At 43.9% G+C, this 72,089-nt stretch overlaps 1 protein-coding gene across 5 annotated transcripts; it reads left to right on the top strand.

Moving 5' to 3' along the window:
* Positions 1 to 22,264: 22,264 nt before the first annotated feature.
* On the top strand, positions 22,265 to 71,745 carry NMU (neuromedin U). 5 transcript variants are annotated; one of them, XM_059721756.1, is made up of 11 exons: positions 22,269 to 22,481; positions 46,343 to 46,401; positions 50,148 to 50,189; positions 50,288 to 50,347; positions 51,054 to 51,083; positions 51,188 to 51,238; positions 53,810 to 53,884; positions 62,726 to 62,788; positions 66,992 to 67,045; positions 70,388 to 70,427; positions 71,544 to 71,745. In XM_059721756.1, exons 1-10 carry the CDS (start codon positions 22,352 to 22,354, stop codon positions 70,421 to 70,423), a joined length of 600 nt encoding a protein of 199 aa, XP_059577739.1. In that variant the 5' UTR covers positions 22,269 to 22,351; the 3' UTR covers positions 70,424 to 70,427; positions 71,544 to 71,745. The 5 variants fall into 5 exon arrangements, with proteins under 5 accessions (XP_059577740.1, XP_059577739.1, XP_059577742.1 ...); XM_059721757.1 differs by lacking the exon at positions 51,188 to 51,238 and having other exon boundaries at positions 22,265 to 22,481; XM_059721758.1 differs by lacking the exon at positions 62,726 to 62,788 and having other exon boundaries at positions 22,272 to 22,481.
* Positions 71,746 to 72,089: the final 344 nt, after the last annotated feature.

The raw sequence follows: 72,089 nt of genomic DNA, 5'->3' as shown, positions 1-72,089 counted from the left end.
TTGACAGTATATTTTTGTTAACAAATAAATGGTCTCTTAGTAGATATTTCCTGCAAACTGTCTATATTATAAACTGTTTTCCTGTAGAAATCTGTACATATTCTTTAAGTAGCCCTTTAAGCATTGGATTTATGTGGTTTATTAATTTCCATATAAAAGCCATGTTACCCTATTCTATACAAGAAAATCTGTTTTAAATTGGTTTAGTCCTAGACCTTTCTTCTTCTATTCTCTTTTCTCTTACTGTTAGTGACATTTTTTTCTTGGTTGGAAAAGGTCATGACATTTCAAATTGTTCACTTCTTTTAGAACTGTTACAAAGTCTGAATACTTGAAGTAACGAGGTTCAGCAGATCTGTCAGTGAAAATCTACCATGAGCAAAAACAAATACAGCCAAAGCAAAGCACAAAAAGCATCCACCCTCAGTGGCTCACTGAAGCTTAATGGCTACCCACTTTCTGAACATTATTACACAATTGCCTCACAAAGGACAAAAAAACAGGTTGTGTCACCTAGTGTTGTCATTTGTTTAATCTCTGTAGTGTTTTCAGCCTTCTTTTTAATTTACTCTGTGATTCAAACTAAAAGAAACTTAGCCCTAAAAAGTGCTGTGTGTTTGGGGGGGGGGGGGGGGGGGGGGGGGTTCGTTCCCTCAGTGATTCCTAAATAGATTACTGATTATATCTATTAGTTGGAACTTTTCTGACTGAAAATTTTAAGCTTTTCTGTTAGGCTTATGTAACTCAGAAAAATAGCAACTGGTTTCACCCCTGTGTTGGGGTGAAAGCAAAAAGAGTAGCATGATTCTTTGATGAATATGTGCACCTGATTCTAAGCTGCCTTGCATTTTGTGTGGTTACTCTTTTAAGCTAAAGAGGCATCAGATAGCTATGACCATTTTGTATTATTTTGCATTCATGTTCCACAAGTGTAAATTACTGCATGAGATGCAGACAGTATTTAAGACACTGTCACACTAATTTGTGCCCAGAGGAGATTCAGATGATAAGCCTTCAGATATTTCAACATTCTAAAATTAACCCTCATCTCAGTGCCAGCATAGGTGGGGGCAGTGTGTGGCCTTTCTCATGGAAAGGAAAACTCCTCCACCCTGCTGTGCTATTGCTTCTGTCATGGAATCTCTTGCAGAATTTGACTGGAAAAAACACCTCCTGTGGCTTTTCAAACAAAGGAGGAGACAATTTGACCTTATATTATATTCTAACCCAAAGGTGCTCGACCTCTGGCCCAGGGGAAAAATGCAGCCTGCAGAGCCTTGGAATCCCACTCATGGGCAGGACACAGGCATGGGCAAACTGGACAGCCGCCCAGAGCCCAGACAAAAAGGGGGCCTGAAAATGGTCATTTTTTTCTGTTGTCCAATTATTATCATCATTCTCTCTGGCAAGGGGGAGCTGATACTTAAAGTTCACTCAGGGCCACCAGGAGTCTAGGTACGGTGCTGGGACTCCCTAAGGGTCAGGAAATTTGGAAGTGAGGAAGAAGTGGCAGTTAATACTGCCACCCCTCTCTGCCTCCAAAATCCCAAGCCCCATGCCATACATTGGAACTGGGCCATGACACTCCCCCTGCATGGCCAATTGGAGCTGGGCCGCACCCCTTCCCTCTGCACAGCTGGTTTGGGGCCAGCTCATGTCCCCTTCACCCCCCTCCCAATGGGTCCAGGCCATGGGGCCAGTTAAGATCAGGGTTAGTACCAAACCAAGCTCCCTTTCCCCATGTGGCTACATCGGGGCTGGGATGCCACCTGTCCCCCTCCACATGGCTGGATGGGACCCCATCATGTGTGCCCTAGGTACTGGATTCAGTCCACTGGCTGGTTCTGGCCTGCAAAGGGACTAGGCAGTGCCCATCTGGCCGCATGAATGAAAAGGTTGAGCACTAGGGCTGTGCGAAGCTTCGATAGTTGATCTGATTTGGAGGAGATTCAGCCCAATTCAGGGACCAAATCTCTGAATCTGAATCAAATTGGGAGACCAAGTAAAAGCTCCAAATCAATTCAAAGCCAAATTGATTTGGAATTGATTTGGAAAAGATTTGGCCAATTCAGAGATTTGGCCATAGACTAAACAGGCAGCTAACAGCTGCCTCCAGCTGGTAAGTCTGTTTGGGAGTGGGGAGGGAAGAGGCATAGGGGAGGGAGGGATTGGGGCTGGGGCTGGAGCTGGGACAAGCTGCCCAGCTGGGGCGGGGGACGCGTTACTCAGGGAGGGGGGCAGGGGGATGTGGGATGCGGGCGCGGCAGCGCTGGGAGTGGGGGCTCTGCTCCGCAGCTGCTTGCCCAGTCGGGGTGGGGGGTGGGATGCAGGTGTGGCTCACTCCAGGCAGAAGGGGGCAAGTGGCAGCAGGGCATAACCCCTGCTTCCAGCGCTGCCGTACCTGCATCCTATGGACCCCTCCATGCTGGCTGGCAAGCGGCAGCAGAGCAGAGCCTCCACTCCCAGCACTGATGTAGGCACAGCAGCGCTGGGAGCAGGGGCTATGCCCTGCTGCCGCCTGGAGTGAGCTGCACCTGCATTGTGCCCCACCCACACCAACTGGGCAAGCGGCAGCAGGGCATAGCCCCTACGGCTCCTGCCACCAGAGCAGAGGCAGGCACAGCTGGAGGAGTCATGAGAGAAACTCTCATGGCTGCCATGCCCGGTCCCATCCCCCACCTGGCCCCAGCCTAGTTCCAGCACTTAAAAAAAAAAAAGAAAGCCCCGTTCTCACCAGCTGTAGGAGTGGCAATTGGGACCTCTGGGCACTCATGGCAGAGCCCTCCCGCACAGCACAAGGCAGGGGGGATTGCTCCCTGCAGCTTGGCATTCACACGGGAGCTGCCCCATGGCATGAGTGCAGCATGCCTCAGCTGGGCAGCCATGGGGGCTTCTCTCGTGGCTCCTCCCACCCAGGGAGAGGCAGGCACAGTCAGAGGAGCTGCCCGACTGTGCCTGCCTCTCCCTGGCCGATCTGAATCATCAAATCTCTTTGAATCAGCACTGAATCTTCTGAAGCTGATTTGGCCAAATAGATTCAGGACAGTGATCTGAATCTCTGAATCAAATCATTGTGATGGGCTAGCTGGCAGTGACTTAGCCCAGGGGTTTTGAAGGGGTAAAAGATGATTGGAGGACTTGGGATTCCCTTTCCTCACCAATCAGGCCCCAGAGACTCACCCTCCATGTCCCCTGATTAGCCCCTTGGGTCACCTGGAGGGGGATAAAAGGAGCAGTGTGGCTGACTCAGGAGGGAGACCAGCAAGGGACCATAAGGAAGGAGCTTCAAAGAGCTGAGCCAGTGGGGCAGGAGCAATTGCCCCAGAAGAGCCTGAAGGAGTGGGGCCTGCAGGCAGCAGTTGGACCTTCATCAGTGTGGTGTGTGGCTGGCAGGAGAGGCTCCCCACTGGGCTCCAGAATCCCCTACAAGAGGCTGCGGCCAGCAGGAGAGGCTCCCCAGCTTCAGCAAGGATCTGAGCAGCGACCTAGGAGGTTCCCAGCTCTGCTTCAAGCTCCTCCAATCAGAGGCCAGGCAGCTCGAGGTGAGGCTGGGGCTCTGGGAAGGTCAAGACCCCTAGCAGCTTGGAGTAGTATTAGCACTGGTGGCTGTGTGGCAGAGTTTCTGCCTACTTTGTGGGATATCTGAGTTCAGGTTCCAGCTACAATGACCTGGGGTGAGTGAGCTAACAGGGAAAAATTCCTCTTTCAGTTAGAAAGGGGCCATTGTGTTTTCCCACTTTCTCCACCTCCAGGTACCTAGGCCCTATATTCCTTGTCATTTGACATTTTGTATTTTGTGCCTTTTGTATTTCCAGTAATACCAACCAGTATTGTTTGTTCTGCTGTTTTGCGTTTTACATTTTGGTTAACCCTGTCTTTTGTCAACTGGATGAATATTTCTATGATTGTAAGTGTATAACCTTTGTTGAATCCTGCCCCTTCGGGGCATTGTAGTGTTCCCTATACCCCTCTGGTTTATACTGGTTATGTTCCCAGCATTGTTCCCTCATTAAAATGTATATGGTTAAGTCCCCATTGGTGGTCTGGCTCTGCTCTATAGGGTGAGGAGAGTCCCTACACCTCCCACAGTGCTTGTGCACCTGCTTTGATCCCTTCAATTGGAAAAGGGGTACCTCTTGGAGTACCGCCTGGGTTATATCACTGTACTCCAAATCGGCTAAATCCGAATCGAATACTTCCCTATTTGCACAAGCCGATTGAAAGCCACTCTTCTCACCCATATTTAATGGTTCCAGTCTTTTGATTTGCTTTTTAACTAGTGACAATCTTTAGGCAGGCATCAATATTGTATTATTAAGAATCCCATCTGCTATTTATTCTTATGAGAAGATTCTACCAGTTCAGAGCCTATTTTAAAATAACTTGCATTTCTGCATACACATTACTCTGCCTTCAGCTATTATGTTTTATTTGTCTTGACCTAGCATGGGTAAGTCACACTGGCTGCATCTAGATGAGATGCTGACTGTGCAGTTGTTACTGAGTGGTCATTTAGTACTTGCATACCCAAGTACTAAATGACTGCGCAGTAACCAGCATTACTGTGCAGTAGCATCCCTGAATGGCTTCCTGGTGACGCTGACTGCGTGGTAGCTCATTACTACTGTACAGTAACATCATATTATGATTCGTGCCATGCAACATTACTGCACAGTAGTAATGAGCTACTGCTACTGTACTGTAAGCATCTCATGCAGATGCAGCCACTGATGAGTTTCCTTTGTACAGTTCCCCTTAGTGTTTGTTATTCATAAGTGGAGACAAACTCAAGCAACTTTTTACAAAATTTAAAATAACCAGTAAAAGTATTTTCTTAAACCAATTATTTATCTTTTGTAGAGTCATTTTTAAATGAGAAGACAGCAATGTGAAATGTTCATGAAAATACTTTAGGCAGGAGAATCATATTGCTGAAGGTTAGAAAGACTTTTCCCCATAAGATATGATACCATTATTCTGTTCTTGACATACAACTGAAGTTTTGTTGACATATCTGACATTTTAACTGCTTTTTGAAAAACAAAGAAAAGTTTGTAGCATGTTCATGGCTCTCCTTTTTCTTGAATCTTTTATTTCTGTAGAAAATATTTCACTGCTTCTAGACTTTTTTTTATTTCTAAGTTTTGGCTACAGTAACTCAACTGTATCTGATCTCATCATTCTTCAGAAATACAAAGGAAACTCACTGGTACCCTCTCATTTTAGTAAAAGAAATCAAAGCAACTACAGTGAGCAACATCTATACAAATTTAGTTCTACCACTACAGCCCAGCATTAGGTTTTTCACGATTAATACATGTACAGATATCAATTTTGGAGGGGATGTTATTTTAGGTTCCTCCCTAACCTCAAGCCTGATCCTGTTGTCTTTACTTAAGCACTTTACATTGAAAGTCCTCTGGAGGCAGCAGGGGAAAATGAGGCAGAAATTACTGGGAAGCAAACTAATCCTCAGAGGTTGAACTGTCAGGGACAGGCTATATCTACCTAGGATCATTGGAGACCCCTCTTCTGTGGTTTCATTCATTTATTCATTTATATTGATTTGAAAAGCTGTTTTGGGTTCCTGTATTCACCACTGGTCATAGTTCTCCAGAAGAGGACAGGCAAGCCCTGAATCCATTTGGGCTTTCTGGGGAATTATTGTTGGTTTGCCTGGTGCTGTAGCCCAGCAAACACATCTGAGAATGAGGGTCTGCACCCTGAGAGAGGAGAAGGCTCAGGGCCTATCACATGACAGGATGCACACAAAGACTAGGTGCAGAAATTACACATAAACTGATAGAAGTGATCGGAAACCAGTCTAAACAGATGTTCTGCAATGGCCAAGAAGCTGGGAAGCATGAAGGAGCACGCCCAGCCTTCTGGCCTTGGCCAGTGCAGGCATCTGCCTGCCTTCCCTGATTGAAGAACAAAGGTGAGTTATGTTCGCTAACAGTCCATCCTACACAGCTTAGAGAAACCTGTGAAGTTTGAATCAATTCCACCTCAGGCTTTTTGACTGTCTGTACTTAGCCAGAGAGACTAGGCTGTGACACTAACAAGGTTATTTTGTTGACTCAGTGGAAATAGGAAACAAAAATGACTATTTCCTTAGTGCTCTAATAACATCCAGAACCAGGCCTGCTAGTAAAGTGGAGGCAATAGGGCCAGTTCCTGTGAGGTGTTCAGCATCTTGAATTGAAGCTGAAGGGAATCTGCAAACTGGAATAGCTAATGGAAAAGTTGTGAGCTAATTTACAGCACTGTTAGCTGTTGAGAGCAAAATAATACAAATTATTTTACTGATAAGTATTTGGGTAGTAAACAATGGAAAAATAAACTTCTGAATTATTCAAATTATTTCTGTTTTATAGTCCAACTCCTATACAGTTTTTGACATGTAGGCACTTCCCAGTCTCTCTATTTATAAACTTGCTACCATGAAAAATGAATAGTGTAAACTTTTCCATGGTTTTTAGAAAATATTTTTAAAACTACATAATAGGACCGTGTATGCTCTATAGTGTATAGAAAAGAATATAGCAATATAAGTAATGTTAAAGTTTTTTTTCCCCTGCCCTTAGGTTTTTCCTTTATTATAAACACAGAAGCTGACAGGTAATTTTTACACCTTTTAATGTATTCTCTTGGTTGCTTTTGTGCAAAACTTCCCTAGAAGTCTGAAAATAAAAATTATTTCACAATGATTTTGTCATTTCTATTTGGTACCTATTGATTTTGATTTGGCAAGTGTTGAAGTTGAAATAACTACTTTTCTTTAACAACCCTTTCTTTTAACTTTCATAGCACTTATCATGTCAAAATATAATTGCTTGTGTACTAGGCTAATCAATTTCACACCTTTAGGAACAGTGACATAATTTTAACTGCTATTGCAAACCCAGTCAAGCATGTACAACATTGTTTTTTGTGTCTTCCACACACATTTGACATTTGAAGTAATATTCTCAATACTGGAATGTGTTGTTGAAAGAAGAAATAGTTAAATTGCATCTAAATAATGCTTCTGTATATCACAGTTACTTTGGTCCCAATGCAAACTTTATTGTGAGCTCTTCAGTATAGCAGTTCTTTTTTATGTTCTATACAGCACTTAGCACAATGAAGCTCAAATTATTAAATTGTAGAATCATAGGAAATTAGGGATGGAAGGGACCTCAGGAGGGACCTTAGTCCAACCTCCTTCTCAAAAGTAGGATCATCCCCAACTAGATCATTCCAGCCAGGGCTTTGTTGAGCCAGGCCTTAAAAAACTTAAAAAGATGGAGATTCCACCACCTCTCTAGGTAACATGTTCCAGTGCTTCACCACTCTCCTAGTAAGAAAAATTTTCCCCATATCCACCCTTGGGACAACTTTAGACCATTGTATCTTGTTCTGTCATCTGCCACCACTGAGAACAGTCTAGCTCCATCCTCTTTGGAACTACCCTTTGGGTAGTTGAAGGCTGCTATCAAATACCCCCACTCAGTCTTCTCTTCTCCAGACTAAATAAGCCCAGTTCCCTCAGCCTCTTGTCACAAGTCATGTGCCCCAGCCCCCATAGCTCTCTGCTGGACTCTCTCCAGCTTCTTCACATCTTTTCTGTAGTGGGGGGCCCAAAACTGGACACAGTACTCCAGATGTGGCCTTACCAGTGCCAAATAGAGGGGAGTAATTACTTCCCTCCATCTTCTGGCAACACTCCTACTAATGCAGCCCAATTGCTGTTACGCTTCTTGGCAACAAGGGCACACTGTTGACTCATATCCAGCTTATTGTCCCCAGGTCCTTATCTGCAGAGCTGCTGCTTAGCCAATTGGTCCCAAGCCTGTAGTGGTGCATGGGATAACATCCTAAGTGCAGGGTGTTGCACCTCATGAAATTCCTTGTTGAACTTCATGAGATTTCTTTTTGCCCAATCATCCAATTTGTCTAGGTCACTCTGAATCCTAGCCCTACTCTCCAGCATATCTACTTCACCCAGCTTGGTACCATCTGCAAACTTACTGAGGGTGCTTTCCATCCCATCTTCCAGATCATTAATGAAGATAATGAACCAGACCAGCCCTAGGACCAACCCCTGGGGCACTCCACTTGAAGCCGGCTGCCAACTAGACCTCAAAACATTAAGTAGCCCAACAATCTATTGAACCTGATGATCCAGCTGGCTTTCTATTCACGTTACAGTCCATTCATTCTACCCATACTTCCTTAATTTGCTTGCAAGAATGTTATGGGAGACCATATCAAAAGCCTTGCTAAAGTCAAGGTATATCACATCCACTGCTTTCCCCACATCCACAGAGCTAATCATCTCATCATAGAAGGCAGTCAAGTTGGTCAGGTATGACTTGCCCTTGGTGAATCCATGCTGACTGTTCCTAATCACTTTTTTCTCATCAAAGTGCTTAGAATGGATTCCTTGAGGACCTGTTCCATGATTTTTCCAGGGACTGAGGTGAAGCTGACTGGTCTGTAGTTCCCTGGATCCTTCTTCCCTTTCTTAAAGATTGTCACTATATTTTCCCTTTTCTAATCATACAGGACCTCCCCCAATTGCCACAATCATAGGGTCAAAAGGATTATTAACAGTCACCTAGTCCAAACCCCTGAACAAATGCAGGCTCACGTATTTCTATACTATCCCAGACAAATACCTATCAAGCCTTTTCTTGAAAGCCTTCAGTGAATGAAATTCCACAACTCTGGGCAGTTTGATCCATTGCTCAACTGTTCTGAATGTAAGGACATTTTTCATTTAGATATAAATTTCTTTCCTACAGTTTTAAAACCTTTGTCTTGCATACTGTCTTGCAAAGTAAGAAAGAACAGTTCTTGTATTCCAACCCCTTTATCTTCCCTTTATCTTTGTAACTTGTCTCTGAATCTTCTCTAGCTTCTCCACATCCTTCTTAAAATAGGTGACTGAAAGCAGTCACAGTGCTAAACCTGAGTCTTAAGCTGCACTGACCAGAATCTATGATCATCCTCTGCCTCTTGCTTCTGTTAATGCTGCTCAAAATTGCTATCATGGAAGAATTTCTTTCAAAATAGCAGCTGAAGTAGCTCTTCTTGTGCTGCATTATAAATGCTGCTTTTGGGGCATAAAGGCATTTTCTTTAGAGAAAATAATTTGATTTCCTGTTTTTCAAGAAAGAACCCTTATATCTCAATTAAATATTATGAGATAGTCATTGAGGTTTCTGATAAAAAATAGTAGATTGTAGTTCATGCAGGTTTCATCCTGAGAGCTTGTTCTCAGCTGTCATTTTCACTGTGTGTACACTTAAACTGGCTGAATACACCAGATACTGGATAGAACTGTCAGCTAATTGCAAATCTATGTAGCACAGAGAACAGAACTTTTGATGTTTGCCTTCTAAGATGTGTCCAAAGGGAATTAAAATTGTAACTTTTTAATAGGTGAACCAAGCAGTTATAGCGCTATGACATACTAGCAATTGAGAAGCCTTGGAGTTGGTTATTTTTTTTTGTGGTAGAAGAAACAAATGGTCTCAAACACCTTAATAATTTTTCCCAGACTACTCTCTATATAATATAGGCATACTTTCTGAAGAAATATTATTTCCATTGTGGGTGTCAACCAATGATTAATGAACAGACAGTCAGTCTAGAAGCTCTTTGGAACACAAAGTAGCAATTCAATTACTCTTGAACTCAAGTGATTATTAAACAGCAGATTCAATACAGGTTATGATTGTTTGCAAATCTACAGCAATTTTTAAACACAAATGTTATCTCAACTCTCACAGCTTCCAAATTTAGTCTTGTTGAACTCTAGTCAACTGAGTTGTTTCTGTTCAAACACTCCTTGTTTGCCCATTCTTCTCAAGGTTCTCCAGTCACACTTTTGAGGAATGCAGATGGTCTTTCCTCCTGCTGCATGCAGAGCCTCTTTATGGGCTCCATCCTGAGTGTTCTGAGTACTGAAGAATGAATCCAACAAAGCACTCAATCGTGTGTGAAGCGCTTTGCTGGATGGAGGTCAGAGTGCCCAGAATCTTGAAGAATTTTGGCAGATCTGAAGGAGGGCAGAAGCAAAGAGGAAAAAAAATTATACCATTTACATTTACCTATCTTTTTGTTTCAATGTGATCTCTGCTTTTAAGATGATGTACCAGATGCAGCTGTGGCTGTAGTTTCCAGTAAACCAATACAAGTGTTATACTTGTGGTACAGTGTGCTGAAGTTTTGCAAACACAATATCCTGTGTGTCATCTTTGTTCATGACATGTAGGTATTGTGAATAAAACAGACTAGGAGGAAACATCCTGAATCTCAGCATTACTTATTTCTCTTTGAAAAAGAAATGGTTCCACTGTAAAATCCCAGATTCTTGCCATAATCACTGAACAGATCTTTATAGGCTGAGTAGTCATATTTAATTTCTTCTTTTTCTGTTTAAGATCTTAAGTTTTAAAGTGTGCAAACTGCAACATCAGTGTGAGATTGTTTGTTATTAATTATGTATTAATTGCTGCACTGGGTGCTCTGTAACTTTGGCTTACTACTGGTGATGTCCCTTCAGTTTTATTAGACCACAACATGATGTTTTCCTCTTCAAACTTTATTTGAGAGAGCTCTGAATGTTAGCCACTTTCAAATATCTAATGGGACTAGCCTGTTCCATAAATTGCATTGACTGTAGTCTGTAGATGTTTATCATCTTTCTTGGACTGAATATAATTTTGCAACTTTTTGTGGTATCATCAGGTCTTCATAAAGCAAATAAATCATTCTGTTTCATGTCCTATTTATCTATGGAATTAATGAGGAATATTGAGGGGAAAATGAAGCATTTCATGGCATAAATGGGGTGAGAAAAATTTATGGTCTATGACCAATTCTACTTTTAAAATGAATGCAAGTCCCTGGAAATTAGATATTCTACTGAGTGCATTTTATGCAATCTGCCTGTTCCAAAGATGGTGATTGTTTTGGATGGACAGGATGGTTGGAGGGGCCATTAATGGAATGCAGAACCTTCCACCTCAATGTGATTGATTTAGATGTATCTCAGGATATAGTAATCAAAGTGATTTTGGTGGGCTTGGCTTAGCTTTCTTTGGACAAGTATCTTCATCATAAAAAAAAAACAACACTACAAATGATGCATTTCTTGCAGTCTTATCAGAGGGGTTAATGACTACCTTCAGGTTTGAGGTGAGGGACACAGATAGTCAGTGTAGGTAAATGTGCAGTGCTAGGGCCCATTCTGGATTTCAACTCTGAATAGAAGACTTGAGTCCCAATACACCACATTCAGCCTGAGATTAAGTGAATGTGATTCAGCTAACTTCAGTAGAGTTTATTCATTCATAGGTTTGCTGAATTTGGTCTGTTGTGTGTACTGTTGTCCAAATTTCCTTGACTTTTCAGAGGGTTCAACTGTATCTTTCTTATGTAAGTTTTGTCCTGTGACTAGGGATATAAGGGCTTCTTGGAGACATTCCCAAAGATCTGCTGTGCCTGTGTCAGTAGTATTCCCAGAAGAAAACCCTGCTGAGTCAGATCATGAACAGAATACACATTCGCCCTTTGTGTGTAGGGCAAATCTTAGACTGGGTTCCACTATTTTTAAACCAGTCTGTGTGTCCCAAATCTCTGTTCTGTTATGGGTAGAGACTGGTTTTGTGTACCCAACTTCTGTTCTGTTACAGGTTTCATTTGCTGGTAAATGCCATTACATTTGCTGGTAAAAAGTATGAAGTCTGTACCTAGCCTCAGAGTTAATTTCTGGCCAGGATTACAAAACAGCTCAAGGAGGCATACCTAGGTAGGAGCTAATTAGAACCTGCAGAGTCTCTTCAAGTTCCACACACTAAAAAAGGCTGTTACTCTCAGAAGGAAGAGTCTTGATCAGACCAAGGGTAGGATACTTTAGGCAACCCCAAGGACTCTCGTACCTTATATTATTTGAACTTTGTGTTTGTATTTTGAAGTTTACTGATTACAAGGAGAAGCAAGCTAGTGTCATTTGGGAATAAAAATAAAACCTCAGTCAGTGATGGTAGTTTTCACAGGATGCTGTCTCTTGTGAACATCTCTTTCTCTTGGTCCTGCATCTGGTCTGTTTTTTCACAACCTGTAAGAGGAATCTTGGTTCTCCCTCTGGGATTCAGGGAGTATTTATGTTCTAGGTAAGCTATTAAGAAAGTATATCTGTTGTAAGCTCTAGACTGTCTAAGCAGGACTTGACTGCTTAGAGACTTGCCTATGCTGGGTTTCTTTCTCTAAATATGTACAGGAATCTAGTGTAAATAGTGTTGGTGTTTTAGCAACCTGTTGTATAGACTTGCTCATAGGATTAAGCAACATGGAGCTAAAAATGTCACTGATGAGTAGGGAGAGTGTTTGCCATTACTCCCATTGTTGTAAAACGCTGCTAGAGTGGGCTGGCAATAGCAATCAATGGTGGGATTTTTTGGCAAAGTACTACAAATACACACAACCCTCTCTAACTGCTCGTGTTCCAATATGGGTACATAGACCTACTGGATACAAATGATGTGACGGAAGAAGCTGCATGAACTGAATTCTTAGAGGATCCATATGTGTGCGCAGAAAGCGGATGGACTCTTGACCCTGGATCTTTCCACAGTGTCTTCACATCCTCAGCTGTTTGATTTCCTTTCCAACAAGTATAATTAACATGTATTCCAACCACAAATAGGCAAATAGGGAGACTATTTCAAAGAAGCTAATTACAGCATAAAATGGAATTGAATCCAAAACATCCTAAATTGGAAATATGCTTTTAATTAGGATGTGCCTTATTCCTGCAAATTGTGCAACATTAATTTCATCAAGCAGTTAAACAAAATGAGAACAGATACAGAATGGCATTATTTTCTCCTGGTTCTATTGAGGATATTGTATTACTTGCTATGAAGTTAATCACCATAAATCACATAAACCTAGTGAAAACTAAGGACCAAATCCTGACACTCTTACCCTGCCAAAACTCTCACTGATATCAATAGGACTTCTGTCTCAGCAATTAAGTGGGTTCTATGGGATATATACAGGAAATGGATGTGTGTGTCGTTGGATATTTCTGCCTGGAGAATTCTGTCATTTTTTTCAAAATCTCATAGAATATGCTTTTACACTGGTGGGTTCTGTTTAATGAATTAGCATCCTACATTTTTCAGAGTGTAATGTAAATATATATATAGACTGGAGAGTCTTGGAGACTGGATAGTCTTTTCCTGCCTAGTGCAGGGGGACTGGACCCGATGATCTACAAGGTCCCTTCCAGCCCCTAACAATCTATGAATCTATATATATGTCAGATTTTATATATATACACACACATATATATCATATTAAAGTCAGTTATCAGGGAATAAAGTCTCTTTCAAATAAAACTTGTATTTAATTCAAACTGTACCAGTCATTTAAAAATCCATAAAACATTTTTGTAACACCATGTAGTAGTTATGGGAGATTTATAAATACTTAAACCTAAGATTTATTTACATTTTAATATGGAGTAAAGTCTTGTGTACTTAAGAAGAATTAATTAAGAATGTACACTGTAAATTAAATCCTTCTGTTGGCCAAGCATCAAGACACTCATTCATTAAATTGGACAAGATTAAAGATTAGGCAGATAGTTTGCAGATCTGATATCTACTAATGTAATGTGGGCTAATGTTTTCTAAATGGCATATCTTGTTTCTTATGGGATCTAGAACAAAAACATAGTGTCATATGCTAAATTGATTTTAAAATATTTTCATTAAGTAGATAAAAATATGGCTACATATATAAAGTACAGGCTCATTTAATTTTTTAAAATATTCTGATGTGGCATTTCTATGCCTAATTAATTCTATTAAAGCTTTCTCCTTGACCTTAATAGGATCAGCAAAAGGCCTGGTACAACTTAGAGACTTCTGTATTGTCTTACGACCTTGACTCATCATCCGATTAAAGACTGTCAGTCTGTTCACAGTGTCCAATTTGTGGCATATATGACCTGCCACAGGTAATGTAGTGTAGTAGATACAAAGGGCATGGACAGAACACTGGATGTGATTGTTTTTGCTATTGTAACATGCCATTTCTTTCACAGTGACACCAGTTGTTCTTGTCAAGCAACTTCATCCATCTCCAGCTGTTCCTCACATGCTGCATAATTTGGAAATTCTTACTGCTGGTCCTTTGTATCTGGATCATTTATGTTGCAGATAATTCTCATGGTGTTTAAGCATCCTGTAATACTTCAAATGAAACTGAAAAAATCACAGATGAAGACTAGGGAGAGAAATTGTAGACATTTACAGCTGAAGGTTAAGCCACAGCTTTGAGCTAGGGCAACCTAGAGCTACACCATCCCAAGGGGAACAGAAGCAACTGAACCTCAGTGAGGCAAAATCTCTTCACTGATGCTTCTTGAACTGAAGGGTGTCTTTACATGTGCTCCGGGGGGGGGGGGGGGGGGGGGGCGCTTTATTTAGAGCAGCTCAGAAAACCGCTCTCATTAAAGCACCCATGTCTCATGTATTCAGTGTCACATGCTTCAAAATGGTGGTGGAGGCACTTTAGCTAAAGTTTGTTTGATGAGCTTTACTTAAAGTGCCCTGCCACCATTTTGAAATGTGGGGACATGAATACACAAGATGCGAAGGCTGCTGGAGTGCACTAATTGGCACACAGCAGCAGACTCGATTAATGGAGTCTGCTCCAACGCATTATAATTACAGCACATCGGAGCAGCATCTCCACACATCTACAGGCACCCAAAGTGGTTAAGAGTTTGATTCATCCTTTATGACAGATGTCCTGTGGACCTCTTCATCTCTTCTCAGAATTCACTTTCTTTAGAAAGGAACTTGAGTGAGTCAGCTCTGTGCTCCCTAGAATACAAGAGCAGTTTGCATGCCTCTGGGTGCATCTACACATGCAATTAATGTAATAAATAAACTCTGACATAATTTGAGCCAGAGTAAATTAATCCAGATATGACCATCAACACATAATTTATTCACCATAGGATAGTACCTGTGTCTGATGGGACTATCCTATGCTGGAGTAAATTAATCTGTCATGCCCTAATTGCATCATATATTAGATGATGACACTTTACTGTGCAGCAAACTAGTCTACTGTGCAGTAAAGTGCATGTACAGACACATCCTCTGTGTGCAAGATAAAGCGTCTAATGATATGGGAACAGTTAGTTAGCTGGGCACTTCTACACGAGATGCTACTGCTCAGTCATTAATGCACATTTATTTAATACTTGTGTTAGCAAGCACTAAATAAATGCACAGTAGTTGGAGTTACTGCACAGTAGTGGTAGCAAACATTTTTTAAGTGATGCTACTGAGCAATAGCATAATAATACTGCACAGTAGTGTATTAGCACTGCTCATGCTGTGACGCACTGCTGTGCAGTATTTTTTGGCTACTGTGCAGTCAGTACCTCATTCAGATGTGCCCACCAGAAACTAAATCCACAAGGAAGTATAGACTTGTAATGCTCACCATTTCAACACCTAACTCTTGGTGCCCTGCAGACTCAGGTTGGGCACCCAGTTTTGTTCAACACAGAAAAAGTCAGATGCCTAAGAATGAGATTCATAGAAACCAGTGAGATGAGTAGGAAGACACTTGAACAACAGTAGCATATATCAAAATGGGTCAGGGTTTAAGCCCCAACTCTTAAAGGGTTAGATGGCAAGTGAGAGATTGTTGTGCCCTCTACAAGGTCAGCAAAGGGCATTCCTCTAGATTCCCCCAGGCAAGATGCACCTCCCACTACCCCCAAAAAACTACCCTCCTCCCACAGACAGCCCCGAGATTTAATTGTCCCTCCCACTAGACTTGGTGTGTCTATTCAACCCTGGGTAGTGCCATTCAGAGATACCCAGTCTAGCTCTGCTAATTAGCTCTTGAGCAGCCTCATGCAAACACAACTACACTGTTCCCACTCTGACAGTCAGCATGACTCTGCCTCATGTGGCCTTGTGCCTTGCACCACCCATGGTACAGGTTTGTAAGTGCCTATCTGTCAGTGATTCTCAGCCATCAACCTCTTCTTGGAGCTAGATATCTATGATCATCAGCTGTTCTTCATAACTAAAAAAACATAGAAAGACCTTTATTATACCTAATAGATAAGTAGGTGGTTTTGCTTTGTGCTCCCATATCCCGAGAGAGGGCCCTTACCACTAGACTATTGGTTATTCTGGGATGAGGGTTGGTTAGTCTCTCCTGACAGAGCCGTTTCATGTTGTTTATATGTGACGGGCTGGCTGGCAGTGATTTAGCCCAGGGGTTTTGAAAGGGCAAAAGATGATTGGAGGACTTGGGATTTCCTCTTTCTCACCAATCTGGTAATGATTTGGCCCAGGGGTTTTGAAAGGGTAAAAGATGATTGGAGGACCTGGGATTCCCTTTCCTCACCAATCAGGCCCCAGAGACTCATGCTCCATGTCCCCTGATTGGCCCCTTGGGTCACCAGGAGGGGGATAAAAAGGGCAGCGCAGCTGACTCAGGAGAGGTCAGTGAGGGACCACAAGGAAGGAGTTTCAAAGAGTTGGCAAAGAGCTGGGCTAGCAGGGCAGGAGCAGTTGCCCCAGAACAACCTGAAGGAGTGGGACCTGCAGGCAGCAGTTGGACCCTCAGCAGCACAGCGTGTGGCCAGCAGGAGAGGCTCCCCACTGGGCTCCAGGATCCCCTACAAAAGACTGTGGCCAGCAGGAGAGGCTCTCTAGCTCCAGCAACGATCTGAGCAGTGACCTGAAAGGTTCCCAGCTCTGCTTCCAGCTCCTCCAATAAGAGGCAAGGCAGCTCAATGTGAGGCCGGGGCTCCAGGATGGTCAAGTCCCCCTAACAGTTTGGAGCAGCTCAAGCACTGTTGTTTGTGTGATAGAGTTTTTGCCTACCATGTGAAAGATTTGAGTTCAAGTCCCAGATGGGGTGAGTGCAGTAGCAGAGAGAAATCTTTGTTGCAGTGGAAAAGGGTTTTCCCCCTTTCTCCCCCTCCAGGTACCTAGGCCCTATATTCCTTGTCATTTGACAGTTTGTATTTTGTGCCTTTTATATTTCACCTACCAGTATTGTTTGTTCTGCTGTTTGTGTTTTACATTTTGGTTAACCCTGTCTTTTGTCAACTGGATGAATATTTCTATGATTGTAAGTGTATAACCTTTGTTGAATCCTGCCCCTTCGGGGCATTGTAGTGTTCCCTATACCCCTCTGGTTTATACTGGTTATGTTCCCAGCATTGTTCCCTCATTAAAAGGTATATGGTTAAGTCCCCATTGGTGGTCTGGCTCTGCTCTATAGGGGGAGGAGGATCCCCACACCTCCCACAGCGCTTGTGCACCTGCTTTGAGCTCTTCAATTGTAGAGGGGGTACCGCTTGGAGTACCACCCGGGTTGCATATATAATTAAATAATTCCAGTAGGGACTGAATCTACTCCACTCATGTGTGCCCACATGTGTTCTCTCCTGCTTAATGAACACTTAATTATTTTTAAAAAACCAAAACAAAACAAACTGCTCCATGGCTGAAGTCCCTGCTCCAAAATAGACAAAGTGGGGATCTTACAACTTTCCCCAGGTAACTGCGTTTACTAGGAGCAGATTCAGAGCAGGTGCACTGGCATGGTTCTACCTCCTTTTCCACAGTGTAGCCCAGTGGCTCTGGGCACCTGGGTCCCCAGAGGAGTCTGGACTACATCACAGGTCCCTCAAGCAAATAGAAACCCCACTCTCACAGCACCCTGTCTCTTTCTCCCTCATGCTCAGTGGCCCCTCCCTGAGCTGCTTCTGTCCCACTTCAACTAGGGCTGTAGGGAGTGACTGTGCAGGCAGTTGGGCTCAGCCAGGGAGAGTGGCAGCAGTGGGAAGTTTCCCTCTCCTGTGCTGCACCTCCCACCCCACCCCAGGTGTTCCCCACCTGCCTGGGAAAAGGCTTTCAGCTGAAGTGGAGCAGGAGTGGCTGGGACAGCGGCAGCAGTGGGTGTGCCTCTCCTTTGTGCCTCCAGAGGCGTAAGTAGAGAGGACAAGAGGAATATGGGATGGGAAAGAAGGTGCCACTGAGAAAAAAGGGAAAGGGAAGGTGTGCCGAGAGCAGGGGGGTGGGAATGGTGAGGAGAAGGATTTTTATCTGATTTGGGGACTTGGAAAAAGTCCCTGGCTGTTGCTCCCACAATGTAGTCTGCTTGACTCAGTGTAGGGGATGTGGTTGGGAGCAGGGAAGAACAGATACTTCTGCAGGGTTGGTCACTGATCCCACATGCCTAGGGTGACCATAATAATTTGAAGGAAATTTGGGATGGGGGACACCAGAATATGTGCAACTTCCCCTCCCCACTCCCTCTCCCACCCTGATCCTGTGGCTCTCAGGAGCAGGGCTGGGCAGGACAGCACAGAGCACACTCACCCACCCACCCACCCACTCTGCAGCTCCCAGAAGTGAGCAAGACAATGTGCGTGTGTGTTTATGCACATATACACATGACCTCCCAGCTCCCAGAAGTAGGGCCAGGCAGGATAGCGCAGCATGCGTGCACCCGTGCACACACACACACACACACATAGACACACACACATGACCCCACACCTCCCTGCATGCACCCCTCCCTTCACCCTGACTCCACTGTGCAAGAGACTCCACTTGCAGCTCAGAGGAGTTTGGACCAGGGAGCAGCTCATTGGCTGAAACAAAACTGAAGCAAAAATTCTTGATTGGCATGAGCCCACCTGCACATGCATGGCTCCTCAGTCAGGAGTTGGCATATAGTTTCATAGTAGGTAGGGTCAGAAGGGACCTGAGCAGATCATCAAGTCTGACCCCCTGCCATGGGCAGGAAAGAATGCTGGGATCAAACGACCCCAGCAAGGTGTCTATCTAGCCTCCTTTTGAAGACCCCCAGGGAAGGAGCAAGCGCCACTTCCCTTAGAAGTTGGTTCCAGATGAGGCTAGGTTTGTGCCAATCTGGGACTTTTGCTTCAATTTTCTCCAATAGCCAGAATGCTGAGATGACCTCTGAAATCCGGGACTGTCCTGAGCAATCTGGGATGTATGGTCACCCTACGCATGCCCTCTTTTCAAAATCCTATTTTTTCCAAGTTTTCCAGTATTAATTTGTGGAACTTCTCAATCAGAATGAATTTGTACCTTGAGAAAGATCCTTCAAAGTCCACAGATGTAACAGGGCAAAATTTGAAAGCAGGAGTCAGCATTGCTGGTACTATTTCTGGTAGTTCCAGATCAGTACCATCCAAGTAACTCTTCACCACTACCAGTGCTTCATATCCATAGTTCCTCTTCAAAAGTCTTTGCAGCTTGTTTCTCATTCATTGGCTTATATCATGCACAACAGACTTAATTTTTTCAACCCCTTTGATTTTGTCAAGTTAAATCATATTGAGAAGCCCCCATATCTCAAGTTTCTTGATCACCTGTGGTAGAGCAGAAAAGTGTGCATGAACCATTTCAAGATCCCTCTTGACTGTAGAGCTGTCAAAAGTCATTTGTGTTACTGTGATGGAGGCTGTCTTGCTGGCATGGGCTCTGGTGATAGGAGCTTGTCAGACAGAACTTCTTTGTAGTTCTGTACTGTCAGTGGTACCTTTGTGAACACTTTTTTTTAACTCTTGACACGATGGAGTAGACAGATGGAAACTCAAATCTAACTTGTTTGGCAACCCAATTGAAGCCATGCACCAAACAGGCTAAGTGCAGTTGGTGCAAATAGTGACATTGCTGTTGCTACTTTCAGCATATAGGCTGCAGCACTGAAAAGCAGAAGATGTGAGTTCTCTTCACTGATGGCAATAGAGTTTGGCCCTTGGAAACTAATTTTTTTTTTCAAACTGCAAATATATGCTTTTTATGTATCAACATTACTATTATACACCAACCCCTCAATATGTATGCATATGCACTATAAAGCATACATATGTGGAGCTTTCCTGATGCAAATAATGTTTTAGTCGGAGTTCTGATAGCCTACATACCCAGGAAAAGAATATGTGTTTTCATTTAAGTCTCACATTTATTAATATCAGGCAATTCTAATAAATGGTAGCGAAGTGCAAAGCTTGTATGGATGCCATGATGCTCAAGTTTGTCTAATACAAGATATCACATCTACCCAAAGAACCTTGTCTGCCTCTGTCCTTAGACCAACACAGCTACAACCAAAAGCCCTGCACAATCAGACATGCTCAGGTCACCAGCACAGTAGCTTTAGCCATGCAGGAAACATGCATACATGCAATTTGATTCTAATAGCTGGTGCAAAAAAGCACGTATTTATAGAATATAGTTTCAGATGTTGATGCCAATGTGGTGGATTCCATTAAGTGAGATTCTAATAAACCATAGTAAGTGTATGGAGGTAAACTTTGAGGCATTTACTTTACAGTTTTTTTATGCTAACATGAACAACTAGTTGTACTGAGATTCTAATAACAGGAAGATACTAAATATATACAAGGTAAAAGCTGTATAGGTTCAAGCAGAAGCCTTGCTAACCACAATGCATGGTCTTCTAATCCATAGACTACATACCTTTCAGTTGTTCTACTTAATTGTTAGATATCTATTGCTTTTTTCCCTCCATTACTTCTCTAGTAACAATAGAAGCAATTGCCTTAATTGCACTTATTGCCCTTTGACAACCTATTTTTAATTGTTTAGAATTTTCCTCATCCTCCTCTTTTGGGATGAAATTAACCAACACTGGTTAATTTTCTCAGAAAAGGTCTCTTCTCAAAATTTTCAGAGCAAAAATTGTCACAAATGATCAGTCAGTTGTGTTGCACAAACGGCTAGTTTCATGCCCCTGGAGGCTTTTCCAATACACCTCAAGGAGAGAGTCATACACACTCAGGCCGGGTCCAACTCGAGTTTATTTGTTTGCAAACAGATCGACCAGGGAGCTGAGTCGCTCAAATCAGAGTCGACCTCAAACTGTGTCTGAAGCTTTTTTTTATAGCCAACGTAAACAATAGATTTCAACGTGTCGTGCAATTATTGGCAGACTTAGCATTACGTCTTGCATCGTATGTCTTAGCAGTTACATGTTTTATGACGGTTTACATACATGTATCATTTACATCTTAAATCCCCTCCCAGGGGCAGTTCTTAAGCCCCTCTGGTCATCCTTTGGTCAGGGTAAAATTTCTTTGCATCAACATTTTTCCCTGTCCCTCTTTGCTTATCTCTTATTTATTGCATCCGTTCCTGGCTCCGTCTGCAGAATTTTAGTTCTACTCGTAAATCAATTGTTAGTCTACTTGTCTTAGTGATAAGTGTGGAAGCGAGAGTAAAAACATGCGGAGTGCATAAGCAATTACAAAAGCAGGGTGTATAGATTATGCTGTATTTTTACCACAGTTGGATTACTCGTGGGCCTCTGGTTAAAAGCCTACCCATAAAGCATTCCTGAACTGGGGACTAAGGATCTTAACTCTGACATCCTTGTTTTCCCCAGTCTTTGTAAGAAAGGGTTAAGGCAGGGGTTTCAAGCACATCAGGCCTCACTGGTTGGAAGAATACCCTGGGGCTGGTCCATGGGCTGGATCGGACCTATGGGTCAGATCAGCCCTACAGACCAGCCTTGTGCTCTAGATCTTGGACTGGCCACAGAAGGTGCTGTGTGTGGTGCAGTTCTGCTTCATGCTCTGGGGCATAAACTGGAGTGGGCATTGCGTGTGCTGCAGGGGCCATCCGGTGTGCCCCACATGCTGCCAGCAGGTCAACTCTGAGACCAACTGGCAGCAGTGGGTACTGGATGATGATGAGACTCTGCGGGCTGGCTCTGGCCTGCGGGCTGTATCTTTGACATCCTTGGGATAAAGGACACTTTATCGCAGATGCCAAGGATGGACAGCTCCAGAAGAAATCGTTTTACAGTCAGTCTGAAACCAATCCCTGTTGTTTCAGGGCTCCTTCACATGCACATGCACATGCACATGCACACACACTCTCTCTCTCTCTCCCTCTTGTTTTAGGGCTCCCTCTCTCTCACCTCTCCAGTTGTTTCAGGGCTGGTTCTCCCCTCCACTTTTTCAGGGCTGGTACACACACACACACACACACACACACAGCCTGTTGTGTTAGGGCTCCTCTGTCACACACACACACGCACCCCTCCCTCCCTCCCAGCTGTGTCAGGGCTGGCACGCGCAGACCCGGGGCTGTGGCGGGCGGGGGAGCGGGGTGACGCGGCCCTGAGTCCGGGGGAGGCCGCCACGTGTCCCGGAGATTTAAAAGTTTGGGAGGGAGCGCGCCCGGCCCGCGCTGCAGGCTCCTCTCAGCTCCGGGAGCGCACGGGCCAGCCGAGCCGGACCATGCTCCGCACCAGCCTCTGCCCGCAGCAGCAGCCGCCCGCCGGCCCGCAGCGCAGCCCCGGGGACGTGCCGGGCGCCGCCGCGCTGCTGCTGCTGCTGCTCCTCGCCTCCTGCACGGGCGCCTGCCGAGGTGAGCGGCGAGGGCCGGGGGCAGCGGGGCCGGGGCCGGGGCAGCGCTGCGGTCGGGGCCGGCCGCCTCCGCTGGCGCTCGGGGCGCGGGGGCAGCTCCCGCTTAATACCCGCCGGTGCCTTGGCTTCCCTTCGGCACAGTCTCACGCCTTTTTCATTCTGGCTGGCGAAAGAAATGATGCCTGAGACGGTCTGTGAAGTTCTTGCTGGCAGCAAAGAAATGAGAGGGGGAACTTCTTGTTTTCTTTTGAGCAGAAACCCGGGTATAGCAGCAAGCGAGGAGTGAAGTACTGGTTTCTATATTACTCTTCTAGCAGTCGGGGGGGGGGGGGGGATTGTTGCGTTTAAACTTGAGTTGTTTTCCTTTTCCAGGTCCAAAAAAAATCAACTGTTTTGCAATCTGGCTTTTATTTGCAATGGGTCCAACACTGAATTGGAGAATTAATGTAATCAACTCTTATGAATCTCCATTTCCTTTATAAAGGCTAGTAATAGAATCACAGAAAATGCAGGTTGGAAGGCACCTTGGGAGGTCGTGTAGACTGGGGGTTCTCAACCTGTTTTGTACCAGGATCCACTTACGAACATCACTGGCTGGCCCCAACCCAGCTCCCCTTACTCCTGACCCGCTGCTCCTATCCCCAGGCCCCAGTGTGTGGGGCCTGGGGGGCCCCAAACAGCCCCTCACAGGCTGCAACTCTGCCAGCCTCCAAGGGGAAAGCCAGGGTTTCCCACATTTTTTCCCTGTAACGGAGAATCCATTTTTAAAGTTTCTTGGTCCATTTTAAATGTTTCTTCCTGACCCTTTCATATATTCTTGTGACCCACTTTTGGGTCACGACCCACAGATCGAGAAACACTGATGTAGACCAACACCCCTCCTCCCCCAAGCAGGACCATCCCCAACTATCTCATCCCAACCAAGGCTGTGTCTAGCTGGGTTTTAACAACTCCGAGATTCCACCACCTCTCTGCCCAGACTGTTCCAGTGCTTTACTACCCTCCCAGTGAGTGTTTTTCCTAATATCTAACCTAAACTTCTCTTGCTGCAACTTGAGACCATTGCTCCTTGTTCTGTCATCTGCCACCAGAACAGTCAAGCTCCATCCTCTCTGTAGTCACCCTTCAGGTAGTTGAAGGCTGTTGTTAAATCCCCTCTCAGTCTTCTCTTCTCCAGACTTAAGTAAAATGATGTTGTAACTAAATAAATGGCATTTTAGTAAAAACAGAACTTATGTTATAGACAGATAGGTAGATAGCATTTCCTATTCTATCAGGAGCTTTACAACATCATTGCAAGCGTAGTTATTAACTCCTTGCAGAGTAACCTCATACAATAATGCATTACATATTGACTGTTTTTGCTTTGTTTGTCTTGCTTGTATGGGAGTTGCTCTTTTACCTGTGACTGTGATATTTAAGCGCCATCAGAAAGTAGCAGGGTCTAAATATTTTACCTCACTAAAGAGCATGCTTTTAAAAAGACCAAAAAAAATCTTTGAATTTACACTGTTACCCATAGATACTAGAACCAAATCTGAATGTCTGGAATATCCACAGTGCCCCAGAAGTTAATGTTTGATGCTGCTATTTCCTATCAGAGGGATCCACTTTTAATGAAGCGATATTTACTTGCCCTTTTAAAGGATTAGGAATACAATTCTGCATGGGTCTGATGCTCTCAATTCCCATTTATTTAAACTGCTGAGAATTGTGGATCTTCAGGGAGTCGGAGGATCAGGCCCATATTGTTGACAGACGGGTCTAGGGTTGCCAGTAACTTCTTAAAATGATCTAGAGCAGGGGTAGGCAACGTTTTTTGGCTGGAGTGCTGAAAAACCTACAATGCCTACCTTGGAAGGTGCCGACGTGCCAGCAAGCCAGAAAAACAAAATGAGGACAGGGGGTACATGGCAGGATGCTCTGCTTGTGCCCCTTGCCCCCACCCAAAGCCCTTGCCTCCCAGCCCTGCTGCCCTGTGCCCCCCACCCTTGCTGCCCCTTACCCCCCAGCCTGGGCTCTGTGGCTATCAGCAGTTACCCAGAGCCTAGGCCAGCTGCAAACATCTGCTGCCTCTCCACCCTGGCCCTGGCCTCAGCTGCCTCCCAGCCCCAGACCTGGCCCCTGGCTCTGCGGAGGCAGCACATACCGGCAATGCTCCCTGTTGTGCTGCCCTCACCTCCTGTGTGCACAGGAGCAGCGTGGGCAGCAGCGCAGGGTTGCGCCCCTTCCTGCTGCCCCCACCTGCAGGGGAAGTGTGGCAGGGCAGTGGGGAGCTCGGAGCAGGCAGCTTTCTGAGCCCCCTGCTGTGCCCTGCCGCACTGGGTTCCAACGCTGCTCTGCAGAAGCGGCAAGAGCAGCACAGCAGGGAGCATTGCCAGTGTGTGCTGCCTCCCCGGAGCCCAGGTTCAGGTCTGGGGCTGGGAGGCAGCCGGGGCCGGGGTGCAGTGGCAGCAGATGTTTGCAGCTGGCTCAGGTTCTGGGTAGTTGCTGATAGCCACGGAGCCCGGGATGCTTGCAGCAGGACTTCCATGGGAGCAGCCCGAGTTCTGTGGCTATCAGCAGGTACCCAGAGCCGGGGTCGGCTCCGACTGGGAGGCTACAAACAGCTGCCGCCTCCCTGCCCTGGCTCCGGCTCCGGCCCCGGCCCCGGCCCCGGCCCCGGCTATCTCCCGGTCCCGGGCTCCAGGAAGGCAGCAGGTGCCAGCACTGCGCCTGTTGGTCCGAGGGCAAGGAGGCAGCAGCTGTTCGTAGCCTCCCGGCTGCGGCCGGCCCCAGCTCTGGATAGCTGCAGCCAGCCGGGAGCCCGGGCTGTTCCCAGCAGGCAGCTGGGACGCTGCAAACCCTTCTGGGAGCAGCGCGGGCTCCCGGCTGGCTGCAGCTATCCAGAGCTGGGGCCGGCTGCAGCCGGGAGGCTACGAACAGCTGCTGCCTCCCCAGCCCCAACACGTGCTGAGGAAAATGGCCTCACGTGCCATGCTCGGCACGCAGGCCAGGGGTTGCCGACCTATGATCTGGAGAGAGGTTTACATTTCTGCAAGCCTGCTATTCAAAATAAAATGCTATGATAGTTTTTTAATAGAGTCACTTAGTGAAATAGAGCACATAGAATCATATAAATATACCAGTATAAAAATGAACAGCACTTTAACAATCTTTTCTGACAGTATTATTATTATTGTTGTTATTACATTTGCCTCTGTCAGCAACAAAGTAACACACATGTGGTACTTATACAAAGATACTCTTACCAAACATTGTGACTCAAACTGTAAAGTACCAAGAATGACATCTTTTATGTTGCCCCAAGTATACATGCTAAGTTTTCTGATGGCTTCAGCAACTGAATAAAATACATTTTTGGTATCTACACTAGACCAGTGGTTCTCCACCATTTTTGTACCAGGACCCATGTGTGAACATCAATGACCAGTCCCAACCCAGTGCTCCTGACTCTGGACCCACTGCCCAGAACTCCCAGGCCCCAGTCCTCCAGTGTGCGGAGCATGTGGGGCCCAAAGGAGCCCCTTGCAGCCTGCAAGGGAAAAACCACTGTTTCCCATGTTTTTCTCCTTTAAAAGAGAACCAATTTTTCAAGTTTGTTTATCTATTTTTAAAGTTTGTTTGTGAGCCTTTCATATATTCTTGCAACCCACTTTTGGGCCGCTACCCATGGGTTGAAAAATGCTGCACTTAATCACACCCTCACCAGAAGCTGAAGAAAACAATTGTTTCATTCTCTTGTAATGAGAGATTCTGTAACATTACGTTTGGGAGCTTCACTAAATTTAAAACATGAAACTTATCAGTGTATTGATAGATTTCATCTGAGTAGCTGATTGCTAGAAAGAGTTACTGTGTTCTATGATTTAATGTAGTCATATTTTTGTTAGCCTAGAGCCCTAGACCCCTTAACAAGCTGAAATATGAGCGCTTTTGATTAGTCAGTTGTGATTATTTTGAATATGCAAAATATGTTAATTGTTCTCTTGAAGACCATGGACCCAAATCCATTGCAAAATTACTTAAAATCCCGTTCATTTCAGAAGTGGAAGGGAAGAGAGCCTGGTGTCTTAGGGAGTTGAGAAAAACAAGTACCTCATTAGAGAAGCAAAATTTACATGCTTAGGCTGTATATTACTAAATGACAAATTATTTACCTTTTTAAAAAAACAAAGAGCAAGACATTTGATTCCTGGGGCCAAAAATGACAATTGAAAGGGGCACTGGTATAATTCTGCAGCCTTGGTCATGTGACTAATCCCACTGATGACACCAACCAGAATTGGGTACTACAGTGAGGATCAGGATAACCATAGACAAAAACCATTTTTTTCCCAATAAATGTCTAAGACAGGTAAAATACTGTCCGCAGAACAGAGGTGACTTATTTGGAACTTTGTACTTGCATTACTTTCATATGTTTAACAGATGGAAAATCTGATCATATTTTGGTAGGATCCCCCACGTAAGTCAACATTGCATTTTCAATTAAAGGAAGATTTAAATATTAGTTATTTATCTCATGAAAATAAACACATTTCATTTTCAAGCTTGTAACAACTGCTCAGCAGAACCTAAACAATTTTTTCCATATTTGTATTGAGTTGCTCATTTATTTTTCCCATTCTAAACATTTTCCTCTTTTAAAACTGAACCCTTTTCTTTTTTCTTTGGGTTTTTATATATATATATATATCCCTATAGCATAAGGTGCTCCAAGTAGTCAGCGATTCAAATGATAGATTTGATGCTCTATTTTTGATGCTCTGTCTCAGGCTCATTGTTTTTTTAAATCTGCTATAAAAACAGGAGGCATTTTATTCAACATTTCTTCATTTGTAGCTGCCAAGAGTAGCTAATGACAAAGGCATTTTTCACAGAGTAAGGCTTACATGAATAGACAATACATCCAGTAAAATGATTTACTCTTTAAATGGTAGAGCTATCAGTATGAACACCTTCCCAGAGCTTATGGTCTTGAATCTTGGGGTGTCAGTAAAAAGGTGGGGTTCTCCTGCAAACTTCTCATGGTAGCAGCAATCTCCTTTGCCTGCATGCTGCATAGCACCCATTTCTCTCCTGGACACTTTGTGAAATCTCCTTGGCAGCTGCTTTCTCATTCTGTGCTCTCTAGTCCAAAGCCTCTTCTGAAAGTTCATCCATGGTATACGCATACAACCCCTCCTTCACTTACATGGAAAAAAATTGAATTAAAGCCCAGATTTAGGAAAGTATTTAAGCATGAGCTTAATTCAGTATTGGAAACTCCAAGCGTTTAAAAATCAGGGAACAGGTCCTCAAAATCATAGGTCAAGAATATCATGAGTTTTTTTTAAACAATAAACTTGTTATTTTTAGCTTGTTTTTAATCCTTTCAAATGCATCTAGACTGTTTCCAAGTTTTTTTTCCAAGAAAACTGTGATATAGTCACATGTACCTCGAAGTTGGGGCTTGAAGAAAACCATACTAAATCTAGTGAAACAATAGCATTGCATAAGTTAACACTACAGTCTTTCACAATGTACTTCAATGTGTCTATCTGGGATTGGCAAACCAGGTGTTTAAACAAAATTAGGTAGACTTGAAGTTACAGCAGAGTAAATTTTGATTTGAGATGAAGAAAAACTTCTTTAATGTGAGAATAATGAGGCAATGGAATAGACTTTTGGAACACCTGCCATCACTGGAGGTGCTCAAGAGCCCGGACAGCCACTGGTCAAGGATGATCTAGGCGTATCTATGCCTAATGTCTACCATAGGTATTTCCCATGCTCCTGGGATTTGCTGGTTGCTGACCCCCTCCTCCTTTTTTCTGCTGTATGTACCAGGGCCTTTTTAAGCCTCCCCCGAAGCACCGAGCATTGGCTACAGCTAAGGCTGTGGACTTCAACTTGGGTGTGCTAATTCTCTTGCTAGGAGCAAAGCCCAAGGTTCCTGGCTAGAGGGTCTTGCCCCTCTGCTTAGGGTCAGACTGATTGTCATATTTGGGGTCAGGAAGGAATTTTACCTCCTGGTGAGACTGTTATGGATGGTGGGGGGTTTTGCCTTCCTCATTAGTGGGGAGCCTCTGCCCAGGACTTCTTGATCATACTATCAACAAGCATTTCATAGAAGCAGGACATTGGTTGCCATGGTTCTCCTGTTTTACCTGTGGTACGTTAGAGCGTTAGGTTTGTGTTGTGTCAGGATTAAAGGTAGTCGTCTGTAGAGTTTAGATTATGGTTGTGTGGGATGGATTGGATAGGGGCGATTCTGCTTCAGGCAGGGGGTTGCATTAGATGACCTCTGGAGGTCTCTTCCAGCCTTACTTCTCTATGACTTTGTGACTTTAGATGCCTAATTCACTAAAAAAAAATCTAGAATACCCATGTTCCCATGAACACAACACTGATTATCCACCTGACCTGAAGCTTCCACAGTACCAGGGGCTATAAACAGATGTCAGCCTGGGAGTGGGATGAGCCATGCTGAGATGTGATCCAGCACAGCTGATCCACTTCATTGGATGATACAGATGTCATCTGTTGTCCCAAGTCGGTGCATGGCAGTGTGATACATGTGTACCTCTGCAAGCGGGAAAGCCTGGGCCTGATTCTGCAGGGAAATCCTAGGGTATGAAGGATCAGGCCATTGGAGCACTGGGAGTGCCTGCCTGGGGCAGCTAGAGAGTTCAGGCAGCTCCAGGTTACCCATGCCCTCATACGCTAAGGCCAACAGACATCCGCTGCAAAAAAAAAAAAAATCACAATTTTTAATCTCCTTTGTCACAGCTGCAGTTTTGAGAATTTGTGATGTGACAAGGAGCATGGTTGTCTGTTTGCTTTGCCTTTGTGCCACCATACACATTTTTATGGTGGCACAAAGGCAATGTCTGTTAGCTGCTGCAGAAGTGCTCCACTGGGAACAGCTTGGCATGTAGCCCCCACCTAAGCTTCACCTGTCATACAGTTATGAGGCAGTTGATGCCTAAATCCCTGAAAAGAACTGATTGAGGGGATTCAAAAATAGTTTTCTTCCATCCCAGGACAGCAACCTAACTCTGAGGCTGTAGAACAGACCATGAGAGTTAAATGTCCTGCAGCCATCCAGTTGAAAATGCTGGGTCACTGTTAAAGCAAGAATTCAAGAATCATGGGGTTAGGAAAACAAGAGTCTTGGTGTTAGGCTGCTGAGGGGCATTAGCTGAGAGTGTGGAGTCCTGGATTCTGTTCCCAGGACTATTTCCATTTTTTTCCTTTCATATCCAATGACAGTCTAATGTAAAATACATAGATGGTGCTGTGGATAAATAGGAAATGCATGTTATGCAGGAAGAGTAAGAGCATAAGGGATGATATACTGGGTCAGACCCCAGGTCTACCACAGTATTGTGTGTTGCAGTAGCACAGAGAGGATGCTAAGGGGAAGAGTATATATGTAGGGTTTGTACCAAGGGTGTCAAGTATAAGGCCTGCAGGCTGGATCTGGACCACGGAGCCCTATAATCTAGCTCCTGGTGTGGTCTCTTTTTCTGCACCAGAACAGACCCCCCCCCATGCAGTGTCCAGGGTGTGCACTGCCTATGGCACTCACTCAACCCAAGTTTCAGGCTGCACCTCAATAATCAGCGTGGTCGGTGCAGCTCAGGATATGGCCTCAGTGCAGGAAGCGCAGCCTGGCACCAGCAGCGAGTGAAGCTGCCTGCTGGGGCTGGGTCCCAGGCTGCGCTGCCCACACCACATGCTGCAACTGGGTCCTGAACTGCATCACCTATGCTTCAGCAAGTCGTGCAAATGGCGCAACCCAGGACCCAGCCCAAGCTAGTGGTGCAGCCAGGAACCCAGCCCCTGTGAGCAGTGTGAGTGGTGTAGCCTGCGACTGGCCACAACAGCTAGGGCTGGATCCTGAGCTGCACCACCTGCTGGGACTATTGTCCTGGACTGGCCTGGGCAGGTGCCACCTGTGCTGGATCAGGCATGTGGGTGGGGAGGAGGTGGGGTGTCCATGGGCCTGATCTGGCCCATGGACTAGCCCTATGTCACCATGCAGCCAGGTGAGTTTGGCATCCTACAGACTGATCAGACTCTAGCCTCTCTTCCCATGCAGCTTCCAGCATTGAGGAAGTCTTAATTTAGCTGTTGCTTACTACTTGGGTGTTTATTACATACAGGAGCTATCCTGCATGAAATTGTCTAATCCTCTTTTGAACCTGGTTAAATTGCCAGCTTCATCTTGTGGCAGAGTCCCACAACTTTTTTGATTTAAACCTTGCTTCCTAATAATTTCATTGTATAGCTCCTTGGTTTGCTATTATGAGAGATGGTAATTAGTAAATCTCTATTTACTTTTTTGCCCACATTTGTGGTTTTATAGACCACTATCATGTCCCCTCAGTCATCTTTTGTGTAAGCTAAAAAGTCCTAGTCAATTTAATCTCTCCTTGTATGGAAGTATATATCCCTGATCATCTTTGTTTTCTCCACCTTGTCTAGTTCTACTATATTCTTCTGGAGAAGGGGAGAGGGAGCAGAACTGCATGTTATTCAAAGTGTTGGTATCACGGGACGGGATCCTTAAGGATGGCTGTGTTACCCCTAAGGCCCCTTGACTGTGCCAATTTGGCCCGATGGACACCCTCTATTCTAGCCAGCCACTTCTTGTTGGAATAATTGATTTAGGGAGGCTGCCTTTAAACCTATCTAAGCACGGTCTTGATGGATTTCCCTGGGCCCCGCAAGTCCCATTTCAAAATAGATGTCCCTGGATAACCCAGCCTTCTGGGCTGTATGTGTGGCTCCAACCGCCCTTTTACCACACCCCAAGCCCCACAGATGGTATTGGCGGTGTCTTGCCTAGGTCTTGTTACAATTTGGCCCCTTGCCGGGCTCTCCACAGCCCCATCTCTGTGCCCCTCAGTGGTGGGCTCTCCGCAGCCCTGTCTCTGCACCTTCTCTGGCGCTGGGATCCCCACGCTGCAGTGGGCCCCCAGTGAGGCCTCCTCCTTCCCCAAATAGCCTCACCCAAACCACCAGTCTTATAAAACAGCAAACAAAACATAAGCTCCTGGGCTATAACATAACAAAGTGCAAGGCATGCTGTGCCCCTTTAAAAGAGCAAAACTCCCTCTCTAATACTGGGTGCCTGGAGGCGAGGGTACTTTATAGGCTCCTGGTGCCCCATTAGCCCTAAGGGTAGCATATCCCATGGCTGTAGCATCTCTGAGCCCTTTCTCCCTGATGGCTCCTTCCCCTTCAGCTATCGGCAGGTAACTGAGCTAAAAGGTCCCAACCCTAGGGTTTATATGGGCTTAGGGCCCTGCCTCTTCTGGCCAGCTGACCAGGTGCAGATGTGGCCAATTCCCTCATTAGCCAGTTGTCATGGCAACCTGCACCTGGGCTCTTATCTGGCCCTTTGTGTTCCCTCCCCTGGCAATCTCTGCTCTAATAGGAGCAGGCACTTTCATGCCCTGCGACAGTTGGCATACCCTGGATTGATATACAGTTACATAATGTTGTCTTCGGTTTTATCAGTTCTCTTCAACCTTCTATTTGCCATTTTTACTTCTGCTGAACACTGGGGCGATGTTTTTAGAAACTAGCCACAATAATTCCAGGGTCTCTTTCTTGACAGTTAATATTATCTATCATCATGTCTATACACCTTGGGTTATTCTTTCCCACAGGCATCAGTTTGGACTTATCTGAGTGCCCTGAAGATTGCCTGAGGCGCACCTCTGTAAGAGGGAAAAGCTGGGGTTTCCCACTTGGAGAGCCATACCCCAGGCAGTCTCTGAGGTGTGTCTCTGTAAGTGGAGAACTGTGGCTTTTCCCATTTACAGAGATGCACCCCAGAGGTTCCCCGCAGTGCGTAAGGAACAATGGGCAACATACACCATAGCTGATCTGCTTCATTTGGTGGTGCCTGTTTATATCTTTGGGGTGGCTTTAAAACTGAAGAAGGAGCTGAGCCTTGGGAGCTTGCTGGAACTGTTATGCTTTGTTACAAGTGCATGAGCCCATAGCAATATTAGTGAGTTAAATCCTAGAAGGTGTTATCTGTCAACCTCTCTAGCTCCCTCAGGTGCTCCAGTTCAGTCATCCTGGACTTTAGGGACCATACTTGGTCCTTGAGTGCCAGGAGCTTCTTGCACTGCATGGAGCTATATGCCACCTTTTCTCTGGGAGTGTAGTCAGACATATGGCATTTGGTGTAGCTGCCACCTTGATGATGGACTTCTACCTGCATTCTGTTTAAATTTGTTTTGGGGGTGTTATTTTTGAATTTTTTTACCTGTTTTTTTCTTTTGCTCCTTTACTTAGTGTTTGAGTGGTTTTATATGGGGTTAGTTCTTTCTTGCTTTTAACTATGTTGCAACCTCCTCCCGCGAAGACAAACCTCTCATCTGGTCAGCTCATTGAGTCCTGGGGCACGCTCAATCTCTGAGTTTGAGCTGGGTGCTCTTGTAGCAGAATCTAGATCTCTGCTTTGACCCTAGTACTGCCTGCCACAGCTCACACTAGGCCTCTGTGAATGACTTGTAGGCCCTCTGTTAATCAAGAAGTCTAATCAAAGGGGATTAGTCAACTTCCACAATGTTCAGGGTCTCTCCAGAGGGGTTTGCCTTCAGAATATGAGAGAATCTCCCCTTAAAGAGTTGAGCTGACAACTGAAAATCCATAAGGAGAAAATCCACAAGAAGTCAGAAAGACAGGATGAGATTGTTGTTTGGACAAAAGGAGACACGCGGAGTAGTGAGGTAGATTTGTGAATCATCTGTATAGAGGCAGTAGGTGAATTTGTGTCTGCCAATGAAGATTACTCAGAGATAGAAGAGGGAAGAGGGCAAGAAACCTAAGGACAGAACTCAGTGAAACCTCAATACAAAGTTGGAGGCTGGGGGGAGGGGATGAGGAGGATCTTCTGTATGAGTAATAGGAAAGGCAGGAGGACCAGGGTAGCCAATGAAGAACAAGCTTTCAAAAAGGAAAAAGCATGGTCAGCAGTTTTAGCGGTGGTTGATAGCAAGGAGGATGAGACTAGAGCACTGAGTCTGAATTCCTTGGTATAGGGAATGGTCATTATAATCTCTGTAAGAGCAGTTCTAGTGAGTGCAAGGGCCAGAAGCCATAAAGAGAAACCAGGGTGGAACTGAAGGAAGGGAAGCCTGAACAATAACTGTAAATAGTGCATTTGTTGCTGTTAGAGATGAAAAAGGAAAGGCAGCTGGGATGGTAATTGAAGAGATAAGTACATTTTTTTAAGATGGGACAGGCATATCTTGTGAAAGGAGAAAACCAAGGGAGAGTGTGAGGTTGAGTAGATCCTGTGCTGAGAGAGAAGTAGAGGTAGGAAATGGGGAAGAGGGGAGGATTTGGAGATTGAGTAAAAGGTAGTAAAAGGGTAGCTGGGATTGTGTGTGTGGTACCCAACTAAGTAGCAGGACTAGAGTTGTTTGGGTGAGAAGATGGCAAAACAGGAAGAGAGAACAAATTTACTTTTCCTTGGATTTTCTCATAAGTGCCCATTCTGAATAAGGTTGCTTTCCTGATTAAGGGTCAGAGTCCTTAATTTTCTACATATATCTGTACACAGATATTTTACCCACATAAAAGTAAAATAGCATATGATCTCTGTGTGTACATGCACATGTGTGTACATTCATGCATATGTATATGAGATCCTTATGGTTTACAACAGGTAAGTCAAGCTTGTAAGTCAAGCTTGCTTGCCTCCTTGGGTGAGATCTAGACCATGGGGCTCCTCACAGGCCAGATCCAGACCTGTCTCTGGCCGTGGGATGAGCAGTGGCAGGGATTAATCCTTGTGGTTTCTTGAGTTGCTGTATCAGCTCAAGGGGTTGTGGAATTAACACAGTCATTGCTCACCCAGCCCAAGCGCATCCCTGATGCAGCTCTATACCCCAGAATTTGGTGTAGGTTCTGCTTCTGCTTGCCTTGACCCTGAATTCCTGGACACTCCAGAAACCCCATAGGCCAGATGACACAACTCTTCAGGCCATATCTTTTACATTGCTGGTTTACAAGAACAGTGCTAGATGAGGTAATGGGGAGGTCAAGGGCAGTGCTAAAGAATGGACAGTGGCTGCTGTGGACATATAATCGGAGACCATGGATAGTGTGTAACAACTTGGGAAGAGGAGCTGGGGTAAGAAAACTGAAAAGCTGGTGAAACATTATCTGCTCAAAAGCTTCTGGTACTGGCAAAAAGAAATCTAACCAATACTTAAGCTTTATTGGTTTGTGCTAAAAGCTTTTCAGCTTTCCTTCTGCTTCATATGAAAAGCCTTAGGCATGTCTACACGTGCACTTTATTGCACATTAGACTAATTTAATGTGCAGGAAAGCATCACCGTCTACACGTGCACCACAGTTAGTGTGCAGTAGATTAATTTACTGTGGTGTAGGATAGTCTCATCAGACACAGGTACTATCTGATGGTGTTGCCAAAACGGCTAGTTTCGTTCCCCTGGAGGCTTGTTCAATTACCCTCAAGGAGAGAGTCACACATACAGGCTGGGTCCATTTAGGTTTATCGTTTGCAAACAGTTCGACCGGGGAGCAGAGAGCTCAAATCAGGGCCGACAATGAGTCCGGCCTGGAATTACATTTTTATAGCTTACATTCAACAGAGTCTTGACGTGTTAGAAGTTCATTGGCTGCAGTACCAGTTCCTAATTGTGACGTCTTATCTTGTAGGCTGTACTTAACTAGTTATTGGTTAATGTGACTTATCAGGGTTAGTACGTGCGCACTCAAAGGTAGAATTGCAGCATGCTCAGAAGAAAAGAGCAATTTCAACAAAGTTAGTTAAACTTTAGTAACTTCCTATGTTAACGTAACCTTAAGGCACTGGACAGAGATGATTTCAAAATGCAAGGCAAGCAGTAAGAACCGCAGACCACAGCTTGGACGTTAGACCTCCTGATCTTTACACAAAAGGGTCATAAGATGGTCATAAGACACTTCTATCATATGGTTGTTGCTCAAGCATTACTGCAAAATTATGGGGGCTAACGTCTTTTTACTACAACTCCCCCCTCAGATGCTTTCTTACTCTAAATTTTTAATAAGTGTCTGCGATAGCCAATTTCTGATAGTGTACAAACATTTCACGGTTAACAACTGATCGAACAGTCCGTCTCAGAAGGGTCATGATGCACGGTAGCATACAGGGAAGCAAGCAAAGCGTTGATACTAACAAGCATAAGGCCATCAACACTCCCTTTATCCAGCCAGTCTGGGGAAGCCAGGATGTGAACCAGTCAAAGTTCCATCCGTTCCATGTCTGGACTGGAACATGTGCTACCTTCTCTATATCATTTGCTAGGTCTTTTATCAATTCACCATTATCATCAATTTCAACACAACAGTTGGACAGGTTTAACTTTTTACACACCCCTCCTTCACTGGCAAGTAAATAGTCAAGAGCTAAACGATTCTGCAGCACCGTGGTGCGTATCTGGGTGAGTTGACTTCCAATTAGGCGGAGGGCTGCGGCAGTCTTGTTAGTGACTACCTCTACTACGGCCTGGAGTCTGATAATGCTGTTAGTCAGATAGGTGGGCTCCCTTCCAACCACAACTGGTTCCCAAGTTGCCGGGTCATAATATTGAATGATTCTTTCGGCTGGCCATTCATTATCGCCCCACTGTTGACTCCCTCCTGCGGCTATCCTTTCAAGGGAGGTATCAGTACCACGCTTAGCACGATAAAGCCCAGGGTTGATGGTTTGAGTATCATGAGGTGTTGGCTGCACTAGCCAAACGCCAGGAATCAAAGCCCCTAGATAACAGGTCCCAGCCCAATGGGGGGGAAGCTGCCTATATGCCCATCGCCCGCAAATCCACCACAGCCCACAGGTTTCATTTACGATGCTAGAACGGGAAAACATTAAAGCCAAGGTCAGTGAACCCCTTTTTAAAGAGTTTTTCGTACCGTTTTGATAATGAGTGCAATTGTGGCCCCAAACTAAAATTTGTTCCTCATCCAGGAGACAAGGGAGGCTTTCAAACGTATCTTATGAGGCGTTTGCATGTGTCCAAGCACCTTGGCGAGGGGCAACCTCCTTAGATATCCATGTCTCTTGGCATCGTGACTGTCCCACCCTAAATCCCCCTCCCTGTTGGGAAATACAAATAGATCCTTTAATCTTCGCTACCAGGAGTCTCCCAGAACCATTAAATCATGAGGAGAGATTAAAATCACGATTAAAGCCCCAGTCAGAGATTATGCCTGTCCTATTGAGGGGAATAGGCAGGAAAGGGACTCCCTCATCACTAGAAACAGGAGTAAGTGCACACAAAAGACAACTGTGGTTAGTTAGAGCGCGGGCTGACTCCTTGAGAAGGGCCACCCATACATTTCCCACCCATGGGTTTGCAGGTGGACCTTTAGGTCTTACAGTTTTATTCATGGCGTAATGGTAATCTCCTATGCGGATTCCCTGGGGCTCAACCTCGAAGGGAGGATTTGAAGGCCAAGCTCTGAGGATTGCCGACCAGAGTTCTGGTTCTGGCTCTATACATACCGGTGTTGGACCAGCACGGAGTGCATATGTTATTATAATTTCTCGACTCAAGCAGCATTTGGAGAGGGTATGCATAGAGGCATTGATTATAGTAGACTTTGAAGCCTCATAGCTAGTCTTATTTAGGGGCTTAAGCTTTATGTCAAAGGGACATTTGCAGCAGTCTGGGTGATATCCTTTTGGGTTTGCTATACCTAAAAGGGACATGAGTCCAAAAAAATAGATTAGAGTCCACATTTGTGTAAACGTAACTTCAGATCTCCTACTGGTTCACTTGTCCACTTGTCGGCTTCTTGTTCCCGGGTGTTGTCAGCTTCCGGAGTGACCACACCCTGGGAGTTGGTGTCCTCCGGATGAAAAAGCTTCACTCTTGAATAGTGGGTCCACTTGTTGCTGTTTGATAAGCGGACAGCCGTGTGCGTAGTCAGCAACACCTGATAGGGTCCTTCCCACTTTTCCACAAGAGGATCTTTTTTCCACTTCTGTACCAGGACCTGGTCACCCGGTTTGAAGTTGTGGGCTGGTGCGTCAAGCGGAAGGCTCTGGAACGATGCAGCAAACCTGTGTAGAGAAGACAAAACAGACTGCAAGGCAATAACATGTTTCCAAATTTCAGATTTACCAAGTTCTACAGTAACTAGTTCCCTCCATCCTGCTGGCAAGACCCTGGGAGGCATACCAAACATCAATTCAAAAGGTGATAATTTAATTCCCCTACGTGGTGTACTACGAATACGAGTTAAAGCCAGTGGGAGTGCCTGTGGCCATTTCAAATGAGCCTCAATACAAATTTTTGTCAACATAGCCTTCAGTGTCCTATTCATGCGTTCCACCTGGCCTGAATTCTGGGGTCTCCATGGAGCATGAAGTTTCCAAGTGATATCTAAAGCTTTGGACACTTCCTGTACTATTTTCCCCACGAAATGACTGCCTTGATCTGACTCAATAGACTCAGGTAACAGAAATCTGGGTATTATCTCGTGGAGTAGCACCTGTACTACTGTAGATGCAGTAGCTGTTCTCGTGAGGTACGCTTCCACCCACCCAGTTAACTGGTCAACTAGTACCAACAGGTAATGGTATCGGCCGGATCTAGGAAGCTCAGCAAAATCAATCTGCCAAGCTTGTCCAGGATATTGAGCCCACGGTCTTCCTCCCATAGGAGCTGGTTGTCTGGCAGATTTTGGATTCACATTCTGGCAAGTCGGACACTGAGAGACCACTCTCTGGGCATCCAAATAAAGTCCGGGGGCTACCATTTGACGAGTCAACAAATCTCCCATTGCTGTGCTTCCCATGTGAGTGGAAGAATGCAATCGGTGGAGTATCTCTCCCAGCAGGGCTCGAGGTATCAACACTTTCCCTCCTGGTACGATCCACCATCCCTGTGAATTTTTACTAGCCTTGAGTTCAGCAGCTAGCTTATCTGACCCTGGATCATATTTTACTTCACAATTTTCTAAATAGGAAGACACTTCATGGGCCGTGCCCTGGAACGCTGCCTCTCCTCCTGTTTGTGCTGCCTCTTTGGCTGCCATGTCAGCCTTTGCATTTCCCCTTTTCTGGCGTTCATCTGCAGCCTTGCCATGGGCTCTTACATGTACCACGGCCACCTCCTTTGGCAGCCGGAGGGCTTCCAATAACATTATTATTTGTGGGCCATTGGCAATCTTTTGTCCAGAGGCCGTGATGAATCCCCGCTCTTTCCACAACAACCCATGGGCATGAACAGTGGCAAAGGCATAACGTGAGTCTGTAAAAATGTTTACCCTTTTATCTTTTCCCAATTCTAGTGCATGAGTTAGGGCCACGAGCTCAGCTGCCTGTGCTGACCATGTCACAGGGAGCTTTTCTTTCCATACCGTTTCTGTCAATGTCACCACAGCACATCCGGTATATCGCACACCCTGTATCACACTGCTCGAACCATCTACAAAGAATTCCTCCTCCGGGTTCTCAATTGGGTCATCGTTCAAATCAGGGCAAATTAGTACTGTCTGTGTCAATACTTCTAAACAGTCATGACCCGGAGGCCCCGGCTCCGGCAGTAGAGTCGCTGGATTTAAGGCAGTGGTGTGCTTGAAGGTAAGACCTGGATTAGATAAAAGAAAGATTTCATATCTCGATTGTCTGGAGGGGTTCAAAAATTTCCCTCCTTCTCCTCCGAGAATCTGGGGAACCCCATGTGGAGTGTGTATCTCCATGTCAGCTCCCATAACAATCTTTTGGGCCTCTTCCATGAGGGTAGCAGTGGCGGCGACAGCCCTCAAACATGCAGGCCACCCCTTTGCCGCCGGGTCTAAGACCTTGGAGTAGTATCCCACTGGTTTCCAAGTTGGACCAACTGGCTGAGTTAAAACTCCTGAAGCTACCCCTTTTGTTTTCATGCACATATCGTCTATAGGGCTTGTGCCCATTTGGGATCATTAATGCTGGGGGTCGCAAGAGGGCAGCTTTCAGTAATTCAAATGCATGTTGTTTTTCCTTAGTCCATTTCCAATTTGTGAGACCCTCCTTCGTGAGGGACTCATATAGGGGTTTGGCTTTTCCCCCATAATCAGGAATCCACAGTCTACAAAACCCGGTTAAACCCAAGAAAGCCCGCAGCTCTTTAGGGTTCCTGGGAGCAGGCATATCCTGAATTGTTTGAATTCGATCCTTGCTCAGAGCCCAAATCCCCTTCTTAATCTCATATCCCAAAAAGGTAACCTTTGGTTGGCAAATTTGAGCTTTTTCTCGAGACACCTTATACCCTCTCTGTCCCAGGGTATTCAGTAAGGATTCTGTCGCCTTTTTCCCGTCTGTAAGTCGGGACTTGCTATTAATAAATCATCAACATATTGCAACAGTGCCACCTCGTGGTGTCTCTCTTTCCAGTGCTCCAAATCTTTTTGCAAAGCTGTTCCAAAAATATGAGGAGTTGAGGCAAATCCCTGAGGTAATACCGTCCACAACAATTGGGTCTTATAGTATGTATCTGGATCTTCCCATTCAAAGGCAAACAATTTCTGACTATCTTCATGTAGTGAAATAGAGAAGAAAGCATCTTTTAAATCTAGCACAGAGAATACCTCAGCATCCGCTGGAACCTGGGTTAAGATGGTGTGGGGATTTGGGACTGTATGGTGGTCCACTAAAATCTTTTTGTTTATGGCCCTTAAGTCTTGTACCAGCCTAAAAGAGATTCCATCTGCTTTGGGTACACCCAAGATTGGGGTGTTAAAGGGGGATGATCCCTCTATTAACCACCCATACCTCTTAAATTTTTCAATTAGTGGCTTCAAACCTATTCGAGTGGCTTTCTTCAGAGGATATTGTTTGACACGCACAGGACCTTCTCCTTCCCTCAGGGGAATTTTTACAGGGTGTACATATTTTGCTCAGGCAGGAGTTCCATCTGCCCATACACAGGGATCCACATTTTCTAAAATCTCAATCCCTTTGGGTTCTGATCTTGTCTCAACTGTCCGTAAAGCCATCTGGTAGTTTGAGCCTTGCTTTACCAGTAATTGCACTACGATTTGATCTTCACGGAAGAAGATTTCCGCTTGCAGTTTTGTTAGCAAATCCCGTCCCAATAGTGCTACTGGGCAGGCAGGTGATACTACAAATGCATGCTCCAGCTTATTATTCCCAATCTTCGTGAGGAGGGGCTTATATACAGGCAATCTGATCCGTCTTCCCTCTATCCCTTCTACCATTACATGCTTTCTGCTTTAGCTAAAGGGGGTTTCGCAGGAATCATTGAAAAGGTGGCCCCAGTATCCACTAGGGCCTCATAATCTCTGCCACCTACCCTAATCTGTACCATGGGATCCTTCCGGGCGTTTGCCCGTAGGGCGGTGGCCTTGAATCCCTGGACCCTTCAGCTAGAATCTTCTCCCGAGGATTCCGCTAGCATCTGGCAGTCCCCTCGTTGGGTTTCCCTCTTTTTATCCCGTAGCTTAGGACAATCTTTTTTCCAATGTCCTTTTTCCTGGCAATATGCACATTCATCCGGCTGCGGCCGACCTCTTCCTTTCTTCTGCCCCTACTCTGGTTGCCCTTTCCATCCTCCATTGCCATTAGTACTCTTGCTTAAGGTGGCTGCTAGCATGGCCATTTACTTCTGTCCACGCTTCTCCTCCTTCTTTTCTGCTATTTGATCCCGGTTCCCATAGACATTATACGCAATTTCCACTAGCTCTGAAAGGGGTTTCCCTGGTCCTCCTTCAACTTTTTGCAACTTCATCCTTATATCTGGGGCCGCCTGCCCAATAAACAGCATATTCACCATGCGGTGATTTTCTGGAGCCTCAGGGTTTATTTCACTAAATTTCTTAAAGGCATCATACAACCGCTCGAGGAAGGCTGAGGGAGATTCATCCTTTCCTTGGCGGACCTCGCATATCCTGGAGAGGTTTGGTACCCGTGGTACTGCCTTACCCAGAGCTTCTACTATAATCCCCAGATATTGATGATTCAGATCTCTCCCTTCCTCTGAGTCGTTATCCCAATTGGGACTCTCAATAGGACATACAGCACGCAGGTCCCCTCCAGGGGCTATTACCCGCTCCTCAGCTATCTTATCCGCTACTCCCTGTACCATCCACCTTTCTTCAGAGGTCAGGAGGGTATGCAGCATCATTTGAACATCAGCCCAGGTAGGACGGTGGGTTTGCCCTACTGACCGAAACAGATTTTGCATCTTATCGGGGTCTTCTCTAAAAGAAGGATTTTGATTCTTCCAATTAAACAAATCTGACGTGTGAAAGGGTACGTAAACGAAGGTTGTTCCCCCCGCTTCTCCTGGAGTCACTACTTGTCTCATGGGACAATTGTAATTGGTGTAATTGGGGTTCTTGTTACGGGTATTCCAAGTGGCTTTATCATGCCAGGATTCCACGAGCTTTAATGCTGATTTGAGCTGAGCCAGCCCCTCTGGGAAGCTGTCCGTTTCCTCATAAGGGGGAGCTGTTGGTGGGAGATTCTCTGGGTCTTTTCCCTTCTTTTCTCTTGAAACCCCGGGGCCAATTAGGGGTGCTACTGAGGGACTTTCTGACCTCTCCCTGCCCAACAAGTCAGGATCCTTTCGGAATGATGAGGATGATGGTGATGATTCCTGGCTCCTGGAGCTGGGGCTAGAGTCCGTCTGAGATGATGATGGTGACTCCTGACTCCTGGAACTGGGACTGACAGATGACTGTGTTCTAACTCTGCATCCTGGTCCCTGAATCAGATCTCCCTCACTACCAGAATCAGGAAGGACTTGGGCTGTTCTCCCAGTGTCTTTTGCCAATAACATCTTACACATTTTCTTTTTACACTTCTGAACCCATGGGGGAACAGGATTCATTATAGCACTTATCCAACAATCTATATACAGCCACTGATCCCAGTGGCCGTCCCGGGTTATCACATTCGAAACTGCATTAGCTAATTTTACATTGTAAGAACCATCTTCTGGCCATCCAACCCCGAAAGTGGGCCATTCCTTCTGACAAAATATAATCAAGTCATCCCTTGTCATTTCTATTCCATAGTCTCCCTTAAATTTACCAAAATTCCTCAGCATGCATCCTAATGGGGAAGCAGAATCTTCTTCTCGGGAGCTACCCGAACCCATTGTGTCGACCAATATACAAATGCACTCAGGTCCCTGTCCGCTGGGTCACGAGGTTACAGCTGAGCCCCCTTGCGTTCGACTCTACCTTGTTGGGCAGAATCGGTGCGGCTAGGCTCAGCTATAGTCTCAGACTTGGTCAGCGGCTCATGTTTCTAAAGGGATTCCCCGGATCCAAAATCCAGACCAATATGCTGGATACCAAAACCAACACTTAAATCCTCAGGGCTCCCCAAATTCCCTTACAGACCATTCAATTGACACAAGGAAAGCGAATACTCACTCTGCTGGACCCCTGGCGCCGTCTCTTTGGACCCACTCAGCCTGGGTGACTCGTTCAAAGGAGTGCCTTTGACCTTTCAGGTGCCCAACTCATGGACCCGGGGGTCGTGACAGACTCCAAGATCAGTCCGGTGGCCACTTCACGACTCCCCTTTGCCGATCTCGTCGTGCCCTGAAGTAGTCCAGAGGGCTCCTGGCTGGCTCGCCAAATTGTTGCCAAAACGGCTAGTTTCGTTCCCCTGGAGGCTTGTTCAATTACCCTCAAGGAGAGAGTCACACGTACAGGCTGGGTCCATTTAGGTTTATTGTTTGCAAACAGTTCGACCGGGGAGCAGAGAGCTCAAAACAGGGCCAACAATGAGTCCGGCCTGGAATTACATTTTTATAGCTTACATTCAACAGAGTCTTGACGTGTTAGAAGTTTATTGGCTGCAGTACCAGTTCCTAATTGTGACGTCTTATCTTGTAGGCTGTACTTAACTAGTTATTGGTTAATGTGACTTATCAGGGTTAGTACGTGCGCACTCAAAGGTAGAATTGCAGCATGCTCAGAAGAAAAGAGCAACTTCAACAAAGTTAGTTAAACTTTAGTAACTTCTTATCTTAATGTAACCTTAAGGCACTGGACAGAGATGATTTCAAAATGCAAGGCAAGCAGTAAGAACCGCAGACCACAGCTTGGACGTTAGACCTCCTGATCTTTACACAAAAGGGTCATAAGATGGTCATAAGACACTTCTATCATATGGTTGTTGCTCAAGCATTACTGCAAAATTATGGGGGCTAACGTCTTTTTACTACAATGGTGGAGTAAATCACTGTGCTTAAATGCACGTGTAGATGGTGATGTTGGGGTTAGTTTATTTCGGCTCAAATTGAGCCACAGTGTATTCAACTACATTGCACATGTAGATGTGCCCCCTGAGAGGAAGGAGGAGGGAGCTAGAGCATTGATTAAAATTTTCTTTCCCTGCAAGGCAAGGATTTATTGGAGAAGGTGTGATTATTTGAAGTACTTCTCCATTTCACTCTCCAAATAGTTCCCTCCTCTAGCCACTTCACTAAAGCCCAGCATATGGAAAATGCCCATATTTAGAAACATTATTTTAAAACATATGCGTACACACACAGAATCATTGGGAGAATTTTAACAAACAATTTGCTTTGAGGTAAGGTTGCTCAGATGTGTTTCCTCTCACAAATACAAACCCTGAAAATCAAGGTAGTGTGGAAAATGCTTTCCTATCCTGCAAAATTTTCCCTATTAGAGAATGTTAGGATAAAACTGAGGCAGACAAGGTTCCTTGGGTGAATTTGATATCTTTTATTAGACCAACCCAAATAGTTGGAGAATAGTTATTAAGCAAGCTTTCGGGTTCAAAAACCCTTCATCAGGCTAAGGAAGTTTCAGCAGTTGGTGTGTGCTCTTCCTGGATGGAATGAAAAGTAAAGAAGCCAGGGCCTGGGCTGGGCTGGGGAGTCAGTTGCCAGGCAGATTATAATGTATCAAAAATCCAATGTCTATGTTTAGTCCCTGATCTCTAGTATCCAGGAGGTTGATGAAATGGAGCTCATAGGCTCATCTCTGGGAAGTGTTGTGTAAGTTTCCCTTGAGGATCAGGACTGAGAGATTGGAGAGAGAGTGGCCCTCCTGTGAGAAATGTGCCCCCACCGGGCATTGGATATTTCTGTCTTTGATGGATTTCCATTGTGTGTTCATTCTGGTGTGCAGTTGTTGTTTGGTCTCTCCTACATATTTTCCATCAGGGCATTTGGTGCACTGGATGAGTTATATTACATTTCTGGAGGTGCAGCTGTAAGATGTGGGAATGCTGATGGCTCTGTTGTGGGGTGTAGTAATTGTGGGGGTGGTGGAGATGTGTTGGCAGGTTTTGCATTTCTTGTCCTGGCATGGTCTGGATCCTTTTGGTGTGTTCTGGGCTTGAGGAAGTTTGCTTCTGGTGATGAGGTTGGCGAGGTTCAGTGCTTGTTTAAAGGCTAGGATGGGTGGCTCTGGGAAGATCTTTTTAAGAATAGGGTCCCTTTCTAGTATGGGTTGCAATTTTTTGAGGATTTTCCATACAGGTTCAAGGGACGGGTGATATGTCATAACCAGCGGTGTGCGATTTGTGGGGGGTTTTCTTCTGTACTGCAGCAGTTCTTCACGTGGTATCCAGGTGGCTCTTTCAAACGTGCGATCTACCTCTCTGGAGGAGTGTCCTTGTTGGGTGAAAGCCTTTTTAAGATTGGTGAGGTGGCGATCCCGGGTGTTCTCTTCAGTACAAATGCGGTGGTATCTGAGGGCTTGGCTGTATATCACAGCTTTTTTGGTGTGTTTAGGGTGATTGCTGGTTCTGTGCAGATATGTATGTTGGTCTGTGGCTTTCTTGTATACTGTGGTCTGTATTTTACCCTTCTGGATCCTGATCATTGTGTCTAAAAAGGAGATGTTGGTGCTGGAGTATTCTAAAGAAAGTCAGATGGAGGGATGGTGATTGTTGAATGTCTGATGGAACTCAATCAGAGATTGCAGGTTCTCAGTCCAAATGATAAAGATGTCATCGATGTATCTTAAGTATAGCAAGGGTTTGATGGTGCAGTTCTTGAGGAAGTCTTCTTCCAGGTGGCTCATAAAAAGATTGGCATACTGTGGGGCCATTTTAGTGCCCACAGCTGTTCCCATCATCTGGAGGATAAAACTGAAGCTTTTTTTTCCTTTGTGAAAAAGAAGGATCCATTCTGAAGTAGCCAGGTATGCAGGGCAGCCTCAGCCAGCCAACCCTACCTAGGGTGTGGAAGAAGAATGGAAGAAAAGGGATTCTCCTTTCTGTATCATATGTTAGAACAGAGGTATTAACAGGAGTGGAGCTGGATGAGTGATATACCCCTGTCCCAGAGGCATACACTGAACACCTGATTATTCAGGGCTGTCTTTGACTTGGTGCGTGTGTATGCCTTTGATCAGAATTCCACCTGGAATCTGAGAATATTTCAAGCCAAACCCAGACTTTTCTTGTCAAAATGAAAGAAAAGTTTTGTTTTACAAATAATTATTGTAATTATTCAAGAAATATTAAATACAAGGTATAGAAGTCAATTAAGGTTTAGAGTCAGAGCCCAGGGCCCACTCCTCCCAGGGCAGCATCCCTCTCTGTTAGGAGGGAAGCACAGAGCCAGAGCAGCTATGCAGGTACAAATGGCATCCAAACTCCACATGAATCCCACAAATAGCACTTATGTAGCTACGCAAGTGCCATTTAGTCATGCAAAGATATAATAGGAGGTGTGTTTTAGAGTGTCTTTAAGCATCAAGTCCTCAGAGTGCCTAAAGGAGTTTGAATAGTTTATATTGCTATATATGAGAAAAAACATCTATAGTAGATTAACTGTATAAAAAGCCCTTGTTCTTTCTTTCTTTCTTATCAGTAAGCACTGTGTCTATTTCCAGGTGTACCAGTCCCATCTCAAACCTTTCAGGCAGAGCAAGATTTGCAGTTGTGGAATGAGGTAAGCAGCAATACCTTTATCAGGTTTTGGATCCACTACATGATGCAATAATATTCTGCTATTCTTTGACAGTTTGGGCTGATTCTTTTACTGTAAACAGGGCAGGTATTGTAGCACAGATCATCTCTGGTGAGTATCTCATAGGCTAGCTGCATACTGTTATGTATCCTTATATATACTCCTTTAAGATCCCAACCACAAGGCAGGATTTTAAGAGAAGTTGCCATCTTCTCTTGAAAGCTTGAGCCATGGAGGTTTATTTTTTGGCATTTCTCATTCTCAGCACTCATTTTTTTTACCCCAAATAAGGAACTACTGAATGATACAAATCAATCCTATCGATCCTATTGATCAGTCCTAACAAATGAAGCCATCCATGATCATAAGCAGAGAATAGACTGGAATGTTTCTGAAAAACTGGTCGTCTTTCCATTGACACCTCCAATTGTAAATACTTCTGACAAATTGGGATGGATCTATGTAGATTGCCCTTTCTATATTGACTTTAGGAAAGGAAGGAAATTATATTTTCAGATTTCTGAAAATCACCTTTTCCTTGTAAAGCACTCAAGCAAATATATTTTGCATGTCTTCTTTGTAATGTGTCCTTAGTAAGGAGTAATATATGGAGTTTTTCAGGTAGAATTATAAGAGCTATTTTGTTGGTTTTTTGCAAACTTATTCCTTGGGACACAATCTGTAAATAATAGAATGATTGCCAAAGGTATTTAGTGTCTGGACAAAGAACATAGGATACTTGAGGGGAGAAAAAATGACATACACTGAAGTTAGTTGTAATACACAAACATTTTAAAGGGAAGTTAAACCTATTAGTCCTATAGTTTTAAATCCTGATCCTCTGCTCTGGACTATTTTGTTCTTTCCTCTCTCTCTCTGTCTTTCTCAGGTATGTTTGATCTTTCTTTACTGAAAAAATAATTACTTTGGATTAATTTGGATGCTCCATACTTCCCTTTCCTCTCTCTCTCTCCTGGGTTAATACTGAATCTATCAATAGCTGTGTGTCCATTCCTATTATTTGTGTTCTATGTTATGGCACAATTAGTGACTCCCCCAAGAATGGGCTACTTTCTGAATTCAGCTTCCTTGGAGTGTACAGAATATGTTGCTCCTAGGCATTGTAAATCGTGTACTATCCACTTCAAAGCACTCCTGCAAGTAGTGAGCCTTTTCAGTTACCACTAAAATCACTGATGCCCCTGGGAATTGGGGGTGCACTTGGTGTCTTGCAGAAGTGGACCCAAAGAGGCACACCTCAGAAGAGTTCTCACAAGGTCTCATGATATATAAGTCCCCAAGGCACCTGGAATTCACTCTTCAGGGCACTAAATATGCCATTAAATATAGATACACAACTCTCTACATATGCAGTGATTTTATTTATATGTTTATAGAACTTCCAAACTAGGCCAGGAACATATGGAAATTCACAAGTCTGGCCCTATCAGCATTTAGATATGATTCAGAGAATGAAGGCGAGAGAAAGGATGAGACAGGAAGGGTGTAGAACACTGGTTCTTAACATTTTTAGACTCAAGATATCCCTCATAAGACTCGATGAACCCCTTGGAAAATGCCAGGTCTTCGTTTTCATTCTTTTTTTGACTAGAGAGAAATAATATAGCAATTCATCTGTTGTAAAGAACTCAGAAAGACCACAACAGGATCAAAATATTTTTTACACTGTGGATTCCTGTTTGAAATCTCTGGGTTTATCTTATGAATCACATTTGTACATCTAATAGTCCTAACTTTGCATGGCACACCACCTTGAAAAATTCTCAAGGCACCCCAGGGTGCCATGGCATCCTAGTTGAGAATCACTGGTATAGAATGATGATGATCAGATGGTTACTGAGATTAGGTATGCACACATCATGATTGTTCATTTAAAATCTCTTTAAATAAAAAGTATACTTACATAGAGGCTATATACAAACATTCAAAAAAACCCGAGGCAGAATCAGTCTAATCTACACAGGTTTCTCTAAACTGCATAGATTGGATTGGGAGCAAAGGAAACATATGTTTTCCCTCTGGTGGGAAGACGCAGGTAGATGCCTGCACTGGCTGAGGCCAGAAGGTTGGGGGCACTCCTGCACGTTTCTCAGTGTGCTGGAGATTACCAAGGACAGCTGAGCACAGCCAACCAGGGGCCATCCAAGACTGGCTGTAAGCACGTGCCCCCAACTCCCTGCTGTCAGCCACAGGGAGGGGGTGAGCCAGCATATAATCTCACCCCAGCTCTGCCTCCTTCCCTGCTCTGTCCACCTCCATGTCCAGTGGTTGGCTGCCAGTGGCAATGGAAGGAGTGGGAAGGGGGGACAGTGGAGGCCCCTACTGCATGGACCTGGTCTTCCAGACCCAGCTATGGGGAGCTGCATGGCAGGGGTTCTGTCCTGCCTTTCCCCTTCCCTCCGCCCCCACATACCACCTGCTTGACTGCCTGACAACTGTAGGCAGGAGTTGCAGCTTGAAGCTGTACAATTGTCTGCTGCACTGGGAACTGGGGGTGGGAGGTGGGGGAACGGAGCTCCCATCATGTGGACCTGGCCCCCCCCCAGACTGGCACCAGCAAGCTGGGTGGGGACACGTAGTGCAGAGCTCCGTTCCCTCATCCCCCTCTCCCAGTTCCTGACACGGTGGACAGTCACGTGGCTCTGAGCTGTGGCTCTTGCCTGCAGCTGTCAGGTGGTTGGGTGGGGGGGAGTGGGGTTCAGAGGCCTCATCACATGGCCCCCCCAAGCTGGGGAGGCTCAGGCAGGGGTCTCTGCTTTCCACCCCCCCCCCCCCCCACTGATGGCTGGTGGGGGGCAGGGCTGTGGAGAGAAGCTGTGCTTGCCAGGTGCAGTGAGGAAGGGGACAAACCCCCGCTGCACAGCCCCTCCCCTGCTATGCTGCCTGAAGGGGACTGGGGCAGGGGCAGGACCGCTCCTCCCCCTTTAGGGTGGCCATCACAGAGGACATTCCCGTTTTCTGCTACGCTGTCCTCTATTGATACAAAACCCAATGCTTTTATGTCCTCTATTTTTCTCTTCAAGAGAAAAATAGAGGACATAAAAGCATCCAGTTTGGTTTCAATAGAGGACAGAGGACAATCAGACTGTCCTCTATAATGGCCACGCTATCCCCCATCTGCTTGCATCTGGCCAACAGACGCAAGCAGAACACAAGGCTGGGGAGCAGAGGCTTTGCTGCCTCATCTCTGTGAAATCCCAGGGGCAGGGCTGGCCCAGCACTTGGCCAGAGTAGGTGAGTGCGGGCCGAACCTAAGTTGCCTGCTCTGCAAGGTGGGGGTTAACAGGAGAGCCGCAAAGGCTCCTGGGATGCCAGGGGACTGCGACCTAACTTGAGTTGGGAGATCTGGGACAAGAAGGTCAATAAGTCAGTCTAACCTAAGCCAGTTAAATCTTATACTACATCCATCCAGGTTTATCTTAGACTACCATTTTTCAGTAGGTCAGTGTGTTCTGAACTTTTGTTCTTTTACAGGTTTAGACCAGTTTCCAACCACCTAAATAGGAAAAAATGTAATGTTTACACCTGGCCAGAAAGAGAAAAAGAATATAACTGGTTTTTCCCATGCAGTACACTCAAAGTATAAACCAGTGGCCTGTTTTTGATAGCTTTGCAATACCTTTTGCTACATTGAACTGTTTGGAAAAAAAAATATTTTGTTCACTTCTAAGTCTTACTTTCTAAGAAAAACATCTAATTTTTTACAGATAGCTGAAGCATGTTCTTCTTACTTGTCCACAGATCCTCAGGTGAGCCCAGTCAGAGAGATGTTATTAATTTAATGTTGTTTTCTAAATGTGGTTAAATTCATAATCTGGTGTTTGAAATCATATTTCGTTTTTATTAGGTACCCAGTGCATTGGAGGAGCTTTGCTTTATTGTCATGGGATTTCTACAGAAACCACAGGTAATGCAGGGTAAAAATTGTTTTGTATTTCTGAAGCATGATTTTCATCATGCTAAAGCCTGAAACTTGACAGTAAATTCTGAGGATCCATGCAAACAGGACATCTTTGCCACAACCTTCAGCTCCATGCTCTGTGTAATTTTGGTTTTACTCAGGGCATGGGAAAATCTGTGTGCAGTGCTTTGTGGGCCTGATCCAAAGTCCTCTAAATTGAGCAGAAAGCCCCATTAGAAAAAAGCCTTCTGTTTGGGAAGTGATCTATGTTTCCACCAAGAATACACAGTTTATGGAACTATTGTACCTCTGCACAGGCCCCACCACAGAAATGAACCAGTTCCTTTGTTTAACTGAAAGGGGAGTCTCTTCCCTTCCCCCATGATTAGTAATTTATTCTTGTTAAAAGTGGGAGCTCAAACTCATTGTAATTATATTAATGTCAAAAGCAGTACAAATCTAGTTTTCTGAACAGCAGAAGAGAAAAAATAGCCAGTTAATGTGTGCTAAGGAGTGTGTTCAGTAACAGATAATCAGCATTTCTGCTGGAAAACATTCAGCTCTCCAGTTTATGAAAACAGGCATGATAACAAAATAAATATAATTATCAAAATGATACGATATTTGAAGTAAGGAACAAGATAATGATAATGTAACTGATCTGGACATGCTATACCAGTAATAACATCTCTCCCAATTATTGTTCCCACAGGGCTTGGATGAAAAAGACAATACTAAAAGGGTAAGATTTCCATATGTATTTTAAGAGGACACAAATTGTCAAAAAAAATATAACCCATTAACTTGTCTGGTAGTAAAACCCCACTTTTTAATTTTTTTGAACAGTTCTTATTTCATTATTCTAAGAGTCATGACTCAGGCAACTCAGACATCACGGTAAGTTGCACATACCCCTTTCTGAGTAACTGTGTGCCCATACTTAACACAGCATTCCTCCCTGAAGTAGCTTTGGTAGTCTGTCTAGTTGGAGAATGAATTCAGAATTTGGAGTTTGTTTTAAAATGTCTTTTTTTAAAAGAATGAACATAGTGAAATTAATATTGGGTATTAAATAAACAAAAAATATTTGTACTGTCAGTATTTAGGAGGAATGTCACAAGACACAGGCTTATCTCAGGAAAAACTTCAAATTTTGATCAATTCTTGTGTTTGGCTTTAATAAAAGCATACTTAATACAATTAACCTATTAAAATAAAAATGCCTGTGCCTAATCCTTAATGTGTACCAAATGGCCCTGAAGTTAGTGGATTTACGTTAACTTAAACCTACTGAAACCCTGGCCACAAACGTTCAAAATTATTAAATATATGTAATAAGCATTTGTTAGGCAAAGTCTGGTAAAATAATTTTGATTTTTTTATTTTTATGATGAATAGAAAATAGAAAAAATTGTCAGATTAAAAGTTTTTTAAAATTTTGTTTTGAGACTGATGTTAACAAATGTTAATTTATGCCTTTATCTGCAGAGCCTTTTGGGGAAAGGTGGCATATACATCTAATAAATAAATACATATCATAAAATAGTATAAAAATAAGAAGCATCTGGCTGGGGTCATATGACCCCAGCACTCTTTCCTGACTAGGCAGGGGGTCATACTCGATCTGTTGAGGTCCCTTCTGACCCTAGCATCAATGAATCTGTGAAAATCTCCTAATTTAATTAATGGACCACACTGTAGTAAACCACAAAGTTCATTCATAACATGGTTGTTTTTTATTCAGACATTTCACTTTGAAGGCTTATTCTGACATGACATTGTTGTCCATTATTGTCTTGTTCTATATGTTTCCCTTGGTAATACTTTGAATCTTTACTAGAACACATTTTCTAAACTTTCAGTGACATTTTATAGCTGCAGTCAATTTACTGGGGATATGGGGCTGCTTTGGATTTATTCATGACAATCAGTTTGATGTTAGTACTTTGATAGCTGTGGAACTTTAGCAAATCTTTAATTTTGAGGGATTTTTCTAACTGCATGAAGCACTATATGTTTAATAATAATTTTGTTTTACATCAATGAAAATATAAAAAGTGGCAACATGTAATTTTGCTTATTAAATATTCTGTAACTTTTGTAACAATAGTAATTTAAAAATTAGTTCAGTTTTTGTTGTGCTTCTTTGATTAAGAGTAATTAGTATATCAGAAACGCTCTATTCTTGTCTTATACATAAATGTAGTTTAGATACAAATATTGGTAATTATAATTTAAGACTTGCTTCCCACACTGGAGTCTCATTCCCTGAGGCCCTCTCTTGCAGTTGGCTGTATGTTGACAAGCTACTGTTCATTGCTACTGCTCAGTATTAAAGCAAGCAAGTGCTAAATGACTGCAGAGAGTACCAACTGTGCAGTCAGGAGTACGTGTAGATGTGCCCACAGAGTGGGTAGTATTTAGATGTGGAATAGGAAAGCTTTCCCACGACATTTTGCCTAGGGACAGGTTACACATAAACTGATTTAAGTGATCAGAAACTGGTTTAAACCTGTAACAGAACATAAGTTCAGTGCACATAAACCAGTTTCACGATGGCTGAGAACAGTTTGAGAAAAACCTGGTTGAATGTAGTATCAGACTTAACTGATTGAGCCCAAACCAGTTTATGGAACTTCTATTCCAGACCCCTTCCTGGTTTAAGTTAAACCAGAGTCCCCTAGCATCCCAGCATGCTCTGCAGCCTTTGCCTCAGGGGCCCATGCTGGCTGGCCTCTGGTCATGCTCTTGCCCCTGCCCTTGCCTGTGCAGCAGTGAGAAGGGAGTGCCAGGCAGACCCCAATTCAGGTTTGTGCTGGTGGCACAGGGAGGGGGGGAATTAAGCCCCCACCCTGGCCACACACTTGAGACTACTGCTGGGCCTGGCCACCCCTCCCCCCCCCCCAATTACAGCTTTCCTGCAGCTGAGGGCAGGCTCTATTGCCCCCCAGCTTCTGGCCTGAGCCACTGCAGGCATGTGCCTGCATTTCCTGAGTTAAAAGTGAATGTTTATTCACTTGCAAATTGTTTCAATCTAGGCAGGTTAGACTACCCTTCAGAAATTGAATCAATTCAGGCTCTGGCTTTTTAAATGTCTGTCCATAGCCTCTCTGTACAGTTCATTCGATTCAAAGTGCAGAGCTGGCTTTTTCACAGGCTGATCACAGTCAGAGCTGGGAGTTCTTTCCCAGAACATGATATGAACAGACACTTATCATGATAAAGTTTGGGGGTATATATTGCCCTTTATGTCATCTCTGTGGGAATTGCATTCATGGCAAAAACAAACATGCCAGCTTTTTCGGGTATTAATGCAGAGTATTCAGTGAAATAACCTTTCTCAATTAACATCTTCTGTCCTTTGTTCTGCATGCTCTGTCCATAAATCAGTATCGCTGCGAGAGACATTCTTTGCATCACAAGGCCAGGGTTTCATTGTTGCTCATGTATCTGTTCATGTCCTCTCAGTCGTCTGTCCTGCATCCCTTGCTGCAACTTGTTCCCCAACTCAGTGAGAGAAGACTGAAGAGAGACAAAATGGACGTATGTAACCTTAAACTATGCATGCTTGCATTTCCATACATTGTAATTTCATTAACTTTCTGAACATGTCCTGTCTAAATGTTCCCATTCATAGCATTTTTTCAAAAAGTGCAACATTGCATTAGTGCACTTTTTATTTAACATGGGAGTTTTTGTATGCTTTAAATTTGTTTTAATTAATGCAAAATATGCACATACCTGTTGATGTATAACACTTAAAAATGAAAACTAATATACTCTAAACTATAGAACAATGACAAAAGCTCTATCTATCTATCTATTACAATGTACAAATGAACTATTATATTTATATAATATTTATACTGTGTGTGTATACATATTCATTTGTACATTTTTTTAATCTTAAATGTAGTGTATTATATAGCATTGAATATGGGTTTATTTGTATTTTGGGCTAGGGATTTCTCTTTGTTTGCTTTTACCTAAACTGTGTATAAAAATACATAATGACTTATAACATCAAGAATTTTCTAATCATTACAGAGAAAATGATGCTTTAATTTAAGCCAGGAGTCAGAACATTCCCTCTTGACTTTTGATTGTTCTGATCAAAAGTTTTTTTTCTTTTCAAATTGTAGCATGATATATTCGAGAATGTCGGTTTTTTCTTGATTAAAAAATAGAAAAAGCCTACTGATTTGTGATTTTTAAAAATATGTAGCCCAAGACAAGTAGGGAAGCAAGTTATGACACAATAAGCTTGATTCTTCTTTTGCTTTGATCAGTTGAACTGAAAAGCAAGTGTTTTGAACTTAGTGAAGGTACAAATAGAAGAATAAAACATACAAAAGTAAGGGGAGAAGTCAGCTCTGAGCATTACCCTAAAATAAAATTCTTGGTACTATATTTGCTTGAATATAAAGTGACCCTGAAAAAATGACTCCCCCAGTAATTAGATGCTATATATGGAAAATTTGTAAATCTGTTATAATTTTCCAGGTATAGAATCTAATTTATTGAAGGTTTGCCTTGAATTTGTCCACTTCCCACTGCTACAGCAGGGAAAATAAAGCTGGTAAGGGGTCGGGCATCCCCTTTGCCCTCTGCCCCACAACTTCCTCCTCTTTTTCCCTTCACAGCCTCTTCCCGCCCCCCAATCCCCTACTGTCAGACCTTGCTCTCCCTGAGCACATGGAAATTAGGAGCAAATTTGAAAACACTGAAAAAAACCTTAAAATAAACAGACCTGTAGTTATTTGCATATAGGGTGCATCTACACATTGCCCTATGGTGACATAGTGACACGCTACATTGCTGTATGCATGCTACGGCAATGTAGAAATCATGTGGTTCAACACATGATCAGCAGCAACATCGCCATAGCGGCAACCCCGCCCCCGCCATTTTAGCAGGCTGCTATCGCAACAGAGCAGTGAAATCTGTGTGCCACGTGCATGGTGCAGTACAGGCTGTTACTGTGCTATGCTTTAGTACTTCCAAAAGCAAGTACTAAAGCATGGGTCCTTAGCAACGTTGGCATATGTTGATGTGTAGATGCGCCCATAGTACCCATAGACGTAGTTCATTCAGAATTAAGGGATTTCACTTTTTTTTAAACTGCTGCAAGTTTTAGCACAGGTACTCCATAAACATACTTTTAAGCAGCACTTTTGTACCTATTTATATATCGTACAACCTATGCATGATATTGATCCAAAACTCAAAGGCTTGTGATTTACCATATAGTTCATTGGGCTGGGCTCCAGGAGATACAACAGTGTTTCAAGCCATGGTGATGCCACAGCTCAGCACTGCTCACTATGTGTGTGTACTCCAGATACCCTGCTTCTCTGCCTCCCTCCCCCAATCATATGTGACAGGCTGAGAGAGGGGGCAACACAGGGATTCTGGGTGAACTGTTTGGGGTCGCATTTTGTGATGTTTACCAGGCATTTAAGGCTTGTGAAAAAACAGGAATCATTGGGAATGGGAAAGAAAGGCACAGATCAACTGTGGGAGTGAAGAGGAAGTAAAAATGTATGCAGTGTAGTGGCTCACCATGACTTGAAAAGGAGTTGGCACTGAGGGGGACTGTACACAATGGGTGCTACTGTATTTCTTGTTCAAATTAACTATCCTGATTAATAGATTAATCTATCTATTTGGTAAACTCTGATCAGTACTTTTACCCAGTGTGGGCTATGGCTTTTATAGTCTTGTTTGAGTTTGGCTGCATTTAACTGAATTCATAATTATCTTTCGTTATTGAGCATATGCTGCTTTTAGCAGTACTTTAATGTTAGATAATATATTTAATGAGGCTTTCTTGTATGTGAATGTAAGATGAGGGGCTTTTTTCCCCATGCTGATCATGGGGGAGGACTTGTTTTGTATTTAAGTAAATATGGTATTTTGTTTTCAGAACTGAAGGAAGGTTTTTTACCGTACTGAAAAGCTGTTAAAAAATCTAATAGCAAGAAAAGTGCTTTAAAATTATCTCAAATTAATAAGAACATACAGGGTTTTTAGTATTCCAAAAGATTCTACTCTCAACTTTTAATGAAACTGATGGAGCACCTTGCAGAATCAGGCCTTTATAAGGCTTGCGTATTACCGGACTTTGTATAAACTTTTGTGCATGTTGTAAAATTGATGTCCAATTGGACACATTTTTGTATATTTGTTACCCATTTCTAATCTTGAAAGCACTTAATACCAAGAGGACTCATCTCATTCCTTTTTATAAATACATCTTAGGCAATGTTTTCAGATGCTGTTTATGGAAAAAATTGTACTTTCTTGAATAAAGACAGTAATACCCTAAACCCAACTTGAAAGATGTTGGCATGCCAGGGGGCGGATAGCGGGGGAGTGCCAACGGGCCCGATCCTTGTTGTGACAGCACAGCTCTGGCCCTTTCTCTGCCATCCACCCTGAGGTGCTCATGCCAAACAGAATGCCTTCACATCCCATGCTGTGGCACAAGTGCTGGGGGTTGCCTACCCTTGTTTTATAGCAGGGGCAGGCAATTATTTGGGGTGAAGGGCCGCTTACTGAGTTTTGGCAAGCCATCGAGGGTCGCAGGACAGGCAGCCAGGGGCAGATAACTATTAATTTTCTAAATTTTTTAGGGGCCTCGCAGGCCAGACAGAATGGCCTGGCGGGTTGCACCTGGCCCACAGGCCGCATTTGCCCACCCCTGTTCTATAGCCTTTCTGCTTTTACAGTGGAACAGTTAGTACCCACAGAAATAGTTAGTATAGCTATTGTTAAGAGCAGTGTAGCAGACTGCATGTCTCAGGAGCTGCAGCCCAGCTGCAGGTGGTAAGGAAAGATTGCATGCTTGTCTAGGAGGACTGGAGCAGATGATGAGGATAACTGGCTGAGTAAGAGGTACCCAGGAAGAGGAGCTGGAGAAGAGAGAGGGAGAGAGAGAAGGCTATGAGGCAAAACTGCAGCATGGAGCCAAAGCACTCTCTACAGGTCCAGGAAAAGACTGCAGGGTGCCTTTGCAACTTTAGTTGCTGTCTTTGTTTGATGATTTATGAGTTACGTTGTGTCCTGAGGGGCAAGTTTGCCCCATGGAAATAAAGACTGTGCTGTGCAAACATACAACCCACTGCACGTGGTAGAGAACACAGCAGCTTAAAGCAAACTGCAGCATGGAGACAGGAGCCCTGCTGAAGGGGCTGGAGGTGCTGCAACAGCAGCAGTTCCAGAGGGAGCAGCTGCAGCAGTTAAAAAGGGATCAGCAGCAGTGCCTGCAGAAAGGGACAATAGAAGCCCTGGAGAGACGGCTGAATTCCCAGGAAGAGCATGAAGAAAAGCTCAGTGTGCTAGAGATGAAGCTGCTGGAAGCCACTGCTGAGAAAACACAACTCACAAAGAAATTCACATCCAGGGAAATCCTCAGGGAAGTAGGCCAGGCAGGGGAAGCAGGAACAAATAAAGGTTGTCAGGCCACTAACCGAGCTGAAGTGAGCCAGCTATGGTCAAGGTTCCAGGAAAAAGCAGACCTAGCTTCCTTGCAGGAAAATGAAGCCAGGGAACTAAAGGAGATAGCGGAACAACTGAAACCTGAAAGTGAGGATCTGTGAAAGAGGAATAGGCAAGCAATAAAAGTGTCAGCTACAGTTGAGAGAGCATTGGAGGAACAGCTATGTGCTGCTGACAGAGCAAGGGAAGGGACAGAGCAGCACAGGGAAGCAGACATTGCTTCCTGTTTTTCCGAGGTCACTGTCCCCTCCCAGCAGACCTACAATGAGGGGCCATGAGAATTTCAGGACAAGGTTCTGGAAGTGGTGAAGCAGCAGGTGAAGACTGAACTCTTGATTCAGCACTTAGATTACAACAGGCAAAAGAAGCTCAGAGCCTTTTACAAGCATAGCGTTAGCAATACTGAGCCACTGTCTGAGGCAGAAGGCATCCTTCAGGCACTGCAGGAGAGCTTGGAAAAGGGGGAGCAGGTGTGGAGAGCAAAACTAACAGTATCTGAAGAGGAGTTTCAAAGGTCCCAAGTCTAAGTACAATCTTCGAAAGCACAGCTAAAGGCGCACTTGGAGATGACCAGTCCTGAATGTCAGAGCTACCTGAAGGAAGTAGAGGCATTGAGTTAACTCTTCGCTGAATCCCAGGCACAGCTAGAGGTAGTGAAAACAGAACCCCAGCAGACCAAAGAGGTTCAGGAGTTGGACAGGCAATTGGACCTAGACCTTTGGGGTGTGGTGCAGAGATTGACCAGTTGAAGGGGAGACCAGGCTGTGCGGGCCGGGTCAAGCCCCAGGCCCTTTTTGTCGCTCTGCACGTGGGCTGTGGCCGGCAGCCCGGGCAGGCCGGTTCGGAGAGGGAGGTTGCCGAGCTAGAATTAGGCACAGATGCGTAACGGTTGATTTTAAGATTGTTTACTTACACCGAGATGGTCGCGGTGCAGGCTGAAAAACTTGCTTGAGTTACAGTTGCGGATAGAAAAGAAGAGAGGCGGACTAGAGTTCCTCCGGGAACACTCTTCTAGCCCATCCGGTTGGAGGCTCTAAACTGCGAGCCTGTCGGACCAACCGGAGAAAGTCCGTTCGGTAAAGAGCTCTGAATAGACTCGCTCACACGAAGTTTGCTAGGCTCCGTGGATCCGTCTCTTTGGCGCGCAGGGAAGGATATGTCTAGGATCGTACGGCGACGGGGAGAGGCTAGAGGCTGATCAGACCTCTGTTGCCTGCTTAGAATGCGTTGGGTCCGTGAGGATCCGCAGCGCTTAGAGATCTTCACACAGCGCAAAGTCTCCTTCTCCTGGTGTTCGTGGAGTCCTCCAACTAGGGCGGAAACCACACAAGCCTTTTATATGGCTAGCAGGCCAATCGCTAGCTGCCACGTATGAATAATTTAACGTAAACCAATAATGGGGCTCGAATTAGAATACAAATGGTGGGAACTCTTTGCAACGTGCATCACTGTGCTGCAACTTAGAAATGCACACTGCAAAGAAAGCTACAAATTGGCGGGAACTTCTTTTGCACCCGGGGTTCTTTGTTGCAGCAGAAAACTCCACCGTGCAAAGAAGCTGCAATTTGGCGGGAACAATTTAGCGGGGAGCAATTTAGCTGTGCCGAAGCACACAAAACAAAAACTCACAACTTGGGTTGTGACACGGGCAAGAAATGGAATGCCTCAATCTGAAGTTGTAGGAGCAACATGCTCGAGTCAACCAAAAAATAGAAGGACTGAGTTATGGACCTGGCAAAACTTACCACCCAGCATGAGGACTCTTGAGAGGAGACACTTGAGTTGTCAAAGCAGGTGGACAGATATGGAAAAGAAAGTTCCTTTGCTACACCACACTTATGGGAAAAGGTCGCAAGAAACCTAGAAGGTTTGGGCTAGTTACCCACAAACTGGGTCTAGCTACAGGAGTAGTGCTCCTGGAGGCAACCAAAGATGACACAGGTATTGTAGAAGCCCTAACTCTGGTGCAGCCTCAACGAGAAGGGCAGCCAGAAGAAGAGGGGACCATGATGGTGTCCACCACAGCTATGAATGGATAAGAGACTGAGACACCCAGAATGGGGGTTGTGAGGTTGGGACAGGGGAAGAAACCCCAAGGAAGACAATAAAGGTCCTGAAGGGAGAAATAGGTCAATTGGCCTGAGAACAAAGAGAGTCCAAACCCACATTAAAGAGCCAGGACTCATACCAAGGGAGAAGTGGAGCCCACCAGAAAGTGGACAGCCCAAACCCATGGATTCCAGATATGCCATTCAAAAAGGCATGGGGTGGTGGTCTTTAATGGTGGGGTTTATAGGCAATGGGTGTGTCATTACCCATGGACTAAAGCCAATTCATCTCCACTCTAGGGAGGAATTTCCCTAAGAGTGAGAGGAGGGATAGTGTCCCAGGATGGGGGCTGAGAGACTGTTTGAGGGGAAATTACCCTAAACAGAAAAAGAGAGAAGGGACCAAACCTTGCTGGGCACACACAGGGGTGGGGAAATTGCAGGGCACAGAAGAGGTCCTGCGGGTCACTATGGGAACCAGTAGGCCAGAGCAGGAATTTCTGCTGGAGTGGGCAGACAGAACACCCACCAGCAAATGAAAGTCAGAGGCGAGGATGGAGAAATCCCTGAGGACAACCAAGAAAAGAAGGTGAGCACGGAGAATGACCTGCCTTAGATGCTACCAGGACAGGGACTGACGCCAGATGAGAAGATGGTGAGAGCACCTGCAACAACAGCTGTGAGGAAAGATCTGAATATCATGCTCAGTGGTAAGCCAAATTGGAGGGCTGACAGGCTCAGGTCCACTATGTTGGGAAGCGATCTGTGTTTCGGGATAGGCCAAAGGAGACAAAAGCAAATGTCCCAAAGGGCAGGTAGTGTAAGGTACACTGAGATATGGAAGAACAAGAAGAGTAAAAGCAGAGGCATGGGAACAGTTAACGTTGAACATCCCACAGAAGCCACTTGAGCAATAGCAATGCTTAATGGACAGATATTAAGTAGCAGAGCCACGTATGAAAAAATGGATAGAGAGACAGCTCCTTACAAAGACTGCCAAACAGAGACCGATATGGTACCACAACCACCCTGAGACCTAAGGAACTTTTGGGGCAAGGCATGGAACTGCTGGGAAACCCATCACTGTCCTCTAGGAGAGGACAGACACAAGAATGGGGACCAGTTAATGGGGGGAGAAGGAAGACTACACTGGCTGTAATGGGTATAAGCTGGTTCTGAGCTAGATAAAGAGGAGCTCATGGGAATCACTAACCCTGAGGTTATGGGAATTGAAGGCTGGTAAGCCAAGACAGTGGTGTTGATGAGAAAACAAATGGGGCTGTTAAGTGCCCAAATGGCATATGATGTTTAGAGGGCATAAGACATGAGGCAGAAGCCCAAATATTTGAGAGGCAAGAAACTGCTTTGCCTGGGCCAGAGATGCTTGTTGGGGTTGGGGTGCAGTGCTGAGCGCAGCCTTGCCCTAGGCAGGGATGCCAGGGGGGCTAGGGAGAACTGAGACAAGCCTCACCCTGGACCAGGAATGCCAAGAGGGGTTGGGCAGAGCCAAGAGAGCTGGGCCCGAATCAGTGGGCCCTACTAATCCTCCTCAACCATAAGTTATAAGGGTTGGAAGAGTGTTTCCCTCTTGGGGGCAGGCTGCAAGTAGCAAAGGCAGCAGCCCCACTGCAGGCAGTAAGGAAGACTGACGCAGTTAATGAGGATAACTGGCTGAGTAACAAGAAGTTAAGGGCTCCCAGGGAGGGGAGCTAGAAGAGAGACAGAGAAGGCTGCGAGGCAGAGGCTTCCACACTGAGCCAGATCTGGGAAAAGATTTCCTGGTGTGACTTAACCCTTTATTGTTGCTGTCTTTGTTTGATGATTTATGAGTTATGTTTTGTCCTAAGGGGCAAGTTTTCCCCAAGGAAATAAAGTCAGTGATGTGCAAAAGGGCAACCTAAAACAAGCAGTTTTTGTGACTTGATATCAAGAATGTTTGACCCCTATCTGCTTTAGCTGCACTGCTATCACTTGTTTAGCTGCACCCTGCGGGTCAAGGGCTATAAGATAGTTACTATTTTTTCTAGTGTTGACAAGACCTAGCAGTTAGTGAACTGTCCTGTCAGTCATTGAACAGTCCTGCTTGAGACAATAGACCTCCACACCACAGAGCCCTTCACTGTGCCTTTAAAGGACAATTTATCCTTGTGATACAAGGTAGTCTTGCCTGAAGATTCACTTGTTTTAGGTGTTTTTTCCAGTCTTTTCCCTGTGGGAGATTCCACTTTCCATTGGTAAGCAATCTTATTTTAATTATTCTGGTTTAACTTTGTTTCAGTTCTGGTGTGGGATTGATTATAAGTAGGTTATAATTGACCTGACAAAGGGTATTTATACCCAAAAGCTTGCAAATAACATTTTGTCTAACTATTTGAGTTGGTCTAATAAAAGAATTCAGATAAAGAGCCTTGTCTGCCTGTGTCCTTAGACCAACACAGCTACAACCTATACCCCTATAATTAGGTTATGCATTTAATTTTGTTTTATATTCTTATCTGTAGTTATGGGTATAAGCAGTTAAGTGCTTGAGCATCTTAACAATGGACTTGATAGACAAGCGAGACTAAAACATACAAAGATGTCTGAAACTGAGAATGAGATTATCTTTATTTGATATACTTGCCCGTCTCTGCACTAGTTACTTATGCTATACAATAAGTATTCTTCCTGAAGGGAAGGTAGGGGAGTAACACATGTCTACTGCTTTACTTGTGTTGGCTTATTTTATCACTCTCTGTGAAAGGACTATGTGGCAACATGATTACGTTGGCAGTTAGAAGGCAGTTACACAAACTGTAAAAACTGAACAAAATGTTTTCTTTCTTTTTCATCCCAGGTGCAAACAGAGACCTTACCCTCCCCAGAGAATTTTATGACCCTTCCCCAGATCCATAACAAGGTAGTGCCACTTAAAAACATTACTTTAAAAGTAAAGCATTCCCATAGGCAAAAACACACAACCTGAAAAATTTGCTACATTGATTTAATAAATTAAATTTGACAAAAATATCATGGCATGCATATATGCTTAGTGGCACTGGACATCTGGATATACCTTACTCAGCCAGCAACAGGGAACAGGGTTAGCCCTTGTGATCATGGATATAGTACAATACAGTTAAGAAATATGAGCCAAATTACAGAGGTTGTACTTAAGTTTTATTCAAATAAACTTCTCATTGATTTCAATGGGAGTTTCACTTGATTAACAGACAAATAAAAAGATTCTTCTATCATTTTCCAAAAATGAATTCCGTGGAATTTGTGACACAATAAGGGACTACTCTGCATGAAGGTGTCAGAATTTGGCCTTTAACATTAGAATCTGTAATAATTTTTCCACAGAATTTTGTTAAAGTTTTGCATTGTAAAGTTTGAAGCTATATGTACAGTTCACTTGGTTAAGCATTGCAAATTTTCAGCATTGAGACAAACCTGATTACCTAAGGATGATAGAAATATGGCTGAGGAGTGCACTTTATAGTATAAATTCTTATAGCAGTGATGAGAATGTGAAAAAAACCTCCATTCTTCTGGATGCCAAGAATGCAGGGCATGGCAGAAAAACAAATCTCTATTATAGCACTACATGGAAACATGTATCTTGTGTAAAACCATTCCCTTGGTTTCTTGCTGTGAACATTAATTATCTTGTTAAACATATACATTACGCTTTCAGGAAGCATAAATACCAAAGATATTTGAGAAATTACCTGTCGTTTAAAGTTCAGCCTTTTTTCCACAAGAATCTCTTTTAGATGCTTTCATTTTTTCCCTTTTTTGCTTCCGTCGTAGGTGTGTTAATGTAGTGATATTTCATTGAAGATCTTCCGTACTGTTCTTACAACCTCAGCTTATAGAATTAGTATTTTAATATTTTTTTCTGTAACAGGTAAGACCTCTCTAACTTGATCTCCTTTCTTTAGTAAGTAGTTGATCAAATAATTAAGAAAAAGCTTGACTGAACAATCCATCATCTAATATATTATTACTTATGCAAACATTCCCTGACTCTCCTATTTCATTTGTGTGCCATGTAGCTGCAGTTTTTGGCACTTAAGGCATGTACACACATCCCTGGAACTTGATCCACAATTGCATGGCTTACTTAAAGCTTCATGATTGCAGATTAGATCTCCACTTGTACACATTTTTGCTGGTGCTGAGAACTATTCTGACAATGTGCTCTAAATAAGTTGGGGTGGAGGGAGGTATGGGTGGGGTTGAGGGTTGTAGTGGGTTCACAGTGGGGTTTGGCAGATCCAGGAGTGGACTGGTGATATGAGGGGGAAGGATCTGGCAGGTCTATGGGGGGTGGGGGGGTGGGAAGAGGGTTGGTAGGTCCTTAGGGGGAGCTGGTTGGGGGAGGGGGCTGTCCATCCATGGGTGGGGGGGATGGAGGGCTAAATATAGCATAGTCAAGGTGGTGACAGGGAAGGAAAAGCACAGCCCCAGGGCTGGGGGTGAGTGGCTGGGCTTTCCTAGTACCAGGGCTGATCTTTGAATGTACACACACATTCAGTTACTTTGAGCGTGGGTTAATCCAATATATATAGCGCAGCTTCTCAGGTGAACTAAGGTTGGGTTGGCCATTTTTTGTCTGATCTGAACTCTCCAACCGTATGTATGGTTCAGCACTTAGATTGACCTAACCCTAGTTTGGTCGATCTAAGTGTAATATCTGCACGTACTTTTATTCACAGTTCGCAGTTCAGCTCTTTTTCACAAGCCCATGTGCACCTACTGAGTGTGCTCAGTAGAGGTACAATCTATTTGGGCACTTGCCTAGTCACCCAATAACCTAGTGGTTTGGACGTTTGCCTAGGCAACAGGAAACTAGGAGAACGAAAGGGGCATACTGTCTGCTGCATATACACCTTCTGCCTCTGGCCTTGATCACACACGAAGAGGGGAAAGATGGTTATGTAGAGGAGGAAAGCAAACTCCTGTATACAACCTACCCTCTGCTTAGCCCAGCATCAACTTTACTATGGTTTTACTTCCTTTTTGGGTCATATTTGGTTTGGGAGAATATAGGCCAAAGATGGGATCTGCAAGACTGTTCTGATTTTTAAAAAGGAAATATTTCAAGGACATCCACCTACAAGGCAGACAGATGAAAGGGATCCAGTGGGAGATTTTTTAGAGCAGCTGGAGATGGGTAAGATAGGCAAGTTGTTTGAATTGCTCCAGCCCCTGAAAGCTTTGGAGTTTTGTGCAGATGCAGAAAGACTTTGACTCAGTGTTCTCTTAATGCCATATACTTAATATGAACTTGAGTAGTGTAACTGTTAATTCCTCCTCAAAGGTAGTGTCAGATTATCAACAGAGGATTTGAGCATGTTAGATGTTAATTCTATAAAATAAACTTTTTCATGTCAATTGTTCTCTTAATTCATTTTATATTATGTTTCTTTGTTTCCTTGTTTTGACATGGATATTTATTGCATTTCTATGTATTTATTTTACCCTTTTCCCTTGTTTGATAATTTTTTCCCCTTTGATTACATTATAATGTGTGTGTTCCTACAGGACATCAGCAAATAATATATAATGACAGATATTGGCCATCTAGAGAACCTTCTTTACACACTCTTTTCTTAGCCTTTTTAAATGGACTAAGTAAGCTAAGTAGACTAATACAGATGATGTGTCAAATATAGTTAATTCTAGAAAGAGGCATATGAAAGAGGGAACATGAAACAGACAGTCTCTATAAATCAAAGCCAGCAGCCAAATAATATCTCCTGTAAACTCAGAACAAGGTTCTAACATGCTCTATAAGACTCAAGAATTATGTGAATTTGAAGCCTTATCACCTTTTGTGAGCTTCCTGGGATCTAGGGAGTCCTATGATAGGAAATGTTTGGGTGTACCTTGCTATCATACACTTCAAACAGTAATAGGGTATAACAAATGCTTTTGTACCAGAGAATTTTGTGATTATAATCTATGTGATACATTGATGTAGGAACAGTTGTTGATCATGAAATACCAATAACTGTGAAAGAGTTCATGATAAATAGATAAATCTAAATCTGAGGTTGTTATAGGAAGCATGACATTTAAACTATCTTGTCTTTAAAGTGATTTGATTATGGTCTCCAGCAGGTACTCTTTAATCAAATATTTGTTTTCAACAAAGACAGTAAAAATACTGGATTCAATTCTACAGGTTATCTGTGAATGGAACTCTTTGTGAAGTTGTTGGTAGTTCCATGCGTGGAAAGTTTTCAGGACTGGACCTTTTACATTACGCACGGCTCCTTCTTACTGTGTGGTTAATTAGATTGTAGATTCTCAATGTTGTGTGAACAAGTTCAATGGAGTTATGACCATCTTTCTTTTTCTTATAGCTAAATGAAGCAGATAGTCCCCAAAATGTTGATGACATATGGAGTCACAGTTTGGAATAGTTTGAGAGCCATTGTACTGGATGGAATTGTATTTTTACTAGGCTTTGGAATAATTTTGGACTATATAAATAGCATCATTATACTCTTACATATTGCTTTGTCCAATATTCCAACTTTCTGTGCCAGAATCCAAGTGCCTCCTTTTGTAAGTTTACAAATTCTACCTCCTTTTGTCCTTCTACAATGAATAGAGATAGAAGCTCCATCATACAAAAATTCTCAGGATGTTTCCTGGTACAGTTACAAATATGAGAGATGCAACTTGGAATGTCAAGGTCAAATTCTGCTCATCCATCTTGGTATATTTCTAAAGCAACTACGACTGAGTCAAAAGTAGAAACAGAATTTGTCCTTCATTTATTTATTTCTTGTGACCAAGTTATTTAGCCTTCAGAATTTATTCCTGAAAATGAGTTCCCCTGTGTTAAGAGAAAAATAAGACATAAACCATGCCTAGTAAGGGATCCAGTGGTATATAATGAGTCACTAGGTTTCTATATGTAATAGAGAAGACCAATTGCTAGAAAACCTCCCCTTTCTTCCTTAATACAGAAATGAAATTAACACAAAGTAGTGTGAAATTTTTTTATTTTCTTTATGAGTTCTGGATATTACTTATATTTCAGTTTTATTTTTTAATTCAGCTATTCAAGTATGTGTAATTTGAAATATATTCTTCTTTCCAGGAGGAATATCAAGGGCCTGGAGCGATTCAGAGTAGAGGCTACTTTATTTTCAGGGTATGACTGTTTGTTTTTTTAATTTTCAAACGCAGCTTTATTACATTGCAAAAAGTACTGTACTTGGTATTAGTAAGTATATGCTAATGGAACGTGTTTCAGGAGCAAGGACTTATTATAGCTGAGGTTCTATCAGCATTCCTATCCACCTATCATCTTCAGAAATGCTTCTTTCAATTTCCATTGAACTCAATAAGTGAAATCTACCAGGCAGAGAACCTGTGTTTGTAAAGTGATTAGTGCAACTGTTGTATTGACATGATTTGAATTATGGGGGAGCTAAAGGAGTTAAGCCCCACATAAGAGACAAAATCTCCCCTGTAAGATCTGAAAATCATAACCTGAAGGGGGTCTCTGATTTTATTAGGGCGTCATGATGGGCAGCCCTTTTTTTTTTTGCAGGCCTCCTCAAGAGTCAAAGTGTAATTCAAACCCTGCAAATTGGAATTGCTAGGTGCTACTGCAGTATAAATATTGAACAAAATAATAGGCAGAGTGTGTACTGAGGACTTCTCAAATATAGCTAGCAATGTTTGTAAATATTTAACCTGGAGTCAGTGTCAGTATCTTGACATGGGAAAATTGCCCTCAAGAAAACAACTAAAAGGTTTGATTTACCAAATGAAAAAAGAAATCATCGCAAAATTTCCTACCAATAATACAGTAAAATATTTTTTCATGCAATGTTACTGTTTATTCTGAATAGATGTAATACCATGCTATTTCTTAATAAGCTATTGATTATCAGATATAAAGTCCTTGAACTGAGTAGGATTTAGAACCCATGATAGACGGACATAAATTATGCTTGTCTATCTTACAGACTTTGTTCAAAATTGCATTTCCATATTATACATAATAAATGCAGTGATATGCTTTGTTCTAGTAATTTATATATTCACCAGCCTCACTACTTGATTTTTCTACTTTTGTCACACTTTGTTTTGTTAATCACACTTCTGTAAAGTGGTTGTAAAAACAATCTCATCGGAATGCCCGTTTTCCATACATAACTCATGCTGTTGAGTTTTTATTGTTCTTTTTTAGCACAAAGGATTAAGCTAAAGATAATTAGATGTAACATTTTAATATTGACTTTCCTAGTTTTTGTCAACTTCTTAACATTTTCTTTCTAGTTAAATAGAAAACTCTCTGGCAGAGGGGGTGCGTATTTTGGATATTTGTTTCTCATGCATGAAACTTCAAGTTTGAGCATTATCTTAATAGGCTAAATTCAGAGCAATAATAGAGTTTTGGAGAGGAAGAATCAAACCTAGAATTTCTCAAAAGTTTTCTATTCAGCATGAATGTTGGTACTCTGGCTTCCATTCTTTATTTTCCCTTTTCAGTCTGTTCCTCTCTAATTTTCCTCCATGTTTCTTTTTCTTCATTTGTGCTTCCCATTCTTTCTCACCTTCTTTTTTATGTTCTTTTTCCTTCCCTGCTTCCTCTTCTCTCCAATTTTTGGATGGTCCCTAAATCCTTTAATCTCTTTGTAGATAATGTAGTTTATACTACTTTAAACAGTACAGTTCATTTTTTAAACAGTACATTTGAACTCTTATAAACAAATCGAATACTCTACAAAGTAATGTTTGGCATTGCAATTAATTTTAGACATCATATACACATAATTCCAGTCAACATACCTTCAGTTCTACCCTCTTGAACCTTTGATCAAACTCCATGCCAGTCCATAAGCTCCTGTCCTTAATATCCAAAAAAAAAATCCCATGAGAAAACAGGTGAATCTTGTGCAGTGTCTTAAAGCCACTAAATTGAAACTCTAAAGGACAAGGTAGTGATTTGACTTCCAAGCCAACAGTGTCTCATGATAATGCCTTACTGCCAGACCAGGGGTGAGCAAAATATGGCCCACAGGCTGGATCCAACCTGCCAAGGGATTTTATCCAGCTTGCAGCAGGTCCCTTGGCTGTACCTGGTCCAGACACAGGGGGCAGTCTGGGCCATGGCGCATACTTCCAGTCCTGCCACACCTGGGCATGCAGCAGGGCTGGGGCAGCGCGGCCAGACTCGCTTCCTGGCAGCCCTGGCAATGGCAGCTCCTTCCAGCTACCGCCACCGCCAGCCCCATCCCCAGCCTGTCTATCCCATACCCACCACTGGGGGTGGGACCCACACAGGCAGGGTGCATGGCTGGGTGGATGGGATGGGGCCACAGGCAGGCAGGGAGCAGTGTCTGGGAACAGTTCAGGCAGAAGGGGCCAGGATCATGGGTAACAATGCAAGGCCAGGGCCTGCACAGCCACAATCTGCAGTCTGCACATCCCTGTGACAGGTGCTGTTTCTGCAGGCAAAGCCATGCAGGGAGTGGATCATGGCTTTGCCTTGTGTCCCAGCCCTGCACTGTTACCACCTAAAGATTTCAGACCTGGTCCCACTCCCAGACACTGCTCCCTGCTTACATGCCTATGGCCCTATCCCATCTCCCTGGCTGCGAGCCCTGCCCACAGGGGTCCTAGCTGGTCTCCATGGAGACCCTGGGATCACAGGGCAGTGAAAGTGCAGGGCCTAAGTCCAGAGCCGAGCAGTGATTCGCTCCCTACATGCCTCTGCCTGTGGAACTGGTACCCATTGCAGGGGCGTGCAGGGAGCAGACCGTGGCTCTGCCCTAGGCTCTGATCCCACCCTGTCATGGCCCCATGATCCCAGCCCTACCTCCTGGGCCCGTTCCCAGACTGTGCCTCCTGCTTGCCCATGGCCCTGTCCCAGCTGCCCAGCAGAACATGGAGCAGAGCCCCTTAGGGAGTTTTGGTAAACTATATGGCTGGGGGTGGAAGCGGGTAACCTGGCCTGCGACAGCTCACCAAAACTCCCTAACTGGCCCTCGGGCCCAAATAATTGTCCATCCCTGTCCTAGACCCTTTCAATTAATTGTGGATTTTCTACTCAAGTCCTAGGACCTGAGTGTTTTCTAATACATGAGCTCAAAGGTTGGGTGTGCTCCCTGATGTATAAAAGTTGAGCTATTCAGGGTTTTAAAGGGTCAAAGCCAACAACACCTTGAGAGGCATGTTTAGTCCTTGTAGAAGAGATGCCTTCATCTTCTTCCCCTTGATGATGTATGCAGGACTTGGCACAATGCAGCCTGTAATACTTATCAGTAGTAATTTTGCTGCATAGTTGATTTTCAGAAATGGACAAACATTGTCCAATACTTTAACAAAGATATCTTAATTTTAACTGAGCAGTTATCTGGTAAAATATATGGGACAAATCAAGGAATCTAAAATGCAGTAGGTATTGGATTATCTGGGGCATTACTTAAACACCAGTCTGTTTTATAGTGTTAATTTCTTATCAGATATTGTTATTTTCTAGCCACGCAATGGAAGGAGATCAGCAGGTTTCCGCTAAAAAGGTATATATTTCATATTTTTAATGAAGACCTATATTCAAATCCTGTTCCTTTTTATAGTGAAACCAAGATACGTATTTGAAAAAAGTATCCATTAATTTGGGATGCTGAGATTTTTGAATAGCCAACTTGAGATATCTATAACCTGTTTTGGGATCAGGGTCAGAGCTGTTGGTACGTGCCCATCAACTTGAAGGCAATGGGTGCTGCAGATGCTGAGCACCTGTAAGAATTACTGTATTTTCACGCATATACCCTGCTGGGCATATGCGATTTTACAAAAAAAACAGATGGGTGCGGGCTATACGGGGGTGCGGGCTATGAACAGACTTTTTTTCAAAAGGGGGCCGCTGCGGGGGCTGGGGCAGGCTGGGTTGCGCCGCCACTGCCACGGGGGCTGGGGCCAGGGCAGGCTGCGCCACCTCCCTGCTGGGCCTGGGCTGCACTGCTGCTGCTGCCATGGGGGCCAGGCTGGGGCCGGGGCGGGCTGCGCCGCCTCCCCGCTGGGCCCAGGCTGCACCACTGCTGCCGCGGGGGCCAGGGCAGGCCAGGCTACGCCGCCTTCCTGTGTATACGCCGCCATGGGGAATACATGGGTGCGGTGTATACACGGACTAATTTACAAAAATAAAATTTTCCGTGGGTTATATGTGGATGCGGCTTATATCTGTGGATGGGCTATATGCGTGAAAATACGGTAAGCCAAAGGCATTTCAAGCAGTTAAAAAGTTGGCACATAAAAATTTCTAGTTTATCACTAGTAATAAATACATTTCTAGCGTGTGAACCAGGAAGTGTATAGCTTAATGTTGGATCGGAAGGTCAATTTGGTAAAGATGTTAGAAAAAATTGTGATCTTTACAAGTTTGATCCAGAAATCATTAAAAGACTTCTGTACACAGGTAGAATTCACACTGAAATTAAGGATTTGAGGACTGAACCACAAATGATCCAGCTCATGAGAAAAAATCTTGGGAAAGTACATACTACATTTTCTTTGCCCCTGTTGTGAAATGATGTTTTTTTAGTGTTTTTTTTAAAGCTGTTACATTATAGACATTTAGCATGGCATAACAGAAGTATATCAACAACTAACGTTTTGCATTTTTTTTCTTTCAGAATTTTTGATTCCTGACCTAGAATCACTGCTGTGGGAACACAGAGTATATGGACAAAATGGATTTCCCCACAAAAATTACTCTTTACTATTTGTACAATTCTCAAAAATCACTAGAATGTAAATGTTCCAAAATGTAGATTTGGTTAAGATTGCAAATGCTTCTTTAATTTCTTGACTGCATTAAAAGCATCTTAAAATTAATGATTTGTTTCTAGTGTTGTTTTGTTTTATATATTTTATATATATATATATATATATATATATATATATATATATATATATATATATGCACTAAGTAGAGAGTTGATTTTAATGAAGAATTCTCTATTTTACATAATACATTTGAATGTTTAGATTATTTAGTACTGATAGAAAATACAACTTAAATTATTTTGTAATATAATATGCTATACCTAATCTATTAGTTTCTGTGCAGATTTATACCAACAATATAGGCTTATATTTGTACATTTTATTCTTTATATATGTTGATACTTTGAGTAATTCCATTTTAACTGAAGGTCTTATACCTTTTAATATCTGTC

This window comes from Alligator mississippiensis, chromosome 2 (genome assembly GCF_030867095.1).
Source record: "Alligator mississippiensis isolate rAllMis1 chromosome 2, rAllMis1, whole genome shotgun sequence".
In the NCBI taxonomy this organism is placed as follows: domain Eukaryota; kingdom Metazoa; phylum Chordata; order Crocodylia; family Alligatoridae; genus Alligator; species Alligator mississippiensis.
The sequence above is the reverse complement of the archived record's forward strand: the minus strand, read 5'-3'. Positions and strand labels throughout refer to the sequence as shown.

Coding starts and splice junctions, on each gene's coding strand:
- NMU (XM_059721756.1), top strand. CDS start 22,352: ATGCTCCGCACCAGCCTCTGCCCGCAGCAGCAGCCGCCCGCCGGCCCG. Junction 62,789..66,991: donor TTCCCCAGATCCATAACAAG/GTAGTGCCACTT, acceptor TCTTCTTTCCAG/GAGGAATATCAAGGGCCTGG. Junction 67,046..70,387: donor GAGGCTACTTTATTTTCAGG/GTATGACTGTTT, acceptor GTTATTTTCTAG/CCACGCAATGGAAGGAGATC.